Source organism: Budorcas taxicolor, chromosome 18, assembly GCF_023091745.1.
Source record: "Budorcas taxicolor isolate Tak-1 chromosome 18, Takin1.1, whole genome shotgun sequence".
In the NCBI taxonomy this organism is placed as follows: domain Eukaryota; kingdom Metazoa; phylum Chordata; class Mammalia; order Artiodactyla; family Bovidae; genus Budorcas; species Budorcas taxicolor.
Genome location: NC_068927.1, coordinates 54,950,019 through 55,019,417, shown reverse-complemented (window position 1 = coordinate 55,019,417; position 69,399 = coordinate 54,950,019). Strand labels below are relative to the sequence as shown.

Genomic DNA, 69,399 nt, shown 5'->3' with positions numbered 1-69,399 from the left:
ACCTTCTTTGGCCTGGCCTCCACGCTCATCCTCTTCGCCATGGCCGTGGAGCGCTGCCTGGCGCTCAGCCACCCCTACCTCTACGCTCAGCTGGACGGGCCCCGCCGCGCCCGCCTGGCGCTGCCCGCCATCTACGCCTTCTGCGCGATCTTCTGTTCGCTGCCCTTCCTGGGCCTGGGCCAACACCAGCAGTACTGCCCCGGCAGCTGGTGCTTCATCCGCATGCGCTCGGCCGAGCCGGGTGGCTGCGCCTTCTCGCTGGCCTACGCCAGCCTCGTGGCCCTGCTGGTGGCCGCCATCGTCCTCTGCAACGGCTCCGTCACCCTCAGCCTCTGCCGCATGTACCGCCAGCAGAGGCGCCACCAGGGCTCGCTGGTCCCCGGCCCCCGGGCAGGCGAGGACGAGGTTGACCACCTGATTCTGCTGGCCCTCATGACGGGCATCATGGCCGTGTGCTCCTTGCCTCTTACGGTGAGTCCCCTGGGCAGCTCCGGTGGGCGGTGGGGAGGAGGGCAGCGCCCAGTTCTAGCCGCCACTTTTGCGCCCATTTCACAGATGGGGAAACTGAGGCTCAAAGAGGTCAGAGACTTTGTCCACAGTCAGACAACTCCAAACTTCACGGAGACGTTTCTCCCCACTTGCTTATGCTCCATTTGACTCCTCCTGACCCTTGTCTCCCCTCTTCCACATCCCTAGCCCCCCACCTCTCCACCAGTGCTACCCCCCCACCAACCTTCCCCTACCCATGTAAGACTAATAAGATCCATCATTCAATATTGCACTCTGTCTAGTCTGTGCTCAGTGGTTTAGAAATCCCTTCTCCGATCATCTCAGGAATGATCTTACGCATCTATTCCACAAGAATTTAGCAAGAAACGTGATGAAGTTTCTGTCGGCATTTCTACAAAGGAGGGGTGATAATGTCTTTTGCCCACAATCACACAGAGGCAGGGCTGCACCCTGGGCTCCTCTGATGCCAGGGTCTGATCTCCTTGCCACCCTGCTCCCCACTTCTCCAGCCCCACCCATGTAGGTGCCCTTGGGCTCTCCTGGCCTCACCCCTTCCCTGCAGGAACTCCTGCCCTGCCCCTCCCAGAGGGCAGCAGAGCTGATCCTGGTCCTGTGGCACCCAGTCCTCCTGACACTGTCTGGACCTCCGCTTCTTTTTCTGCAAAATCCAAGGGCTAGGGTTAGAGTTGACAGTCACCAAACCTTTGAGGGAGTGATGGAGGACTCGGAGATGGGACACACACACACACAGCCCTGGGACCCAGCCTCACTGCCCCACCTCTTTCCCTCTAGAGCTTTGCTGACTGTCTCCTGGGGCTTTCTCTCCCTCTGCCCCTGGATGCATTTCTTACTTAGTTCTCATCTTATTTCTTTCCCCTTCCGACAGTCCGCACCTCCCTCATTTCTGCCAGTGAGCAAGGGAGAGGAGGGGGTCCACAGGGGGTCCAGAATGGGGTGTGTGTTGAGGGGTGGGGCAGAGGAGTCCTGGGGTGCTTCTTGATCGCTCTCTGCTTGCCCTCAGATCCGCGGCTTCACCCAGGCCATCACCCCAGACAGCAGTGAGATGGGAGACCTCCTGGCCTTCCGTTTCAATGCCTTCAACCCCATTCTGGATCCCTGGGTCTTTATCCTCTTCCGAAAGTCCGTCTTCCAGCGGCTGAAGCTCTGGTTCTGTTGCCTGTACTCGAGGCCTGCCCAAGGCGACTCTCGGACGTCCCTCTCTCGGTCCGCCTCGGGGAGGAAGGACTCAAGCGCCCCCCCGGCTCTTGAGGGGAAAAAGGGGAACTGGGTGCCTTTGTCAGCCTGGGGCGAGGGGCAGGGGGCACCCTTACCGGCTGCACAGCTACCTACCAGCACCATGGTAACACCCTCCAAAGCGGGGTCCGAGGCAGCCTGCTCCCTCTGCTGACATCTGCCCGGTGAGCTCCCGCCCTGTCTTCCGGCCGCAGCTGCCAGAAATTCAGGGACATGAACGATGGCTGCGGGCGGATCAGCCCGGAGATGGTTCCTGGAGCCCTGCCGGCCGGAACATGGACCCTCTGGATTCAGGGGATGGTCAGCTGCTATTTCTCCTTTCTCTGGGTGGCCACGAGGGCTGTGGGAGGAGGGAGATGGCGAGAGGAATTACCCTGGAACATGAAAAGAACAGTTGTCTCAAAATATCCGGCGGCCTGGCCGGTCTGGTCTGGCCGTCACTTGCCCATCCATCTCACTGTCTAAATATTTAGAAGGCAGAAATGTTCCCAGCAGCTTCTGTGTGCTCAGGTCTGCTCTGGTTAGGGTTCTGCCTCTGATCTTCCTTCGTTCAGGGTGCTCCTGATGCCCACCCCAAGGCCCCAGCAGACAGCCCTGAGCCCGGCTCTGCGGGGTGTTGGGGGAGCCCAAGAGCCACCCCCTCTCTGCCTCATGAAAGCCTGGGATTTCCTGACAAGTTCTCTGTTTCCCTTTCCTTCCCGATTCCCCGTTGGACTTGGGAGGCCTGGTCCACCCCCCACCCCACCAGGGGAGAAGGGACGACTGTTGCCTTGGGAGTGACACCACTGGACGGTTGCTTGGAAAAAACTGCATGGCTTGGTTAGTTGCAAGAAGTGGATGGCGGGTGGCAGGAGAAGCTGGAGAATGAAGGGGTGGGAGCTACAGAACCCAGGGACGGCCCAAGGACTCAGACCTAAGTCCTGTACCGATCCCTGGATAAACAGCTGCCCCCCCCCCCCCCCCAGCCGCCCCTGCATAGCCTGACCACACCCCCTGTGTCCTTGGAACCCTCGCAAAAATGTCATTCATCCATTCATTCATTCAACAAATAGTGGGCCCTGAATCTACCAGGTGCTGGGGACACAAACCGGTGTCAGCCCCACCTGGGACTCCTCTAGGGTGATTTCCAGCCTTCAATTCCCCTTCTGATAGCCGGGGCTTTTCCAGCCATCCACCCCTCTCTCCTCATTAGCCATCCCCTGCCTTTAGGCACCGAACTCAAGGGTTTTCCAGGAGTGAGCATGAAAGGAAGTGGTGCTTGGGGTGGTGGGAGGAGGTGAATGGGAAAGCCCCCAGACTCTCCCCAGCCTGGGTTCCACTTTCCCACTTGCTTCAGAGTTAAAGCAATCATTCTGCCCCTGGGCGGGGTGAGAGTGGGGGTGGGTGGAGGAATAGATGAGGCAAGAGCTTCCTATAAAGACGACGGCTAAAGTGAGTCCTCCACCTCGTGAGTTGCACCCTCCTCTCTCCAGCCTGCTATTATTAGAGCCACTCTACATAGGCTAGAATCAAGGTCCAGAGAAGGCAATCACCAGCCCCCAGTCACACAGCGAGGAGAAAGCACAGCCTGCAGGTGGAGCTGGTTTGGGTTTTTTTGGCTGTGTTGTGCAGCTTGTGGGATCTTAGTTCCCCATTCAAACCCGGGGCTCTTTGCAGTGGAAGCGTGGAGTCCTAACCACTGGACCGCCGGGGAATTCCCTGGTTTATCCTTTTATTTCCTTAATCCAGACTGGGTTAGTGAGTTTGCCTTGGTTTCCTTTTGTGTAGAATGGTGATCATAATCTAGTACTTAATTTACAGGGCTGTGCTGAGGATTAAATGATTCAGTGTAATCATTAAAAAAGCAGTTTAGCGTAAGACCTGGAGTAAAGCCCACAGTGTGTGTTACTATTACTGCTGCTATTGCCGTGGCTATTGGTGTTTGTTGTCTTTGGCATCTGAGCACATGTGGCTTGAAAACAAAACTTTTCTCCATTGTTCTGACATTGTTACACATCCCCACCCCACCCAGGTCACTTTGTTTCATTTGAAGGAGTGCCTGTGAGAATTAAAAATAGATCAAGATGACTGCTTAATGGGTAGGGGGTTTCCTTTTGGGGGAATGAAAATATCCTGGAACTAGAGAGTGATGGTGGTTGTACAATGTCGTCAATGTACTAAATGTCACTGAATTGTACATTTTGAGATGGTTAAAATGGTACATTTTGTGTTATGGGTATTTTACCACAATTTGAAAAAAAAAAAAAACAACCCATGTAATACTGGAAAAAAATTGAGGAAGTTTAGAAACTTTTATAGCAGTCTTGCCAGAGTCATACTGTATCGCTTGAATTTAATAATAAACATGTTGTTGACTTGTACCAAAACAAACCAGAAAACGGGTCAAGCAACATCAGATGGGGGTCTGGCCTTGGTTACCAAATCTGCCTCAACAGGAACCAACTCAAGGGACGTGGTGTGAAGGGGTTGTGTCTCAGGCAGGAGTCAAGTGCACAACCCCCAGCCCCACCAGCTGCCTATCCAGGTAAGATTCCCTGGGATGGGGGTGCGCGCCTCCTCTGCGAGCCTCCATTCTGGCCCCTCAGAGCTCGCTGAATGGCAGCACAGGGCTGGGCTTTTGAACCCCCAGCACCCCAATGTGGGTGCCACTATCAGTCCTCTTTTTTGGATGTGGATTAAGGGAAGGAGAGGATTGAGTGTTGAAGCTGGTTTTCTGCTGACTTTTACTCACCAGGCCTAACAGCTCAGGACTCTGCCCCCTCCTCTGCATCCCACTGTGGATGTCTAAGCTGTTCGCCAGAGGCCCCAACTCCCGCCCCATCTGCTCCGATCTGGAAGCTCCTCTCAGGGCTGGTTCCTGATTGCTGGGGTAGCGTCTCCGCTGTCGGCCACAGTCCTGTCTGGAGCTCCTGTCTGAGTGGCCCCTCCCCTGCGTGCCAAGCTCCAAGGGCTCCCACTGCCTGGAGGCCAAGGGCCAAACTCCCACGCTCTCTGCTTAGCCACGGCAGAAAATCAAGATTTCCCCAAAGAGCACAAGACCTTTCAGGCCTCAACCTCTTTACTCATTGGGCTCACCCTTCCTGTAAGAGTGTTTCCCTTCTCCATTCGTCAAGAACACCCTTGCCTGTCAAGGTCCCACTGAGGCTCCTCCTCATTCTTGGAGATGTCATCACTTCCTCCCAGGGGCTCTAGGCACTTCTGGGGCTCTATGGTGGCCTTCACTGCAGACTGTAGCACAGACATCTGTTCATTCATTCAGCAGGCTTTGATTGAGAGCTTACTGTGTGTCAGGTTTTGTCCCTGTGATGTTGGGGACACGGTGATGACAGATAGCCTTGGCCCTGCTCTCCTGGAGCTCACCATCCAGAGTGGGCAGGGCTGGGGGATTGGGGCCAGGGAAAGTGGAGTCTAGGGAAAAGATCAGGGAGGGCTGCATGGAGGAGGAGATGGCTTAGCCAGGATGGATCTGAGGATTGTAAGAAAGTGAGCCAAGTAAAGAGGAGAGCTTCTGTTGTGCTTAGGGTTCCAACTCTGGTTTCTAATGCCTCCTTTCTTTCATCTCTCATTCATTCGTCAATTCAACATGCATTCCCTTGAGCCTGCTCTGGGCTCAAGGCGGCTCTGTGCCGTCAGGGAGATAGCAGTGACTGACATTGCCTTGGGCTTACCTTGCTCACCATCCAGTGGGAGTGACAATTTTTCTTCCCCCCTGCAGCATGTGGGATCTTAGTTCCCTGACCAGGGATCGAACCTGTGCCCCATGCCAGTGGAAGTGCAGAATTCTAATCACTGGACCGCCGGGCAGTTCTCAGGGGGTGACAGTTTAATAATCACAGAAATATGTATTGTAATAAGCAGTAAAAATACAAATTTATAAGCTGTGAAATGGACCAAGAACAGAGTGCAAGGGAGGTGCCAGCTCTGGTCTGGAGTTGGGGTCAAGAACTGAGAGACTAGGAACAAGTATGTCTCTCAAGGAGACTTTATGCACTTTTAACTTCTTTATTCATTCCTGATTTTGGAGCACAGATGGGACTCTAGCATGGACGCCCATATACGCCCGGGCGGGTCCTCAGGAGTTGCCGCTTTCTGGTCCCTCTGTCGTCACTGCCCCACCTGCTGGCCGCAGTGGGAATGACACTGAGAATTGGTCCCACAGCCACTCCCTCCCGCAAGTGAGGGGAGCCTGGGGTTTCTCTCCTGTGAGCCTGGTCGGGCACCTCCACATGTGTCCCCCTGCCTAGTCACTTTCTCAGTGACAGGCTTTGAGCTGGCCCAGCGGATCCATGAGCCTGAGTGGGAGATGACTTCCACGACCAGCATCAGCCGATGCGTGCTCCTCCGCGTCTGCCCGTGTCCATTAGCGGTGCAGAGTGCCATCTCTGTGCCTGTGGTTAATAAAGAATGGGAAGGGGAAGTCATGCCTTTTTAATAATGCAGGTTGTATGGGAGTAAAAGTCTTTCAAACACTAGAGCCCAAGGGGGGAAATAATCGACAGGCAGTAGAGAAGTGCAGGCAACGTGCTGCGGTGGTTAAAAGTGTGGTCGTTTGGGATGTGAATAACCTGGGGTTCATGTCCCAGCAGAGCCACTTACAAGAAGAGCACTGTGAGAGGCTTTACTGCCCAGGCCTCTGTTCCTTTCCTGTAAGCTTTATTTTTTTCATGCCAGTTTCCTGACTGGGGATCAAACGTGGGTGCACCCCTCCCCACCTCCCCCCAACCCCTGCAGTAAAGGCGCAGAATCTCAACCACTGGACTGCCAGGGAAGCCCCTCCTGTCAGCTCTTGATAACTTATGCTCATATGCCCAGTGGGGAGGATACATGTCATAAAAGGGAAAAAAATTTTATTAGGACTCAGCCTGGCCTGAGTGAGACATAAATGAGATGATGTCTAGAAAGTGGCACTCCCCTTTGAGATGGATGTTTTTATGTTCCTCCTTTGAGAGATGATGACTGTTTCCCATTTTGTAGATGGGTAAACTGAGGCTCAGAGAAGTGAAATCACTGCTCCAAGGTTATGCAGCAGGCAGCATCAGAAGACCTGAGGTTTAGTGAGTAGACACTTCCGTGAGTGGTCACACTGTGCTGGAGGCCAATTCTATGTCATCAAGACCTGTCTTCTGAACTATAAGACCAGAGTTTTCCACAGGTATCCTGGCTGCTAAGAAGGCAGCTCTCATCCCAGATTCCACTGTTTTGACCCCAGCCTCAGCCTAGCCTTCCCCTTATCTCTGGCCTGTTGTCACTCAGTCATGTCTGGCCCTTTGCCACCCCATGGACTGTAGCCCACCCAGCCCCTCTGTCCATGGAATTCTCCAGGCAAGAATCCTGGAGTGGGCTGCCATTTCCTTCTCCAGGGGATCTTCCTGACCCAGGGGTCGAACCTGAGTCTCCTGCATTGAAAACAGATTCTTTACCGTTTGAGCCACCAGGGGAAGCCCTCTGGCCTACCTGAAGTCATTTTTTAAGAGATTTAGTATGCTTGGCTTTGCTGGGCCTTTGTTGCCGTGTGTGGGCTTCCTCTCATTGCTGAGATCGGCTGCTGCTCTCTGGGTGCGGCACTTGGGGTCTCAATGCAGTGGCCCTGCTGGTGGAGCACAGGCTCAGTGGTTGTGGTGCATGAGCTTAGCTACCCTGGGGGCATGTGGGATCTCCCCGACCAGGATCCAACATCGACCAGGATCCAACATCGGCGAACTCTTAACCACTGGACTACCAGGGAAACCACGTCCCCCCCCACCCCCCGGTCCTTTTTTTAAAAAAATGACCATTTACTCTGAAGCCACAGGAAAGCCCGAGTTTGGGCCTCACCAAGCTTCTCCATCCCTCCAAGGCCAGGCGAAGGTGAATAGGCGGCTTTTTACTCCACTGAGCTGTTTCTGCTCACCTCCTGCCTGGTCCCTGTGGTCAAAGACAGCTGCTCAGATGTTAGACTGTGTCTACTGACCGTTCATTCCTGCCCAAGAGGGAATCAGATGGGTTTTGTAGCTGGGGACTGGGTCTCCCCACCTAAGATATTTTTTTGATATGGACAATTTTAAAAGTCTTTGACTTTGTTACAATACTACTTTGTTGAAGGATAATTGCTTTACAGAATTTTGCTTTCTGTTGAACCTCAACAGGAGCTTATTTTTATTGTTTTGTTTTTTGGCACTATGTGGGATCTTAGCTCTCCCTGAATTGGAAGACAAGGTCTCAACCACTGGCCAGACAGGGAAGTCCCATGCCTTCTTCTCCATAGCTCTGCCTTCCTTGGGGAAGTTGAGGAGCTTTCTAGGATTTACAGTCGTTCTGAGCTTTAGTCCTTTGTCTCTAGGGACTGACTGAAGCTGTGAGCTCAGGAACACACCTCTTTTCTCACCACTGTGTTCAGTTCAGTTCAAACTCAGCACTTAGCCTGCCGATAGGCACTGGTCACCTCTTAGCCAGAGGGCCCTGTCAAGAATCCTGACCTGGCCTGGGCCCCGTCTGACCTGGTCTGCCTCTCTTCAGGGATGAGGCCCTTCCTCCTCCTGCACAGCAGGTGACCATCCTTTCAGCTTGCCACTGGTCTGCCCCCAAAGCAGGATGCTCCTGTCACGCAATGGACCTGCCTCAGGCCTTCTTGGGCCTCATCATGCGGTCCTGTGTGTGACTGACAGGTGGCCCTACTAAGGCGGGGTTGGTCTTGCACACCCGTGTAGGCGCCGAGCACTCGAAGCTGACAGGCTGGGACTTCCCTTGTGGCTAAGACTCCACACTCCCAGTGTGAGGGGCTCAGGTTTGATTCTTGGTCAGGGAGCCAGATCCCACAGCAGACACTCTTTGGGGGCAGGGCTTCAGGCCTGTGCAGGGAGCAGGCTCAGAAACCAAGAGGGGAGGAGCAGTCAGGTAGTCACTGTATTTTATTGGAAAACATTGATATATATTTTTCTTCACAGCTTGAACACAAATATTGCCCGGTTTGGAAAAAAAAAAACACTCCGAAAACATCCACAGCTTCACGCCTACCTGCCCTTACCCTCAGCTCTTGGCTGGGTCTCCCGCTATGCCCCACCCCCCCTTCCCTGGAGGCTGGGTGCCACAGGGTGGACGAGAAGATTCTCAAAGCTGGGCAGGTCCCAGGAAAAGCCACTTGATCGACCTGAGGGGTGGGGTGGGATGGGGGTGGGGGGCAGATGAAATGAACAGAAAAAAAACGAAAAAAAAAATCCAGGAAACCGAACTGCCCACGTTGACTTACTTGTCCCAGAGGCGAAAGTCAGAAGCCAGGTTGCGGATCATGCTCTCCGCTGGGGAGTGGGGGGGCAGGCAGGTGGGCGCACAGACAGCACAGACGGGGCTGGGGAGCCGCCGAGCCACCACGGGGAAGCGGGAGGGGCTGGCGGGCCGGCAGGGCTGTTTATTGCAGGTTATGTTCTCTTGAGCGCTTGGTGGGGCACATCCTCCCAATCCCCACTCCTCAGCTAGCCCGGCATGGTTTCAGACAAAAATTAAGAGTTTTAAGGGGTATAAAGAAAAAACGGAAGGATGAGTAGCATGTGACAAAGCGGCCAATCCCACGTGCATTCCCTTGAGGGGACCGGGACGCGGATGGGCATGGGATGTTAGCACCAGGACAGCTTGAGATCACTTGGGGAACATGGGATGGGGGCAGCGTGCAGGGGCACCAGGGGAGCGGGCCCCCCTCGCCCCGCCTCAGGGAGCCAGTCAGATGGTTCACAAGAGCAGCCAATGGCATCTGAGTGCTGCCCAGCCTGGCCGGCCTCCTCATGTGCTAAGAGCATGCCAGCTGCCAAGCCTCCCTCGCCCCCTGGCCTCCTCCTGGGCCACATTCAGGCAACACTGCAGCTCCGGGCCCTCCCCACTACCCTCAGCCCTTCTGGAACGCCACGCTGGGCACTCCTGCCCCGACAGGCTCTGGGATGGGCACAGGGTATTACAGGCTGGTTGCATGCATCAGCAAAAGGCGTGCCTCTCGTGCCCAGCCCTTCTGAGGGCCTCGGCCCCTCCCCAGCAGGTCCCGGGACAGCGCTGGCGTCCACCTCGGCACCCCAAAATAAGATGACCAACGAACAACAAACCAAAACGGACGAGAGCCACCCGGGCTGGAGGAGGAGGGCAGAGGCCCCCTGAAGGGGACTGGGGGGCTCATCTTATGAATGCATCAGGCCTTGGAAGATGTGAATGGAAGGCGGGGGAGGCTGAAGGAAGAGATGGCGGGGGCCTGGAAGGAGACTCGGGAGGAAGAGAAAGAGCAATCATGCAGCTTGGGACAAATCTTTTGTAGCTTTATCAGATTCTCAGTCCATCAACTGGTGTTTGCTAAAACCGGGATAGGCAGGGAGTGTTGAAGAGAGTGCGCGCGCGGGGAGAGAGAGATCGAGAGAACGGGCATCACCAGCTGCCCGGGGGCCTTCACTTTGCAGTCATCATCTGTACAAACTCTGTGGAGAGAAAGACATGGAGGTCAGCAGAGAGTGGGCTCCCCCAGCCCCTGCGGGCATGCAGATGGGGCCGGTAGCTCACCTTCGTAATTGACCTGGCCGTCCCCGTCGATGTCGGCCTCCCTGATCATTTCGTCCACCTCCTCGTCGGTCAGCTTCTCGCCCAGGTTCGTCATGACATGGCGCAGCTCTGCGGCACTGATGTACCCATTGCCGTCCTGTGTGTTGGGGGACAGACAAAGGCTCTGAGCGGGAGGCGTTCGTCTGCCCAGCGCTTTCTTGGGGTACAGTGGGAGAGAGACCCCAGCATGTCGTCCTGGGTGTCAGGAGACAAACAAAGGCTCCGAGCCAGAGGCATCCGTTCGCCCGGCTCTCTCCTGGGGGGCAGTGGGAGAGAGACCCCAGCACGGGGCCGGTCAGTCACCTCCCTTGGCACAGGCGGGGGCTTCCTGTGGTGGCAGAGCAAGCTGGCAGTGGGGTTGGCACTGGAACCTGGCCTCCCGAAGTGGTGACTCCAGTTAGGCTGGGTGTCCTGAGAGCCTACCTGTGCTGCTCTCTGCCGGAATGCCAGAGTCCCCCGGGAAAAGGCCTGCTCACCTTGTCAAAGACACGGAAGGCCTCTCGGATCTCCTCCTCGCTGTCCGTATCCTTCATCTTTCTGGCCATCATGGTCAGGAACTCGGGGAAGTCAATGGTCCCATTCCCTGCAAGGTGGGGGAGGGAGGGAGATGCTCTGGGCCTGGGCCCGAGGAGACGACCCCAGGGCCCTGGTGGAGCAGACGCTGGCCATCCACCCCGCAGGGCGGCTCCCCGGGGGCGCTGGGAGGGGGCTGCCCTCCTGCCCTGGGTGCGGGCTCACCATCTGCATCCACCTCGTTGATCATGTCCTGCAGCTCGGCCTCAGTGGGGTTCTGCCCCAGGGACCTCATCACTGTCCCCAGCTCCTTGGTGGTGATGGTGCCATCCCCATCTTTGTCGAAGAGGGAGAAGGCCTCCTTGAACTCTGCGGAAGGAGCACAGAGAACCAGAGGTGAGGCCACGGGAAGGCCTAAGTCAGGCCCGCCTCAAGAAATAGGAGATCCAGTGCCAGCTCAAGCCTCTCGCCTCTGTACCACGCACAGGCCCCTTCTTCTTTCCATCACCCCTCACTGAGCACCTGCTCGGTGACGGGCAAAGCTGCCTGCACTGAAGACATGGGGGGAAAATGGGCTGACGGTGGCGTTAGAGCCTCTACATTTCTTTTTGGTCCCTGGCTTCAGTCTTTCCCTCGAGTGATGAAATGGACCAGTGTCCTGGAAGGGAAGAGAGCCAAGGTCAGCGGGCCAGGAGAGGAAGGGCAGGAGAGCCTGCAGGACGGCGCTGGGCGCCATGGCATCCCGCCCGATGGGGACTACCAGCCCGGCTCTCGTTTCCAGAGGAGCTGCGTAGGGCAAGAGTGTGGGGGCGGCCGGCAGCGGAGCATGGCTGATGGACTGTGTGGGGTAGGCGGGGTGGGGGGTGTGGAAGGAGAGGGGACGGCTGCCAAACCAGGCGGCCGAGGAGCTAGGGGTGCTGAGTGGGAAGGCCGCAGCTGGGCCCGCATCAGGAGCGGGAGAAGCACGTGGCTCCTGCCCTCCCACTGGGCCCATTTTGGCACCTGGTGCTCCCTGCCCCCAAACCCTCAGGGAACAGATGCCTGGCAGCCTATTCCCAGAGGGTGTGGGCTGGGGTGAGGCGGCGGACAGTTCGCTAATGGGGACGGGGGTGGGGGGTGGCGTGGAGCATGTGTTGGTGTCAAGCGAGGGCAGAGCTGGGGCTGCGCGTGGCCAGCACGGGAGCCATATGTAGAGCCGAGAGGCTCTGCCCGTGCCCGAGCCTCTGGGCCCTGGAGACCCCGAGTCTCCTGGGGGATGCTGGCGCCTCCCTGTGCCGAGGCCTTCTTGTTCTCAGGGGTCATGCGGGCACCCTGCGCTCAGGATCACTGAACAACAATGCAGTTCTCTGGTTTTCCTTGGTGGGTCTCCGTAGCCACCCACCTGGGGCCAAAGTTCAGAGGCTGAAAATGTGGGGAGGGGGAAGGGAGGGGAAGAAAGAAGAGAAGGCAAGCCTACTCTTGCCGCCCCCACTTCAGAAGCGGGGCTTTCTATGCTCGTCACACGCAGCCTGTTGACCCTGACAGTAAGGCCGGGGTCCAGGGGCTACTCTGTGCTGGCCTATGGCTGTGGGACTTAACTGGGAGCTGGTCCCTGTCCTTTAGAGTAGTTCACAGTCTGGGGGGGCGGGGGAGACAGGACACAGAAACCTTCTCAGCACACAGTACTTCCTGTAGCTGTGGGTTACTGGGCTTTAGGGGAGTCTACGAAAGTGAATCACATAGGACTCAAGGACTTCTTTAAGCTTACTGGAAGATCCGTGATGGTTCCCTTGTTCATTTAGTTATTTAGTCAACAAAAATGTACGCAGCAGCCATTATGCTGCAGGTACTAAAGGAACAGCAGGGACCAACACACAGAAAAGCGCCCCAGTCAGGAACTCGTCTAGCGACAGGCAGATGCAGCCGGCAGACATCAGAGATTAATTTCAGATGGTGAGAAAGGCTATTAAGGAAACAGAGAGTAGAGGAAGGCTGTTTATTTGAGATGGGACCAGGGAAGGCCTTTCCAAGATGACATTTGGATCAAGACCCAAAGAAGGAGAAGGAGCTGCCTGGTGCAAAGAGCCGGGGGAAGGCACTTCCAGCCCAGGAAGAAGCGACTGCAAGCATGCGCGAAGGGGAGTGCAGAGGTGGGCGTGACGAGCCCTCTCCTGGGTGGCTCCTGAAGTGGGCCAGGAGCCCTGAAGAGGAGTTCACCTTCTGAGTCTAACTGGCAGGAGCCAGGACAGATGGCCAGGCTCACCCCGCAGCCACCGATTAAAAGGCCCGGTGACCCCTGGCAGGGAGGGGAGCACAGCCCTGCCACCTGATGAGGGCCTGGCTCAGGACTGTGGGGTCTGGTGTCACTGGTGTGCTCTCATACACGTGAGTGAGCTTCTCTGTCAGATGCTCCTCCTGGCTGGAGCAAGACTCGATGCAGAGGCATTCATGCGGCAGGGTGGGGGCAGGAAGGGGGAACGGGGGAGGGAGGGAGGGAAGCAAGCTCACCTGCGATCTGCTCCTCGGTCAGCTGGTCAGCCTGAAAAAGCAGGAAGGAGAAAGTTAGTCACAGGTTGGCACATCTCTCCTTGCTCAGCCCAGCCCCCGCTGGTGCAGCCAGCTCCACATGGCAGTCCATGTACCTGGGCAAGGGCAGTCATGCCAGAGCCAGGACTGGGATCATCCAGTCTGGTGATTCAGGAGGCTGGAGACCCAGGACCTGACGACACCGCCGACCCCAGGGTCTCCAATCAGAGTCAGGGCTCTGGAGCCAGCCCCAGCCCAGCTGCACCTACACTGGCTCACGTCTCGGTGCCGTCACGGCCGCTGGGCGCCCCAGAGGCTGAGTGAAGGGAGCAGTTGCCCTGGAAGCCTAATCAAGCAGCTCTTCCAGAAGGCTCCAAACTGAAGCAGGCCAGGCCCAGGGTAGATAGCCGGCTCTTGCCTAGTTTCTATGTCACCAATGTGGAAGCACCCGGCCAAGCACTGCGGATCCAACTGGCAACAATTCTCCCAAGTGGCGTCTGTGGAGTGCCTGAAAGGACCCGGGCAGGCAGGGGCAGCCCCTGCTCTCTTCGGCACGGCGCACCCTTCACTCCACTGCTCCTTTGGGGCCGGACGGGTGCCAGGAGGGGACTGCAGCGACGGGTGCCAGGAGGGGACTGCAGCAGGCGTGGCGCTGGTGGCAGAGGCTGGAGGACTCAAGTCCCCTCCCCCTGCTGCGCTGCAGTTTTTAACCCTTGCGGGCCCTGGCCCCTCTGGGGACTGGCCAGTAGGTCGGGCAGCCCTCGCTGCATGCTGGGCTTGGGGGCAGGGCAGAGGAGAAGCAGAGGCCAGCCTGTCCTGAACCAGCCCGGCAAAGGGATCCTCCGGGGGAGGAGCCACACGGGGATGGGGGAGCTGAATCCCAACGTTTAGCTTTAGGCAGTAAAAGAGGAATTTTCCTTGGGGTCCATGAATGCTGCCAGAAGGCATGGCTTGCCCTTGGACCGCTGCCCCCTTCCTGATGTCCTCTTACAACTAGGGGAAGGGGCTCCACATCTACAGCAGGCTTCCAGCTCTGAGTCTGAGAGCCCCTCAGACTGAGGCGTGCCACTGTGGGCCCTAGTGTTATTCTGCACAGAGGTTCTAGAACTTCCTTGGGAATCTAGCAAGAACCCCACACCCCCTTCTGCCCCATCCCAAATGTGAAGACCAATCACATTAGAACAAGTCCGACATGCCCTTTTTTTTTCTTTTAAACATAAAGGAAGGACTTGAGGCTGAGCCCCAAATGGGTAGAACAGGAGGGGAAATCAGGGTGATGATTACAGAAGGGAAATGGCTAAGGGAGGGGGAAGCAGGAAGGTAGAGAAGGAAATACACCATACATGTACATTCTGGAAAAGTCCAAAGTCTAAAGGGAAGGTTAGGAGGCCAAATGGAGATGCTTCTGCCTCGCTTTCAAAAGAGACCCAGGGCGGCCAGGCTCCTGCACGCCAGCCTGGCAGCCCCAGGCCCATGAGCCCTTTGCTCCTCTGCTTCCCTTGGCTTCTATGGGCAAAGAAGCCTGAGCCGATCGCCTAGGTCCTGACACCCGAGGAAGCTGCTGGGGGAAACTGAGAAGACAGGATGGGCTTCTGTTGCCAAGGCCAGGCAGTGCCAGGGGCACGGAGGAGGGCTGGGCGAGGGCTGCCCTCCCCCAGCTTTCATCCTTTCCCCTGGCCTGCGTGGTAAGGGCTACCCAACCAGGGCCCTTCGCACCCCTGCCACACCACCCTGGGCAGCACCCACAGGGGCTGGGGCAGGTCGTGGAATGCCCGAGTGGTGCCGAAGGCTGGTGTCTACCGCTCCCTGCCGCCAGGCTGCAACGCGCAGAGGAGGCACTGCCACTGTTCCAGGCTTGCTGCAAATAGGCGTGGCTCTGCCTGCAGGGCCGTCACACTCCCTCCCTCCCTCTTAGGAGACCCTCTCCCCTGCTGGGGAAGGAAAGGGCCCAGCTCCCAGATAGAGATCTCAAAGCAAGGCTGCTGCCCAGAAAACTGATCACTGCTGGGGATCCTTTTCTTCTCAGGGCTTTTTCCCTTTCCAGATCTGCAGATTTTCAGCTTTCACCAAAAACTTCCTGCAGAATAACCCAGCTGGTCCCCTGCTTCCCCATCCCTTTATGATACAGCAAGAGGCCGGACAAGAAAAAAAAAAAATCCTGGGGTGGGGGAGGGAAGAGGGTATTATTTCTCCGCCTTGCCCCAGCCCCCAGCCAGTGCCAGAGAGCAGTGTTAGATGAGATCAGAAACCAAGGCCAGGGCCCCTCACCCGGGCCAAGGAAGAGCCACAGGGCTCAGGCCAAAGTCCAAAGCCAGTGAACAGTGACTTGTCCCACCCATACTTTGCTGATTACAAAGTAAAAGAGAAACTAGTGGGGCCAAAGCTCAGGTCTTATTTGGCAGGTGGGGGCCTCCTGGCGCCTGTCAATGATTCGGTGCCCCTTTAGCAAGGCTCTGCTGGGGGAAAATGGGGTAGCGGCGAGAGGAGCCATCAGGCCTGTGTCAGCAAGTATGAGATCTGATACACAGCAGCGGCTGCCTGCTCTCCCCAGCCTTGCCAGGGAGGATGGCTGCACACGGTTCCGAGGCTGAGCCTGGGGGGGCTGGGGGACTGTGGGTGGCAGGGACCAGGAAAGAACTAGTCTGCTGGTTTTCTCTCAAAGCCCAAGCTGTGGGAATTAACAGAAGCACTCAGGGAGGGCCCCAAAAGAAACAAGAGGCCGTGGGGCCGATGAAGGGGTCCCTCTGGAGGTCCTCTCTGCAGCCCCCACTCCGAGGCCACAAGAACAGGCGTGCGATTGTCACCGACGCCACACTGTACCGCACTGTCACTTGGCACAAGTGAGGAGATGCAGAGTGGTGCGTGGAGCTGAAGACCAAGATAAAACCAGCATTCCTGTGTGGAAAAAACAGCTCTCTGGGTCTGAAAGGGGCAGCAAGCAGGTGAGATTCAAGGCTTTAAAAGCTGGCTCATTTGATGCATCCCAAACTTTGCTCCTCCCCACCCCCATTACATGCGGCTTCAGTGCGCAATAGAGGCCCCAACAACTCCGCCCACCTGCTCCCACTGCCCGGTGTCTGCTGCCCAGCCCCATTCTTCCTGGGAAAGGGACCCTTGAGCCACTCCCTCCGGCCTCTGCAGCCCACTCCCCATCCAGACTGAACAGTCTTTGTCCCAGCTTTGCCCTGGAAACTTCCAGGGAGCTACCCACCATATCCACCTCCAACCCTAGGCCCCCCCTCGGCTGCCATGCATTTTAACATGTCCCCGGATCGCCTTCCATCTCACCTCCCACCACAGAAGCCGAAGTTCTCTCCCACCCCTCACTTTGAAAACCCACCTCCTCATGAACCCAAACACAACGCCCCCCTTCCCCCCAAAAAACCCCAATCTCCCTTCCTAGTTCAATAGTCTTAACCCAATAGGAACCTCAGAACCTTCTCTGGCTGCTCCTGTCCCCCCCCACTGACAAGATTGGCACCCTTTTTTGACCCCTTCCCCGACCCCATCCTTTTCAGTCCCCAGGCATCTTCAAAAGGCTTCCAGAGCATCTTCTAACCTTGGCTGCCACCCACCCCAGGCTCTTCCTTCCAGAGCATGCACCTCACCCTCCTCCTCCTTCCTCTGCAATGTCGGTCTTTGGAGAACCCCCTTTTCTCCCCTCAAGGGTCTGATCTGCAGAAGCGACCCTCCTCCCTGCCTCCCGGGAGGGCTCCCCCTCCACCCAGGCCCAGCTAACCACCACCCCCTCTCAGGGAGTTCCCCAGCAGCCCGGCTTCCCTCCGATTCCCCTTCCTTGCTACCTATTAGGACCCAAAAGCCTTTATCAGGGCACAAATCACTTCCTTCCCTAGCCAACGGCTCTTACCTCGGCCCCCTGGAATCCAAACACCCCACCTTAGCGACCAAACGCCCCATCCTGGGTCCAAGAGTCCAGATGCTCCATCTTCGGCTCAAATGCCCCCTTGGAGGGCTCAAGTGCCCTTTCTGGGGTCTAGACACCCCATCTGGTGCTAAGTGTCGCTTCTGGAAGCCCCCAATTCCCTTTGGGGAGCCAAACGCCCCACTGTGGGTTCAAATGCCCCCGATCAAGGGGAAGAGAAGGGTCCAGAGGCGCTCTCCGGGACCCAAACGCTCCCCTCCAATTCTGAGTCCGCTCGTGCTCTCGGGGGTCCTGCTCCGCCGTGCCCGCCTCAGTGCCCCCAACCTCGGCGGCCCTCAGTCTCACTCACCATGGCGAGAGCCGGGTGTCCGGAGCGCAGGTATCAAGGTTCCTCCGGCGGCGGCAGCAGCTGCAGCAGCTCGAGCTCCGCCGCGCGTCTGCGCCTCCACACTCACTGCCTGCAGCGCGCGCGCCGCCGCCGCCGCCGCCGCCCGCCCCAACGGTCCCTCAACGGCCGCCGCGCGCGCCCCGCCTCGCCCGGCCCCGCCCCGCCCGGTCCGCGCGCCGCCGCACTGCGGCTCCCACGGATCCCTCCGCGCCTCTCTCCGGATTGTCGGGCCCGCGGCTCTCTCACTCCCCACAGGGTTGGGTTTATGGCCGGCCGCGCGCGCGCGCGCGCACCCGCCGCGGGACTACTTTCCGTCGCCATGAGCCCCGCCCCCTGTGCCCACTCTACTTTCCTCCTCGGCGGAGGGGCACCTCTCGGCTGGCGCGTGACGCGTCCCTGTGTGACACGCGCCGCTATTGGGTCCGGGCCGCGGCGGAAATAAGAGCGCGGTGCTGATTGGTCCGGCCTTCCCTGCAATGCGTCAAACTGGGGCGAGCCACTGGCCTGGTGGTGGTGGGTAGCCTGAAATGTGTGACTGTGTGGGGCCGTGAGGCGTAACGAGGCGAAGGGGGAAATTGTGTGATTGTTAGAGAAGCAAATACATCGTCTTCGTGGTCAGGGAGTGGTAAAAATGGTGGCGGAAGGTGCAGAAGTACTTTCTTAGTTCTCCCCTCTGACATATGGAAGATGGTGCAACCCAAAATGCTGGTCTGGAAGCCCCGCCCCCAATTGGGCCCTCGGGGTGGCGGGGGCTTCAAGGTTCAGCTTTTAGCCTGAAAGTTCCGCTCATCGTTGGGGCAGGTGTCTGCACCATGAGACACACTCCACAGGTGTGCGAAGCCCCTGTCCTCGCTTCACTTCACTTATAATCGGTTCAGGGTCTGTTAAACGGGCTGTTCCAAGACAGCCCTGGGAACAAGGTATTAATTCAGTCATTCATTCAATAAGCCTCAGTGGGGTGCCTGCTGTAATTCAGGGACCTGTGCTTGGCTGGGCGAGGGAGACCAAACTTCCCAACCATTGTCCTGCTGTCTTGCAGACCACCTGAGTCTTGCACTCCTTGTTCCAGGGTTCCAACCACGGAAGAAGAGTGGGAAAGTTAGCTGAGACTATTTACTGGTGCTCAGAAACGGCAACATCCCCCCCGACCCCCAACTTTTCTTGTTTTGAATTAGGGCCATATTTGCGTCTGTGCCCTGCCCCCTCTCGGTGATTGGCTGACGAGTGTCAAGTGAGTCAAGCTGGACCAATCTTTATGTTACACCTGGAACAGGATGTAGGCTGAGCCAATGAGAGGCCTTCCATGGGTTTTTGGATCTAGACTTTTGAGGGCAGGAAGTCTTTTCCTTTTGTGTGGTGAGGGAGTGAAGAAATAGATCTGGACCTATCTATGACCTTTTGGAAGGAAAGTTATGACCAACCTAGATAGCATATTAAAAAGCAGAGACATTACTTTGCCAACAAAGGTCCATCTAGTCAAGGCTATGGTTTTTCCAGTGGTCATGTATGGATGTGAGAGTTGGACTGTGAAGAGAGCTGAGCGCTGAAGAATTGATGCTTTGGAACTGTGGTGTTGCAGAAAACTCTTGAGAGTCCGTTGGACTGCAAGGAGATCCAACCAGTCCATCCTAAAGGAAATCAGTCCTGGGTGTTCATTGGAAGGACTGATGCTAAAGCTGAAACTCCAGTACTTTGGCCACCTCATGCGAAGAGTTGACTCATTGGAAAAGACTCTGATGCTGGGAGGGATTGGGGGCAGGAGGAGAAGGGGACGACAGAGGATGAGATGGCTGGATGGCATCAGGGACTCGATGGACGTGAGTTTGAGTGAACTCCGGGAGTTGGTGATGGACAGGGAGACCTGACGTGCCGTGATTCATGGGGTCTCAAAGAGTCGGACACGACTGAGTGACTGAACTGAACTGAACTGATGACCTTTTTCACACCCCAGAGGACAGAATAAAACTGATTCCAGAGAGAAGCAATGAAGAGGTGGAGTGAGAGAGTCCTGTTGCCATTCCCTTCCCTGATTCCAGCTTGAGGCCAGCTGCACACTATCGTGCCAGGCTTTTGATTATATGAGCTATTAAAATGTCCCATTTATCCCAAGCTGGTTTGAGTTGAGTTTCTGTTACTTAACGACAAAAGAATTTGTGATGGATGTGACCCAGGCTAAACTCTGTCTTGATCATCAGCATTGGCCCTGAAACAGAGAGGGCCAAGGACCCAGTCATCATTTGCTGAACAAATAAGCAAAGGAAGTCACACACGTGCTCTCTCTCCCTGTTTCTCCTTTCCATGTCTTTGAGTCTCAGTTTCTACCAGGAAGACCTTAATTTCTGAATTACTTAGGCCTATGAAATGATAGATATACTACTATCAGCACGTATGAAGACATACTGTGTTCCCGGCACCATTTCACCTGCTTTGACTGCGTAGTTCATTTAATTCTTACAACCTCCCTATGAGTTTGTTACTTTCACTTTCCACCTTTTGAAACTGTTTTATTGCCACTGGAATTAGATGAGATCAGAGAGGTATAAAGCCTTGACCAAGAACAGAGAAGTGAAGTAGCTTGCCTAGGGTCACACAGTAGGAGGTAGAGTCAGGATTTTAACCCCAGCAGTTTGACTGAAAACCCCACACTCTTAACCACATTATACCACAGGTGGGAGAGATCTTACTTTTTTTCCAGTATCCACTTTCTCTGTTTTCCAGACTAATAGAATTTTAGCTGGGCACATTGCCATCCTAAGTAAAAATGACATTTCCTAACCATCCTTGCAGTTATGAGTCCTCATTTGACGGAATTCTGGCCCAAAAGGATGTGAACAGAAGTGATACGTGAAACTTCTGGGCACACCCTTAAAGGGAGAGGACATACCTTCCCGCTTCTTGCCTGCTGGTAGGGCGGCCATCAGACCAATGGTGACCACACTCACCTGGGACTTTGATGATTTTCCTGAGGAGAGCCCACCTTTCCTTCCCCAGGGCCAAACTTGTATTTGAGAGGGAAATAAACTTTTATATTGCTTAAGCCACTGGTATTTTGGATCACTTGGTTATAACACATACATGTCCTCTCTTTGGTTACTGCCCTTGTTTTGGTGAAAGCCGACTCTTGTGCCTAATTTAGTGAGAGGTCATGGGGTTTGGGTGTTAACCAGTCAGCATGTCCTACTTCCATAACTGACTGCTTCAGAGCCAATTGTATGACTTTCTCTCTCTCTTTTTTTTGTATTTTTTGCACGTGTGACATAATTTACACTCAATAAAATGCCACAGATCTTAAGTATTCAGTTGAATTGTGTACACCCATGTAACCACCACCCAAGACAAGTTATAGAACACTTCATCACCCCAGAAGATAGATCCCTGTGGCTCTTTCCAGTCAATTCCTGTTCCCCTCAAGCAACTATTGTTCTGGCTTCTGTCACTGGAGATTAGTTCTGCCTGTTCTGGAATTTTGTAGAAATAGAATCCATGTAGCATGCATTTTTCTGGTCTTGGCTTCCTTCACTCAATGTAATATTTTTAAGCAAAAGTTGCATGGAACATCAGTTCAGTCAGTTCAGTCGCTCAGTCATGTCCGACTCTTTGTGACCCCATGAACTGCAGCACGCCAGGCCTCCCTGTCCATTACCAACTCTCGGAGTTCACACAGACTCATGTCCATTGAGTCAGTGATGCCATCCAGCCATCTCATCCTCTGTCGTCCCCTTCTCCTCCTGCCCCCAATCCCTCCCAGCATCAGAGTCTTTTCCAATGAGTCAACTCTTCACATGAGGTGGCCAAAGTATTGGAGTTTCAGCTTTAGCATCAGTCCTTCCAATGAACACCCAGGACTGATTTCCTTTAGGATGGACTGGTTGGATCTCCTTGCAGTCCAAGGGACTCTCAAGAGTCTTCTGTAACACCACAGTTCCAAAGCATCAGTTCTTCAGTGCTCAGCTCTCTTCACAGTCCAACTCTCACATCCATACATGACCACTGGAAAAACCATAGCCTTGACTAGATGGACCTTTGTTGGCAAAGTAATGTCTCTGCTTTTGAAAATGCTATCTAGGTTTGTCATAACTTTCCTTCCAAGGGGTAAGCATCTTTTAATTTCATGGCTGCAATCACCATCTGCAGTGATTTTGGAGCCCCAAAGAATAAAGTCTGACACTGTTTCCACTGTTTCCCCATCTATTTCCCATGAAGTGATGGGACCGGATGCCATGATCTTCGTTTTTTGAATGTTGAGCTTTAAGCCAACTTTTTCACTCTCTTCTTTCACTTTCATCAAGAGGCTTTTGAGTTCCTCTTCACTTTCTGTCATAAGGGTGATGTCATCTGCATATCTGAGGTTATTGATATTTCTCCTGGCAATCTTGATTCCAGCTTATGCTTCTTCCAGCCCAGGGTTTCTCATGATGTACTCTGCATATAAGTTAAATAAGCAGGGTGACAATATACAGCCTTGACATACTCCTTTTCCTATTTGGAACCAGTCTGTTGTTCCATGTCCAGCTCTAACTGTTACTTCCTGACCTGCATACAGATTTCTCAAGAGGCAAGTCAGGTGGTCTGGTATTCCCATCTCTTTCAGAATTTTCCACAGTTTATTGTGATCCACACAGTCAAAGGCTTTTGCATAGTCAATAAAGCAGAAATAGATGTTTTTCTGGAACTCTCTTGCTTTTTCCATGATCCAGCAGATGTTGGCAATTTGATCTCTGGTTCCTCTGCCTTTTCTAAAACCAGCTTGAACATCAGGAAGTTCACGGTTCACGTATTACTGTAGCATACTTACACTGAAATATATTTTTTGTTGATCTAGAACTCAAATTCAACTAGAGTCCTGTATTTCTAATTGTTAAATCTGATGATCATAATCTCAGGGCACTTTCTTTCCAGGTTTGGGAAATGATCTTAAGTGACCTTACAGGGGACCAGCAGGCTTTGGGGTGTCCTATGCTATAGCCCGGCAAGAATCGTGACAGCAGCTTCAAGTTTTCTGAACTTTAGGAATGATCAATTAACTAAAGCTCAATCCCACTATTGTCAGGGAAATTCAAGTTAAAATCAGAATAATACACCAGTTCACATCCTGGACTACCACCAAGCCCAATAATACTATCTGTTGCTGGGCCCACAGCAGGATCTGGTGGCCTTGTTATTTCTCTGACCTCATCCCTCTGTGCTCTCACCTTCAGGCTCTCTCTCAGCCGCATCAGCCTCTCTGCTGTTGCTGGAACACATGTGGCTGATTCCTGTGTATGAACCTCTGGATTTGCTTCCTCTCCTTCAAATGCTCTCCCCACAATAGTCATGCGGTTCATTTCCTCCTTAACTTTGTTCAAGTGACACGTCCTCAGTGATGGCCTCCCTTGATCATCCCATTTAAAATTGAAACCCAACACTCCAGACTCCCTTTCCTTTGCCTTATTTTTTCATAGGCATGACCGCCTTCTCAAATATGATATACTTTTCTTATTTATTCTATGTACAGTTTGATTCTTCCACTGGAATACGAGCTCCATGAGGTCTGGTCTTCTTTCGTTTGTTTGTTTGTTTGTTTGTTTACTGTTGCCTGTGCTGGGTCTGCCTTGCTGCACAGGCTTTTGTCTAATTGCAGAGAGCGGAGGGCTACTCTCTGGTGCATGGGCTTCTCATTGCAGCGGCGTCTCTTGGCGTGGCGCACGGGCTCTACAGTGCTGCGGGCTTCAGGAGTTGTCGTGCCTGGTTCCATTAGTTGCAGCTCTCGGGCTCTAGATCACAGAATCAGCAGTTGCGGCTTAGTTACTCTGCAGCATGTGGGATCCTCCTGAGTCAGGGATCAAACCCGTGTCTCCTGCATCGGCAGATTCTTTACCACCAAACCACCAGGGAAGCTTGGGTCTGGTCTTTCTATTTTGTTCATTGTTGTATCTTCAGTACCAAAAGCAGAGCCAGGAATATAACAAGTGCTCAGTAAATATTTTAAAAAATAACTAGATAGATAAAAACGAGGAGGTGGAAATTCTCCTGCAGTGTTGCTGGGAGAATATATTGATACAGAGACTCTAGTGAGTGTCCCATTGAGAACAGGCTAGGTTATAGTACAGTAACAACTGCAAAAACCTCAATTAACCAGGAAGTTTCTTTCTCACATAAAATCCACTAAGGGTCTTAGTCTCTCCATGGGACAGCTGTCCTCCATGTGGTCAGTCAGTGTCCCAGGCTCTTTTCTGTCTCCTGAAGTCCTCTGTGTTGCTACAGCAGGGGAAGGGAGACTGGAGAATGTCCCAGGGAGTTTTCATTGTCTTAGTCGAAGTGACATCTGTCACTTCAGCTCACATTTCATTGTCCAGAACTGGCCACACGGTCCCATGTCACTGCTGAGGGACAGAGAAGTATATTTTCTTGTGTGCCTCAGAAGAAGAAATAGGAAACAGAATGTCGTGACCATATCATGGTCTTGGTCATGGAGAACTAATTGACCACCTCCATGGGCAACTTGAGGATGAGATGGCTGGATGGCATCACTGACTCAATGGACGTGAATCTGAGTGAACTCCGGGAGTTGGTGATGGACAGGGAGGCCTGGTGTGCTGCACTTCATGGGGTCCCGAAGAGTTGGACACGACTGAGCAACTGAACTGAACTGAACTGATAGGCAACTTGGACGTGCACATTTGCTAAAAATCTATTAATTCTGCTCTTAAATGTATCCTTGATCATTTCAAATTTGTTTGTTTGTTTGTTTGTTTTTGGTTTTTCTTTGGCCATGCCCCATGGCTTATGGGATCTTAGTTCCCTGATCAGGGATTGAACCCATGTCCCCTGCAGCAGAGGCATGGAACCCCAGTCACTGGACCAGCAGGGAAGTCCCTCAGATTGTTCTGGATGAGCTTCACAATAAGAACCACATTTTACATCATAACCCAGCCATATTTCATATACATATATATATTTTCAGAAACTATATATTTAGTCTGAAACAAAAATTTCAGAAACAGAACTTAGTCTTATTATGGGCAAGGCACTCTTGATGTTTTTGAAACTATTCCATTTCATGTTTCAGAAGTTATGCTCATTGTGACCTACCGATTCTACCAGCCTTATCATCTGTGTGTAGGTGTGTGAGTGTATGTGTGTGTGTTAGCACTTCCTTACTTTCTTGCCTTATAAACTGTTTCAGACTCAAATTGTATAGTTCCTGCTTCAGTTCTAGAATCAATCATTTCTCTAAAGAACCGTGGCCCCTTTGGTTGGAGAATAATGTTAGAAATGAACACTTGGGCTCTGAGTGTCCTTGTTGCTATTGATGATTGCTTTTTAAAACTCTGCCTCTTTGCATTGTTATAGTTATTGCTCCAAATATCCTTAAATTGATCACCTATCTGTAATTACTACCACATTAATTTTTCTTTAAAAATCTTAATGGTTATCTCACGTGGTCTGGAGGCAGGTGAGACCAGGATTGGTTCAGTGGCTCAATGATATAACAAAGAACCCAGGCTTTTTTCCCCTTCTGCTCTGGTACCTTCAATATTTTCTGTCTTCAAGCTCATTGCTTTATGATGGCAAGATGGCTGCCACGACTTCAGACCTTACTTCCCAAGGCAGTAACTGAAGTCAGGATGGAATGGAATAAGATTCTTTCATTTCCCTTTATCAGAGAGAATAAACCTTTTCTCAAAACCCCTTCAAGTTTTATTGGCACATAATGGATCACATGATCACTCCTAAGTCAATCACTAGCAAACAGGAACAAGGTTTAGACCAATCAGGGTTCACCTTTTGGAGCAAGCCTTGCTTTCCTTGAGTACACTGTTACCTGACACCTGGAAAATACTGGGGCTGGGTTAGCAAGAGAGGGATGTGTAGTGGGAAAAAGGTCCACTACCTGGAAATGGTTTGGATTTTTCTTGGGAAATTCTTGGAGGTGGGGGGAAGGAGGAGAGTTAAGTTGTCTATGATATGGGGAAAGATTTTTAATCCCCTTCTTTCTGTGTGTGTGTGTGTGTGTGTGTGTGTGTGTGTGTGTGTGTGTGTGAGTCACTCAGTCGTGTCTGACTCTTTGCGATCCTAAAGACTATAGCCCATCAGGCTCCTTTGTCCGTGGGATTCTCCAGGTAAGAATGTTGGAGCGGGCTGCTATTCCCTTTTCCAGGGGAATCTTCCCGACCCAAGGATCAAACCCACATCTCCTGCACTGTAGGCAGATTCTTTACCATCTGAGCCACCAGGGAAGCCCAAGCCCCTTGCTTGACTTGTTTCTATTTTGTCTCCAAACTTTCTCCCCAAGCAATTTCCTCAAATTCACCTTCTTCCTCCTGAAGCTGATTCATCCCAGCATTACTGCGTGAGGGCATCCAGGGCTGGAGGGTTGGCCCTCATCTACGTGTGGCTTCCATGTCTGCACCCAAGCAGCTGTTACAGTTGCTAAATAGGCTAAGTCACTTCAGTCACGTCTGACTCTTTGCAATCCCATGGACTGCAACCCTCCAGGCTCCTCTGTCTATGAGGAGGTATTCTCCAGGTAAGAATACTGGAGTGGGTTGCCATGCCCTCCTCTGAGGGATCTTCCCGACCCTGGGATCAAAACTGCGTCTCTTATGTTTCCTGCATTGGCAGGCGGATTCTTTACCACTAGCGCCACCTGGGAAGCCCCAATTAGCAGGAAGGCCAAAAAACAGGCCAAGAAGGGCATTTAGGGACTTCCCTGGTGGTCCAGTGGCTAAGTCTTCACGCTCCCCAGTGCTCAGGACCCAAGTTTGATCCCTGGTCAGGGAACTAGATCTCACATGCTGCAACTAAGAATTCAGATGCCACAACTAAAGATCCCACATACTGCAGTCGCGATCGAAGATCCCACCTGTTGCAACAAAGACCCAGTGCAGCCAAATAAATAAATCAATAAACATATCTTTAAAAGAAGAGCATTTAGGGTTGTCACTGAGATCAGTAGTTAGGGTAAGTAATTCGAGATGCTGTAACAAATAAACTCCTAAGTCTCAGGGTCTTAACACAAAATTATATATCTCACTTACACGATGTCTAACATAGCAGTTCCTTTTAGGCAGATGGTCTACAGGGCCCTGGTTCCTTTTCTTTTATGGTCCTGCTCTCCCCAGTGGGTTTCCCAGGTGGCGCTAACAGTAAAGAACCTGCTGCCCATGCAGGAGATGTAAGAGACGCAGGTTAGATCCCTGGGTCAGGAAGATCCCCCTGAGGAGGGCATGGCAACCCACTCCAGTATTCTTGCCCAGAGAATCTCTGTGGACAGAAGAGCCTGGCGGGCTACAGTCCACAGGGTGGCAGAGTTGGACACGACTGAGCGACTAAGCATGCACACATGCATCCCCTGCACACTCAGACTTCTCTTCTGGATCCTCTATCGAGCCAGAATGTGGGAAAAGAAAGGGCCCAGAGCGTCATGTGGTTACTTGTCCTGGCAGTAGCACATGTATTTGACTGTGTTTCATTGGCTAGAACCCAGCCCCATGGCCAGCTGTAACTGCAAAAGAGACTGGGAAACCTCTGGCCATTTGCCCAAGAACAGTAAACAAGATTTGATGGACAGTGGACATTTTTGCCACAGGAGATGATCCAGACCTTCCAAACGTCACTTCTGCTTGCATCCTCTTGGTCTAAAATTGTCCATGGCCACTTCTAGCTATAAGAGAGGCTGATTTTGTAAAACTGATGCTTTATGGATTTTTAAAACTATGATCATCTTAACTTTAAGAATTAATTTTGGGGAAGAATTGGCACGTCCTCTTTTGAAGTTTTCTCATTTGACTCCTACTAACGTGGGATAGGATTATTTCTAGGTATTTTAAAGTATTTTTGCTGACAACGTGAAAGGAGCCCAATTTCCCACAACGTTCTCTAGAAGCCCAGGATCTATCGACATGGTGACTTTTTATAAGTGATCTTGAGGGCACTCTTTCTACCCCCTTCTGATGGCTATGTCAGAAGCTTTCTCCATCTCCTTTATACTTTAGTAAAACTTTATTACACAAAAGCTCTGAGTGATCAAGCCTCGTCTCTGACCCCAGATTGAATTTTTCTCCTCCAGAGGCCAAGGATCCCCACATCTTTGTGTGATTCAGCAACAACCTTTCATCTTGGGGGCTCATCTGGGATTCTTCAGGACAAGATGAGCCTGATAATCTATGTGAGCCTACTTCTGCTGACTCCAAAAATCTTTTTGAGTCTGCCGTTTGATCCTCAAGACACTGCCTTCCTGTCCTGGGCTCACTCCTATGCAGCATTTCATAATCGGTCTAACTGCTGGGTGTGCAGAGCACTCCCCTCTTCATCAGTGGAAGGCTTCCTATGGTGGACATCTCCACTTCAGGGAAAAGACTTTCTCCAAGTCTGCAAATACCTTCAACAACAATCACATGTGATGCCTCGTCTTAAACTGATGACATCTAACAACCTTAAGATGGACTAATGTAACTATGGACATAATGTGACTTTTCATTTTAACTTGATTTAATGACTATTTTGCCTTACGTCTGTAACTGTATAATGGGGTTTTCTAACTGTCTAAAAACTTTAAAGTTACAAATGGTTGTCCAAGCTCCTACGAGTGCCACAGCCCCCTCCAACTATTACTTGGGGGCCCTGGATCAGAGACCCTCAATATGAGAGTTAGGAGAATATGTTGCCTCAACAATTTAGGGGCTATGCCCCTAAACAGCAGGAAGTAGTTATGGAATGAAAATGACGCCCCTTTCCCTTGGCAACATAATTCTCCTAAAAGTCAAGGGAGGAATGAGAGAGTCATTTCCTAGACAGGTTGATAAGAAGTCTAGGGGTCCCCAAGGAGAGAGGGGTCTGGAATTCTGTATCCTGCCTGAAGACAGTCTCTGGATTAAACATTCTGGCTAATTCTGTTATCTTAAAATGTAAATTATGGGAGTAGATCTAGTCTTTACAAGGATTCAGTTCAATTCAGTCGCTCAGTCGTGTCCGACTCTTTGCGACCCCATGAATCGCAGCACGCCAGGCCTCCCTGTCCATCACCATCTCCCGGAGTTCACTCAGACTCACGTCCATCAAGTCCCTGATGCCATCCAGCCATCTCATCCTCGGTCGTCCCCTTCTCCTCCTGCCCCCAATCCCTCCCAGCATCAGAGTCTTTTCCAATGAGTCAACTCTTCGCATGAGGTGGCCAAAGTATTGGAGCTTCAGTTTCAGCATCATTCCTTCCAAAGAAATCCCAGGGTTGATCTTCAGAATGGACTCTTTGGATCTCCTTGCAGTCCAAGGGACTCTCAAGAGTCTTCTCCAACACCACAGTTCAAATGCATCAATTCTTCGGTGCTCAGCCTTCTTCACAGTCCAACTCTCACATCCATACATGACCACAGGAAAAATCATAGCCTTGACTAGATGGACCTTAGTCGGCAAAGTAATGTCTCTGCTTTTGAATATACTATCTAGGTTGGTCGTAACTTTTCTTCCAAGGAGTAAGCGTCTTTTAATTTCATGGCTGCAGTCACCATCTGCAGTGATTTTGGAACCCAAAAAAATAAAGTCTGACACTGTTTCCCCATCTATTTCCCATGAAGTGATGGGACCGGATGCCATGATCTTCGTTTTCTGAATGTTGAGCTTTAAGCCAACTTTTTCACTCTCTTCTTTCACTTTCATCAAGAGGCTTTCGAGTTCTTCTTCACTTTCTGCCATAAGGGTGGTGTCATCTGCATATCTGAGGTTATTGATATTTCTCCCAGCAATCTTGATTCCAGCTTGTGTTTCTTCCAGCCCAGCGTTTCTCATGATGTACTCTGCATGTAAGTTAAATAAGCAGGGTGACAATATACAGCCTTGACATACTCCTTTTCCTATTTGGAACCAGTCTGTCGTTCCTTGTCCAGTTCTAACTGTTGCCTCCTGATCTGCATACAGATTTCTCAAGAGGCAGGTCAGGTGGTCTGGTATTCCCATCTCTTTCAGAATTTTCCACAGTTTATTGTGATCCACACAGTCAAAGGCTTTGGCATAGTTAATAAAGCAGAAATAGATATTTTTCTGGAACTCTCTTGCTTCTTCCATGATCTAGCGGATGTTATAAGGATTATATAACAATAATGTATCCTGCCTGAAGGCAGTCTCTGGATTAAACCTTCTGGATAATTCTGTCATCTTAAAATGTAAATTATGGGAGTAGGTCTGGTGAGATCTTTACAACCTCCAGACATTCTTTGGATTCATTGGAGAGTATATAACTCCATTGCTAACATTAGCAAGCGGGTACTCTTTCTACCCCCTTCTGATGTCTATGTCAGAAGCTTTCTCTATCTCCTTTATACTTTAATAAAACTTTATTACACACACACACAAAAGGTGATCTTGAATCCTGCCTCCTATTGAAAGTGTTAGTTGCTTAGTCATGTCTGACTCTGCCATCTCGTAGACTGTAGCCCGCCAGGCTCCTCTGTCCATGGAATTCTCCAGGCAAGATTACTGCAGTGGATTGGCATTCCCTTCTCCAGAGGATCTTCCCAACGCAGGGATCAAACCCAGGTCTGTCACACTGCAGGTAGCTTCTTTACTGTCTGAGCCACCAGGGAAGCCTCCTATTGAGGTTGACTCTAATACTATATCAGTTTGTTCTCTGCATTATTTCTAGGTTATTACAGATTTACTTTTTTGCTCAGGGCCATTGCTGCTCAAGATATTGTTCTTTCTTTCTTTTTGCTTTTTGGCCCCACTGTGCAACATGTGGGATCTTAGTTCCCTAACCAGGGATGGAAGCGTGCCACCTGCACTGGAAGCTCAGAGTCTTGACTGCTGGATCACCAAGAAAGTCCCAAGACATCATTGTCTGTGCCATCACGATGCAACCTGTCTTAAACGATGCTCTGTTTTTGTCTCCAGGATTTTCTTCCAAGTCACTGTCACCCATGCCCAAGGTTAGATGTATGCAGAGAGCCAATGACATCTGCAGGTTGACTGCTTTCTGACTGACATTTGTTGAAGAGGAAGCCTGCATTCAGACACGTTAAAATGAGCAACCAAGAATCAGTATTATCCATGGATATGTTTATTTATATATTTTCTGGATCGTTTGATAATAAGTTGCAGGCCTCATGTCAGATTACCTCTAAATGCTTAAATGTGAATTTCCTAAGAACAAAGATATTTGCTTATGCGATTACAGTGTGTGTGTATGTTAGTTGCTTAGTCATGTCTGACTCTTTGCAACCCCATAGACTGCAGCCCATCAGGCCCCTCCGTCCATGGGATTCTCCAGGTAAGAACACTGGAGTGGGTTGCCATTTCCTTCTCCAAAAGGAACTATAGGAAGAAAGAAAGTGAAATCACTGTCATGTCCGACGCTTTGCGACCCCATGGATTGTAGCCTACCAGGCTCCTCCATCCATGGAATTTTCCAGGCGAGAGTACTGGAGTGGGTTGCCATTGCCTTCTCCAATGCAACCGTAGTACAAAGATCAAAATCAGGAAATTCAGCAGTGATACAATAATCTAATCTACAGACCTTTATCAAAGTTCTTCAGTTGTTCAAAAACTGACCTTTATAGCCAAGAAAAAAAGGTTTGTTTTAAACCTTTATTTCACCAGTCAGGATGACATAGTCTATTTAGTTATCATATCGCTTTCATTTGGAACAGTTCCTCGATCTTTCTTTGTGTTTTACGACATTGACAGTTTTGAAGGTTTCATGTCAGTTATTCTGTAGACTGTCAGTTTGGGTTGGTCAGATGTTTTCTCACAACCAGATTCAGGTTATAGACTTTTAAAGCAGAGAAATTGTCATAAAAGTCATTCTGTGTCGTCCGTGCCTCTTATCAGGAGGCAGATAATGCGTTTTGTCCCATTGCTGCCCATGATGATGTTTCTCACTGTAAAGTTACTCTTTCTCCCTTTGTAATTAATAACTAATCCATAGGGAAATACTCCAACACTGCGTGAATATCAGTTCTCACCAAACCTCCACTTGCTCGCTTTGGATGACTTTTTTTTCCCCCTATAGATTGCTATTCAAGAACCAGCCTAAAAAATGGGATCTAAACTATCCAGTTTAAACGAGGTGATCCCCAAACATACATGTGGATGCACGTTAAGTCACTTCAGTCGTGTCCAGCTCTATGCGACCCCATGGACTGTAGCCTGCCAGGCTCCTCTGGCCGTGGGATTCTCCAGGCAAGAATACTGGAGTGGGTTGCCTTTCTCTTCTCCAGGGGAATCTTCTCAGCCCAGGGATTGAACCTGGGTCTCCTGCATTGTAGGCAGACTCTTTATCATCTGAGCCACCAGGGAAGCCTCACAAGTACGGAACTCTTCAAAGGCATGGCTGCGATGAGTGCCTTTCTCTCTTTATATGAATCATATATAAATTGTAAACCCTCATCATTTTTTTCACCCCAGACGTGTAGGACAGCCTAATCTCCATCCCTCCATTAACCCTCTCCCAGGACATAAATGATGGGTACTATATTCAGCAAAGATGCCCCCAGGGATCCACATCCATGTCTGTAACCACTAGACGGCAGTGCACAGGACCATTTGCACACATTTCTGCCACCTTCTTTTCTTTCCTGGCAAAAGTGTCACAGACATAAAATTTCCGGAGGGGGTGGCTTTGTACTCTGCGAACTCATTGTCTCACCTTGGGGCAAATGTCGTTGTTTTATTCCATTCATATGGTTAGCATCCCAGCTTGTGGGCAGTTCTGATGGGGAACTTGTCATCCAGGGACCTTGAACCACAGTTGGGCCCCCCAGGGGCTGGGAGCAGCTCTGGCGCTGATGGAAACAGACGTTGGCCAGGGCGGACCTGAAGCACCCGCCAGCAACGCCAATGCTGGTTCTTCCTCCAGATCCCACTCTGATCCATACACCTGGCACCTCAGTCTTCCCCAGGTCCCCACTGGATATTCTTTTGATTCTCATTTTTAAAATTAGGAAAGTGAGGTTACCATGGACCAGGGATACACAGATAGTGGCAAAGCTTGGGTTTGGACACTGGCCTGCCTGGCCCCAAAGGCTGGGATCTTGTTGTTGTTCAGCCGCTAAGTCACGTCTGACTCTTTGAGACCCCGTGGACTGCAGGACACCAGGCTTCCCTGTCCCTCATCATCTCCCTGAGTTTGCTTAAACTCATGTCTATCGAGTCAGTGATGCCATCCAACCATCTCATCCTCTGTCATCCCTTTCTCCTCTTGCCCTCAATCTTTCCCAGCATCAGGGTCTTTTCCAGGATCTTGACTTTGGTGCTATTCTGCTTCTGGAATTATCCATGGAGTTATCTAGAGGTCTTTGATAAGCTATTCAATAAAAGGCAGATCTAGCCCATGAATCCTTAAATATTCTCCCAAAGAGATACCCTCTCCCCAAATGACACCTTTTGTCCTCAAAACAATTCTTAAGTTCTTGGATTCTTAGGGGTTCAAGACCAAAGCTAGGCAGAATCTTCAGCTTCCCATCTTCCCCCCAGTAAAATGTCCCCTCCTCCTAGGGAGGGGCAAGGAGAGATCAAGGGGGAGATTTCACTCTGCCCTAGGCTGCCTTCAAGAGTATAACAGATTTTCTTTTCTGGAAATGGCTGCAACAAGGCTTCTAGAACCTTGCTACTCCTGCATCAAGAGTGGAGTCTGTGTCTCCTTCCTCGGGAACTGAGAGAGCCTTGGTGACTGCCTTGACTAATAAAGTGGAAGCGATGTTATGTAATTCCAAAGCTAGCTCATAAAAATGCCACACACTTTCCAGTTGTTTTCGAAAATCCCATGGACAGAGGAGCCTGGTGGGCTGTAGTCCATGGGGTCGTTAAGAGTCGGACACGACTGAGTGACTTCACTTTCACTTTTCACTTTCATGCATTGGAGAAGGAAATGGCAACCCACTCCAGTGTTCTTGCCTGGAGAATCCCAGGGACAGGGGAGCCTGGTGGGCTGCCGTCTACGGGGTCGCAGCAGCAGCAGCAGCAGTGTGGAAGGCTTAACACAATGCCTGGCATACAGTAGGTGTCCATAGTGTGTGCTGAGGGAGGAGGGGGTATTCCCTCCACCCTCTGCAGAATCTCCAGGGATCTCCGTCCTCGCTCTGTCCTCCACCGCGAGTCTGACCCGGTAGGTGGTGGTGGTGAGAGGTCCAGAGAAGAAAGGAGGGGAGGGGTTCTTCTAGCCAGGTCAGCCCTGTTGTTCTCTCATTTCCCAGCAGCGGGCGCTCTGATGAAGTTAGGATTACAGCTTATCGCCATTGCGGTGACCATAGCTAGCTAGCCCCGTTTGCGCAGATCTGACTGCACGCGGCTGAGCGCTTTGGCTCTCTTAAATGAGACAGGACTCTCCATGTCTTTCTTAAAATTAAGAAATCTGGCAGAGTCACGGGCTTTTATATTCACTATATTTGTAGAAGAAAAGTGCCAACCATCCTCTTCTGATGGAAAAAGAAAACCGACAAGTATTTATTCCTTTTAATAATAGCGATGATGTTATCACCATGGCAACAAATGATTAAGGAAGACAACCAATCAGAACTGCAGGTTTCTCCCGGAGGTTATTTTTCTCAAGACATGGCAACAATTTTTAGGAGACTCTCAAAGACTCTTTTGTTCAACTTATCCTTCAAGGACAGTCTTAAATGAACAGACCAGGTTGGTGACAGGAACCCAGCCTCCAGGGTTACACAGGAAAACCAGATGGGTATTCTTAGTTTGCTTCCTTATGGGATGGATTCTTTAGATGGTTTATTATGCAAAACAGCATCTCTGTATGCAGCTAGCTGCAGGGGAGAAAGGACATCTTTACCTCTTTTTTACATTTTAAACATTATTTTTATTAAAAATTTCAAATCACTTGTTCACACTCCCTTGGTTAATAGTTGGGTACTTGCATGTTAAAGAGTTGGTTCTGAATCTCTTGGGTTGACATCACAGAAAAAAGCAGCACCTTGATCTTGGACTTCTCAGCCTCCAGAAGTGTGAGAAAATATATGTCCATTGCTAAAGCCACCCAATTGAGGGTATTTTGTCATGGAAGCCTAAGCAGACTAAAACGTTGAGTTCCCTTCTTCTGCCCATAGTCTCAGTGGCCCACAGACTAACGCACACCTCTCTTTCACCTCTGTCCCCTAAACACTCCTGAACAAGGGATTTTGTCCCGGATCAGCCTGACTGGGGAGAGGTCGAGAAAAAGCTCCATTTTCCTAGCATTCTTCTCTGGTTGAGGCATTGTCATAATAACCGCTCTTCATCTTACTCCCTTTCCAGCTGTGTTATGTGCACAATAGAAATACACACACAGAAACTGAGCTCTGTAGAGCTGCAGCTTCTCAACAGAAGCTCCTCTAAGTATTTAGAACAGAGAAAATTTAATGCAGGAGATTTACTAGCAAGGTGTCCATAGGGTCAGAAAAGCAAGAGCCAGGAAGGATGGTGAGGGCAAAAAGAAGTAGCACATATCAGTCCTTCGTTCCTTTTTATGGCTGAATAATATTCCATTGTAGGCTTCCCTGGTGGCTCAGTGGTAAAGAATCTGCCAGCAATGTAGGATGCAGTCTGTGGTGCCGTAAAGGGTCGGACACGACTTAGCGACTGAATAACAACAGCGTTCCATTCTATGGATACGCCGAACTTTGGATTTTTAAAAAATATTTATTTGGCCGCACTTGGCCTTAGTTGTGGCATAAAGGATCTTTTAGTTGCAGCATGTAGGATCTAGTTCCCTGACCAGGGATGGAACCCAGGCCTCCTGCTTTGGGTGCCCAGAGTCTTAGCCACTGGACCACCAGGAAAGTCTCCTGCCATACTTTATTTATTTATCTGTTGATGGCCCTTTGGGCTGTTACTACCTTTTGGCCATCATGAATAAGGCTACAGTGAACATAGATATACAAGTTTTTGTTTGAATACTTCAATATTTCTGTTCTTGGGTGATGAAAAATGCTCTAAAACTGATGGTGCTGGTGGTTGTGCAGCTCAGGGAATATACCCCAAGCCAATGAGTAGTACACTTTAAAAGGGTGAGTTTTATGGCATGTGAATTACATACCAATTAAGCTGTTACAAGAACCCTGAAAATGCTCAAACTTCATTTTACATTTACCCACATAAATGTATGATAGGAGGCAAAGCACACAAATTCTTCCTTCACAGGTCTGGACCTTTCATTCTCCAGGGCTTTGTCACAGCAGGATGCCCTTATATGTGTACCTGTGTGAGCTCAGTGGTGTCTGACCCTTTGCGACCCCGTGAACTGTAGCCCGCCAGGCTCCTCTGTCCCTGGAATCTCCCAGGCGAGAATACTGGAGTGGGTTGCCGTTTTCTTCTCCAGGACATCTTCCCGACCCAGCGATGGAACTCGAGGTTCCGGCATCTCCCGCATTCGCAGGCGGATTCTTTACCACTAGCGCCACCTGGGGAGCTCGGCTGGTAGTTGCTTTTCTTACATGGCGGCTCAAGTCTCCAAGAGATCAAGATGAAACTGCTTGTCCTCTTAAAAGCTAGGTCCTGGACTGGCATAATGCCACTTCTGTCATATTCTGTTGGTCAAAGCAATCAGGGGTTCTGGCCCAATCAGTCTAAAATTGCCAGGAACGAGCCTGTTGTATTATTCAGCTCAGTTCAGTTCAGTCGCTCAGTCGTGTTCGACTCTTCGCGACCCCATGAACTGCAGCATGCCAGGCCTCCCTGTCCATCACCAACTCCCGGAGTTCACTCAAACTCATGTCCATCGAGTCCCTGGTGCCATCCAGCCATCTCATCCTCTGTCGTCCCCTTTTCCTCCTGCCCCCAATCCCTCCCAGCATCAGTCTTTTCCAATGAGTCAACTCTTCACATAAGGTGGCCAAAGTATTGGAGTTTCAGCTTTAGCATCAGTCCTTCCAAAGAATACCCAGGGCTGATCTCCTTCAGAATGGACTGGTTGGATCTCCTTGCAGTCCAAGGGACTCTCAAGAGTCTTCTGCAACACCACAGTTCAAAAGCATCAATTCTTCAGTGCTCAGCTCTCTTCACAGTCCAACTCTCACATCCATACATGACCACTGGAAAAACCATAGCCTTGACTAGACGGACCTTTGTTGGCAAAGTAATGTCTCTGCTTTTGAAAATGCTATCTAGGTTGGTCTTAACTTTCCTTCCAAGGAGTAAGCATCTTTTAATTTCATGGCTGCAGTCACCATCTGCGGTGATTTTGGAGTCCCCAAAAATAAAGTCTGACACTGTTTCCCCATCTATTTGTTAGGGCTACCATAACAGTGTCTACAACAACTTAAATAAATACAATCCTGCTGTTCTCCCACTGGCCACCAGATAGTGCACTGGATTTAATATTAATACCTGACACTGGAGAAACAGCTGGGGGTATAGCTCAGTGGTAGAGTGTATGCTTAGCATGCATGAGGCCCTGGGTTCAATCCCCAGTACCTCCATCTACATATTTTGTGCTTCCCTAGTGGCTCAGACGGTAAAGAATCTGCCCACAATGCGGGAGACCCAGATTTCATTAGATCCCCGGGTTGGGAAGATCCCCTGGAGAAGGGAATGGCTACACACTCCAGTATTCTTACCTGGAAAATTCCATGGACAGGGGAGCCTGGCAGGTTACAGTCCACTGGGTCGCAAAGAGTTGGACACGACTGAGCAACTAACAGAGCAGGTAGAGGCTCAGACACTGCTAAATGCTTTTGTTAATTTAGTTGAGATGGGACTTTTATTTTAAAAAATTATTCATTTATTTATTTTTGGCTACCCTGGGTCTTCATTGCTGTGCTCGGGCCTTCTCTAATTGGGAGAGATGGCTCTAGAGCGCAAGCTCAGTAGTTGTGGTATGTGGGATCCTGCCAGATCAGGGATGGAATCCATTTCCCCTGCATCGGCAGACTGATTCTTAACCACTGCACCACCAGGGACGTCTGAGTCTTTCAATTTCTTTGTCTAAAATCAAGTCTAGAAAAGACTTGGGCATTTATTTCGTAATGTTTGTGGAAAGATAGAAGTAATCTTTTCCTGATTTGATAGAGAAGACCTACAGTTACTTATTATTTAAAAAAAAATACACAAAGGCTATTTAGTCTTGCTATCACCATGGCAACAAATAATCAAGGAAGACAGCCAATCAGAAACCTAGGCTTCTTTGAGAGGTTATTTTTCTTTGGAAATTGCAACAATTTTTAAGAGAATCTCCAAGACTCCTGTTCAAAATCTCTTTCCCAGGACAGGCTTCAGTGAACAGAGAACAGAGGTGGTTGGTAACAGAAAAATTCACTCAAGCCTTTCTGGTTGTAAAGGAAAATAAGATGAATGTTTTGGGGTTATTTTCAATCTGTCAATTTATCAAAGCTGATTTGATTTACTGATTGATTTATTGTCTTTTGGCTGTGCCAGATGGCTTGTGGGGATACTTGTTCCCGGACCAGTGTCCTTGACAGTGAAAGCACAGAGCCTAACCACTGGACTGCCAGGGAGTTCCCTTGCCTGAAGCTGATTCTTTAGAAGGATTTATGATGCAAAATAGAATCCCTCTCATTGAAAGTGCAGAGAGAAGGGACATCTTTATCTCTCTCACTTTCTTTTAATGTTTAAAAATTATTTTTGCACTGTGCATGAATTCACCTCAGTCATTAATAATGTTGATTGGATAATCTGACAACCACTTCTAACCTCTTCCCATGTATTGCTATGATACTATATAGGTGATGGACAGGGAGGCCTTGCATGCTGCATCCTATGGGGTCACAAAGAGTTGGACATGACTGAGCAACTGAACTGAACTGATAATAGCTAAAAAGGTCAGCTCCACTGTTTTCCAGACCCACTTGCAGCTACTGGTATGTGGTGACCTAGTTCTGGGCAATGAGTGTGCTGGAAGCTTTGGGGAATTATTTTTGCTGCTGGATAAAAGAGGAGAGGCATGAGAGGAAAAGACTCTGTCATCACCCCTACCTCCTTGCTTTTTTGCTTGTTGTGTGAGAAGGTGATGCCTGGAGCTTGGCAGCCATTTTGTAACCATAAGGCAACAAGGTGGAAGGCAAAAGCCAACAAGTGGAGGAATAGATTCTTGGTTCTAAGTAACATGCTTGATTAAATCCAGAAGCCTCTTTCCTCCAAAATTTTAATTAAAAAGCTGAGAAATGTCCTTATTGTTTATGTCTGCTGTCAGTTTGGTTATCTGTAACTTGTAGCCAAGACACACCAGGCTGATCCATGTTCCTTCCCGGATTATGCTAGAGCAGGGCTCCCAAGCTCAAATATCCACAGAGACCAGGTAGCTGATGTGGAAATGAAGCTACTATAACCTTATTTTCCTTTTATTTGCATAAACTTATAAAAGGAGGAAATAAGCACACATCCATTTCTTAATGCCAGGAGACTCCCCACTTTCTGGACGAAGTGAGTTAATCATACAGGATCAGTGATGCTTTCATCAGGGAGTTAAATATTTGCAGCCAGGGCAATGAGCTTTACTTCCTATTTTAAAAACATGCAATGGATAAATAAAATTTCCCACCCTCAACATTTAGAACATGCTTTGTAGGAATTATGACCGAGGGGTGAAGAGTTACATTCCAGAAGAGATCAACCGAAAACAGTGGGGTTAACGTGGCCCCTGACAGGCAGTCTTCTCATTCGTTCATTCATTTACCCATTCATTCAACTAACACTTAGCTTCTCCTCGGTGCCACACACAGTTCAGGGCGATGGAGACACAGCGGTGAACAGTCAGGCACTGGTTCCTGTTTGTTTGGATCTTACATTCTTGAAACCTAATCAGAACCTTTCCCCACCTGTCTGGGAAAGATTTGCGTCAACAGTCTCTCGAGGGGACTTCCCTGGTTGTCCAGTGGTTAAGACTCTGTGCTTCCAATGCAGGAGGTATGGGTTCAATCCCTGGTTGGGGAACTAAGATCCCTTATGCCCCATGGTATGCCTCCCCCCCCCCAAAAAAAAAACCACCACAGTCTTTCCAGGCCAAAGTTTCTTATTGTTACGTGCTGACTTGTGTCATTCCCCAAATTCATAGGTTGAAATCCTAACCCCAGCACCTCAACATGTGACTGTATTTGGAGATAGGATGCTTAGAGAGGTGATTATGTTAAAATGAGCTTAAATTGGATTACCAGGTCCTAATCCGATAGGACTGGTGGTATAAAAAGAGGAAATTAGGGCACAGACACAGACCCAGGGCAGAGCTTATGGGGACACAAGGAGAAGTTACCTGCAAGGCAAGGAGAGAGGCCTCAGAAGAAACCAACCCCCGGTGACAGCCTGATCTCAGACTCCCGGCCTTCAGAACTGTGAGAAAATTAATTTCCGTTGTTTCAGCCACCTAGGCTGTGGTGCTTTGTTCTGGCAGCCCAAGCCAATAAATACATCCATCAGCACTTCTAAAAAATTTTAATTTTAATTAATTTATTTCGTTGCGTTGGGTCTTAATACAGGGTGTAGGCTTACTCACCTCCAGGCCTGTGGAATCTTGGTTCCGCACCCGTGCTCGAACATACCTCCCCTGCGTTGGAAGGTGGATTCTTAACTGCTGGACCACCAGGTAAGTCCCCCCATCAGCACCTTTGAAACTTGCAGCCAATGGTTTCAATCCTAGCTCTAATCAATGCAGAATCTAAGTACTTGAGACTTATTTTTTTTAATTTCCAGGAATACCCTGATGGTCCAGTGGTTAGGATTCTGCACTTCCACTGCAGGGGGCATCGGTTTGATTCCTACTCGGAAAACTAAGATCCCACATGCTGTGGGGCTGTCCAAAAAAAAAAACCCCGGATTAAAAAAATTCCATGAAAAGATGAGTCATTCATCCCATGCATATGCACCCAAGTTTTCTGTCGACTATTCTATGAATTGTCTGTACATGCTTCCTATTTATCCTGTGAAGTCCTTCTCTGAACCGTTCCCCAAAGGCTTCAGATTTGTTCACTTTCCTGGGGCATGTGAAAGTGAAGTCGCTCAGTCGTGTCCGACTCTTTGTGACCCCGTGGACTGTAGCCCACCAGGCTCCTCCGTCCATGGGATTTTCCAGGCAAGAATACTGGAGTGGGTTGCCATTTCCTTCTTCAGGGGATCTTCCTGACCCAGGGATCTAACCGAGGTCTCCCACATTGCAGGCAGACGCTTTAACCTTTGAGCCACCGGGGAAGCCCTTCCTGGGGCATAGTAAGCCCAAATCACAGATATGTAGTATTTGATTGGGTTTCCCAGGTGGCGCTAGAAGTAAAGAACCCACCTGCCAGTGAAGGAGATGTGGATTCAATCCCTAGGTCAGGAAGAACCCCTGGAGGGGGGCATAGCAACCCACTCCAATATTCTTGCCTGGAGAATCCCATGGACAGTGGAGCCTGGCAGGCTACAGTCCATGGGGTTGCAAAAAGTCGGACACGACTGCAGCGACTTAGCACGCAGCAGTATTTGATTCTTTCAGCCATTAGATCTAAATCTTCTGCTATAAGGGATCTGTTCTGGGTGGGGTTCTTTACCCTCCATCAAATGGTATAGTGCAGATAAGGGGTGTACAGACTCTCAGTGCTTCAGCTGGGATGGTCAACGGCAGCGTCTGCCCACGACCTCTCCATGTGGCTTAGGCTTCCCAAAACTTATCAGCTGGGTTTTCCAAGACACTTTCCCAAGAGCAAGTGTTCCAAGAGTCAGTAAGCAGAAGCTGGCAGCCTTAATGTCACCACCACTTTCTTCTTAATAAACTCCATCTCCAGATGGGGAGGCCACCAGATAAGGAATTTGCACTTACCTTTAGTTCATCCTTTGAAGAAGGAAATGGCAACCCACTCCAGTATTCTTGCCTGGAGAATCCCATGGACGGAGGAGCTTAGTGGGCTACAGTCCACAGGTCGCAAAGAGTCGGACACGACTGAGCGACTTCACTTTAGTTCATCACATTAATCTAGTAATTTTACACGCATTAGCTCAGTCAGTTCTCAAATAACCTCCTCATAATGTTGACGTCACCATTCCATCATTTTTACAGAAGAGGTTCTGAGGTGGAGAGTGGTCCCTGGTCTGGGCAGCCCTGCTGTTGTGTCATTATCGTCCAGCAGAGGGCGCTCCACACCCAGTCCCCATCCTATTTCTCTCCTAATAGCCACACAGCCAAGGCTTATGTTCACCTCCTGCCTGTGAAAAAGTCAAAGTGTCAGTCGCTCAGTCGTGTCCAACGCTTTGCAACCCTATGGACCGTAGCCCGCCAATCTCCTCTGTCCATGGAATACTCCGCGCCTGGGGCTGTATCAAATACATTTCTTGGACAATCACAGCTAAACTTCACAAGAACATCTGAGGTTGAATTTTATAGATGAGGATGTTGAGGTTCAGGAAGGTAAGGGCCAAGGTCGCCCCCATAGTCAGTGGCAGTTGAGGGGCTCAGCTGAGGACAGCCTGATCCCCAAACTTGTTGTCCCAGGAAGGTTCCTGCAGCCCAGAGGGGGTCCCATCTCCCAGCACGACCCAGACAGCAACTCCCAAGTTGGCTTCTGTCCCTGGGCATCCAAGGTGGGGCTCGGACAGTCCAGCTGGGCTGTGGGGACATGCCCAGGCCTTTGTGCCTCCCTCAAGATGTGCGGGGTGGGAGGTGCCTTCTGACCTCCTGGGGATGGGATCTTGGTTTCAGATACACAGATGGCTCCAGGACAAGAGGACTTAGAAGGGCAGAGATGGAGATGGTGGTTCAGGGAAAACTTCGCGATGGACAGTGGGGGCTGGTGCCCACGTCACCACAAGGATGAGAACACAACTCAGAAGCATCTGCACTTGAGACTGTGTGCTGATGCTCTGCAGAGCCAGGCTGGGTTAACCGGGTAGACTCTAGGGCTAGGCTGCGACTCCCTCCTGGGAACATTTCCTCCCCTCCTAAAGACGGGCCCTGGGGCAGCTTCAACACTGGCCCAGACCAGCCTCAGCCCCTCACAAGTCCCTGCTAAGGGTCCCTTCTGGCATTTAATTCACCCAGATGCTGAACTGGGGAAACCTATCCCCTTAAATTACCACCTTAAGTCAGGGGCTACAAATCAGTGCTGGGGGCAGGGAGTGGACAGCCGAGGGACCCACAGACCTGTGGGAAGGGTGGTGCCCATCATTGCTACTGAGAAAACCTGGAAATCTGGATTTTCCGTGAGCTGCTCTGAATTGAAAATCTTTGCAAATAATTAAGGTTTCTGTTAAACACTATGCGGGTCGAGTGACAGATTCAGCCTGTGGACACCAGCAGGAGGCCTCGGCCCTGAGAAGCTGGTGCGTTTGTACCAGCTGCACTTCAGATGGGTAGGGACTTTCCCTCTCCTCCTTCCCCTTCTCCCCCGCTCCTGGTGCCCTGGTCTCCACCCCTCCCTTCCCCTCCCCCACCTCTTCTCCCCTCCCCCAGGAGCACACTCCCTGCCTCTCAGGCTTCTCTTCCTGGAATCCTCTCCTCCCACTCGAGCAGGAGGTTCAGCCTCCTGGCTCAGCTGCACCCTGACACTCCCCTTGCCCGGCTGGAACCTCCATCACACAGGCCAGCCCCCATCAGATTGGAATGAGGAACAGAGGCTCACAGACGCTGGCCAGAAGCATGAGTCTGGAAGGGATCGGGGCTCCACGGAGAACAAGAAAGAACGCCCGGCACTGCGGGCCTCCCCTAGTGCCCGGTGTTCGCGGACACACTCGCCCCTGTTGCTGAGCCGGGAGACCCAAAGCCAAGCCCACTGGGTGGGCCCTGAGACCGCCCCGTCACCTGGGGCTGCTGCCTCCGCGGGCGCTCATTACAGTTACATTCTTCTTGCGTCAGGATCGCTCGCGCCACCTGCAAAGGAGGGACTGAAAGGACCGGAGAGCGAACGGTGGGCGGCGCGCAGAGAAGAGCCAGGAGCGCCCGGTTCGGCGGAAGCTGCCTTCGCGGCGGGGAGGGCGGAGGGAGCGCCGAGCTGGGGCCCCACCGGCAGCTGCAGCCTCGCCCCCTCGGGGCGACTCTAGCGGCGCATGGGGTGCAGCCTCCTGCCCCAACCAGTCTTCTTCCCACGCGCCGACTTGGAGCCCGCGGGCGGCTGAGCCCTGGGCCGGCCTCGGCCTGCGTCCCGGCTCCCGCGCGCCCCTTCCTGCTCTTGCTTCCCGCCGTCGCCTCCTGGGCTTTCGTCTCGGGAGGGCGCCCCTCTAGGCTCGGCCGCCGCTCCCCTCCTCTCGGGTTTTGCGTGTTCCCCGATGGGGCGGGAGCTGACGCCGCCTGCTCGACCCAGGGCCCTGCAGGCCGTGCGGGCCCGCTTGGTCCAGGCGCTTCCTGGACGCCCGGTCCTCGGACTCGGACTCCGCTCTCCGCATTCTCCGACGCCTCTTCCGAGCTTGTGTCCTAAACCCCCCTCCGGCGCCTCCTCCGACTACCAGTTCCCGCGGTCCGCCTGCAGCGCCAAGACCTCCCCCAGGTGGCCTTTGGACAATTTCAGCCTCCTTTTCCTTTTTTCCCCTCCATCACCTCGGCCACGTCGTAGGTCGCCCGGAGCGCCGCGGGCTCCAGGAGCCACCCCCCCAGCCACCACCACCGTCTTCCTCCTCAGCCCCTCAGCTCCCCAGCGCGTCCCGGGGAGCCTTCTTGCCCTTTGTGTGGGGGGGAGGTCTGGGGCTCAGTCTTGGTGGAGACACATTCATTTCAGCAGGTTCCCCGCCGTTTCAGGCCTTCCTCAGGACCAGGGTGGCCACTTGGCAGCCTGCTTCTTCCACCTTCATGCGATTCGGAGGTGTCCTCGGCCCTGACGGACGAGACCTGGAGCAGGGCCTCTTGTCCTCTTTGTCCTTCAGCCCAGCGACTCCACCACAGAAACCATTTTCAACATCTCCCTGCGAGTTTTGATGTCTGATGAAATCCCAGGGGGCCACGATGGCTAGAGCTTGGGGTCCTCCACGTCCTTCTGGGTGACCTGGCCGTCTCATTTCTAGGACTGACCTCCGGAAGAGTCACTGCCCTCGAGCGTCTCATCAGGTGTGTGCCTCTCGACCACAGAAGCCACCAGGTCAGGATGCTGCTCCTGGCTCCTCTGATGGTCAAGCTCATCAAATCCAAGGGCTCTTTCTCTGTCACCTCCTTCTCGGTTTTGTCCAAAAGGGTCACATGGCCAAGAACTCCACGGGGCTCTCTGCCTCATTCGCGTCTCTGCAGGCCTTCCTTGCAGCCCGTCTGGAGTGTTGTGTGCAGCACACTGCCCTTGTCATTTGTCCCCACTCAGTCCTCCCCTTCCACCTCTGCCATCCTGAGGCCCGAGCTCTGATGGAAGGGTCCTTAGAATCACTTTTTGCAGAGGTACGTGACTGCCCTCCTTGGCCCCTCTTTTGGCCTCTGGCTCTATTTCTGTGACCCTCCCCTTACTACCCGCGCTAGCCTTGCTGGCTGCACCAGAAAGGGGGACCTGGGTCTTCTAATTAGGAGGGGTGTCCCCGGGGCCCTGGCCACTGTAGCCTGTGGGGCCTTGCAACCAGCAGCTATCGTTTCATCTGCCTCAGGACTCTCATGTCCTCTGCACGATCCTTGTACAAAATCCTCCAGACGGCTGTCCTTGTCCAGGATCTCCTTGGGAATGGTGGCGTGATTAATGTCCTCCACAAACTCTACCAGGGTGCCCTTGGCCTTCTTGTCCCTTGAGGCTCTCATATTCTGGGCAGGAAGACCGGCTGCAGGACGGCTTTGACAGCTGCCTGCTCCGGGTCCTCTGGGGAGACCCCTGCACTAGTTGGGGCCTCCTGGATGAGGAGGATGATCTCCCTCCTGCTCCAGCCAAGTGTGACCCACGCGGCCCCTCCCAATCCTGCCAGTTTCTTGGGCAGCATCAGAGCTGGCAGCAGGCTTTGGCTCCCGGGACGCTGGCACCCCTCCCTCTCCCATTGGCTACCTCCGGTTCCATGGCAACCGCTTTTAGGCTGTTGTCATCGTCTGAGCATTTGTTTTGAGAAACCCAGTGAAAATGGGAAGATGCATTTTGTTGGTTCACTGGACGGGCCTCACACAGAGAACTCCATTCCACTCACTCGGGGACCGAGTCTGGGGGGACCTGGCCTTAATGGGGTGGTGGTGATCAGTCCTCACTCGGGATAATCTGGGTCTGGAATGAGTTTAATGGTGAGGGCCAGGAGGCGGGGTGTGGACTGAAGCCAATGCTGGGGTGGGGATACAAGTGGTAAGTCTGGGTCCCGGCAGGACGAAGGGCCCTGAAGGTGGCTGGGTGAGACGGACGCTGAGTCGGGGTCTAGCAGCGGCCCGGGCCTGGGCCAGAGGTACAGCTGCTGTCCAGCTTTTACAGCCCAGATCTTCTCTGTAGAGTGGAGCAGGTGGGGGGCGGGGCTCGGAGGTCAAGTCCCGCCCGTGGGAGGGGCCTCAAGCCAGCCCAGATCATCGGATGATAGTGACCCTCAGGAGGCCGCTTGAATGATATCTCAATACCTGCCCTGTTGACACCCCAAGGGCTCCCCAGTATGATCAAGGAGACTGCACCCCATGACACCTCTGACCTGCCCCTTCAAACCCTAGGGCCTGCCGTCCCCCTCCCCTCCCCACATTGTGGTGGTGACCCAGGCCCCAGGCTCCAGGATGGGCCCCAGGTAATGACATTCATCCCCTCCTTCCATCTGGGCAGAATATTAGAGATAAAATCAGTGATTCCTTTCTCCCCAGCCCAGCTGGTGGCCGAACTGTGGGTGTGCGCAAGCGCGGTCCGACCTGCAAGCCCAGACCGAGAACTTTCCTGCCATTGGGTCTGCTCCGGGGGCAGCAAGACCGCCTTTCCTGCCGCCCTGTTGGCAAGAGACCTGGGTCCCCAGGAATGAGGGGCAAGAAGCCTCAGGAACCTTCGGCAAGTGAGAGTGCCGGGCCTGAGAAATCAGGAAGGCCCTTTCCTAGTCCCCGCAAGTTGTGCCCCAGCCCTTGGAGTGGAGGTAATGTCTGGCAGGGCCCTGAGAGGCCCCTATGCCCCTTCCTCTCGGGACGCTTGGAGAATGCTTTAGGGAAACTGATTACACAAAACCCTGGGTTTTAAGTACAGAAACCAAATGTGTCCTGGGTTATGCTGAAAAGGGACTTCAGTGGCTCATGTCACTATAAAGTCCAGGCTGAATTAGCTTCAGGTCTGGCTGGTTCCAAGGCCTCTGCTGCTGCTGCTGCTGCTGCTGCTAAGTCGTTTCAGTCGTGTCCGACTCTGTGCGACCCCATAGACGGGGGCCCACTGTCTCTGGGATTCTCCAGGCAAGAACACTGGAGTGGGTTGCCATTTCCTTCTCCAATGCATGAAAGTGAAAAGCGAAAGTGAAGTCGCTCAGTCATGCCCGACTCTTAGCGACCCCATGGACTGCAGCCTACCAGGCTCCTCCGTCCATTGGATTTTCCAGGCAAGAGTACTGGAGTGGGGTGCCATTGCCTTCTCCCTGCTGCTGCTACTTCCATTTATTCAGCCAAAGACTCATGACCAGCTCCCATTGGATCGGCTGGGTCACGCGCCTGCCTCTGCACTAATCACAGTGACTGGAGAGGGACTGGGAGCTTCGATCGGCCAGGCTTCAGTGAGTGCCAGTTAGTGATCCCCGCAGGAACCACCTGGATCACTCCAGGTGAGGGAGCAGATGCCACAAAGAGAAGTGGAGATGAGTCACTTAGGAGATGGGGGTTGGAGGTGTTAAGGCAATGTGTGTGGACATGGGGTGGGGGGCTGGAAAGCAGGAGATTCTGTCCCGATGGATGAGGGCCAGTAGTGAGACTCACTGTATCTGGATTGGGGAGGGCCTGAAAGGGAGTATGGGATCTTTTCCTTGGCTGTGTGTATTTGTTGGAGAATCTCTGGAGTCCTGATGGGGAGAAGAGCATTCACCCATTTCGGTGCTCACTGAAGTCATTCCCGCCTGGAGACTTCATTCATTCACCCACTGTTCCTCTAGTGTCTGTTCTGGGACCCACCTGTGCATGTCGCTGGGAACGATGATGACTGAGATGGGCTCTGGCTCCTGGAGCTCAGAGCCTCCGTGATCACATACGGAAGTGAGTGCTAGAAACGAAAAGGCTGGATCCTCAGGGGAGGAGGGTCGAAATAGCTGGAGCTGATTCTGGATCAGGACCCACTTCCCGAAACGGGTGACATTGACCGGAGTCTGAAGCGAGGAGGCGACCCACTGTGAAGAAGGGAAATGGAGACAGGGCTTTTGAAAGGGTTGGTGTACAAAAACCTCGGTGGCAGGATGGGGAACAGGAGCCCCGAAGAGCTGATGGGAGTGAGGTGTGACTGAGTGGGGAAAGTGGCAAGGCCAGGTCCACGGGGAATTGTGAGCTGATTATGCCAGGGATGTGACCAAGGAGCAGAGGGCAGTTGGGTCACCAGGAACAGAGCTGGAAGTTTCTCTGCACTTTGGGTGCTCCGTGTTGCTGGGAGAGTTAAACATCTCTGAGCCGCACTTTCTTCCTTTGTGGGATACTTTGAGCTACTGTGTTGAGTTAGGCACGTGGAGGATTTCGCACACGTCCTGGGGTGCAGTAGGGCTTTAAATAGCGGATATTGGTATTAGTCCTCTTCCTTCTCAGTACTATCCTAAATCCCTTTTTATATGGAGAGAAAGAAGTTAAGATGCTTTAGGGATTTGCTGCGTCAGGGCGCCCTCTGGTGGGCACAGGGAGACATGGCTCACAGAAGAAAGCTGGACCAAAGGTTTCTAATTTAAAGATCTTTCTTCCCTCTCTCCCTCCCTGCTTCCGATCTCCCTGTCGTCTTTCCTTCCTTTCACATACATTCCCCCAGGACCTTAGCTGGAGATCCAGCGGGGGTCCTGGTTTAAGGCACGCGTCCCTCACCCCCTCACCTTGGAGTCGTCCCCAGGCTGGGAGTCTCAGGGCTCGCGGGGTGGGCGCGGGGGTGCTGGATGGGGCTCCCGGACACATGCCTATGGACCTGACCGAATCTCCAGCTCCGGTTGGCGGTGGCGCCCCTTCAGCCCACGGGATCCGAGCTCCCTGCGCCCCAGGGCAGGTCCGGGTTGAACCTGGTGAGCCCGAAGGATAACCTAGCGGGTCCCTTGGGGAGGGCCTCTGTGCGTGCATGGGCAGGCGCGACCCTCCCGACTCCTACGCGGGGGGTGTGTGTGGGGGGGGCGGGGGGTGAAACTGCGGGAGGGGAGTCGGTCGCTGGGTCAGGGGACCCTGCATGGAGGTCTCCTTATGGACTTGATTTTGTTCACGTGCTTATAGTTGCGGATGTGGGTGTTTCTCTTTGGGGCTGAGGCGTATGTAGTTTATCTGTGTGTTTCACTGGAGAGGACTCGGTGGGTCTCTCCGTGGGTGTGGTGGGGCGAGTCTTGGGGTGTGTGCACATTGTGTGTGTGTGAGCGCGCGTATGTGTGTGTATGTATGTAGGCTCAATCCAAGTGTGTGTCAATGTTAGTTTGTGTGAACGCAACTGTGAGTGCATGTGAGCCAGTGTGTAAGCGTTTTGTGAGTGCGTGATCGTGCGATTGTGGCACGGGCTCCCAGGAGCCTGGAGCCACACCTTGAATCCAGCAAACCTCCAACACCAGCCCCTTTAGTCTGGGGGGAGGAGCGGGGAGATAGATCTAATGTCCGATCCTGAAGTCGCAAGTGTCCGGCCTGGGACTCCCTCCCTCAACACTCTCCCCACCCCTCAGGGATGTTCCGTGTCGCAGAATCGCGGAGAGGGAATAGTGGAGGCTCTGAGCAGTAGGTGAAGGTCTGACGGTGCTACGTGAGCCGGTTGGAGTGTCTGCAGGTTGTGTCTCCGCCTCCACCAGGCGGCGCTCCAGGGTTGCTATTTGACGCACCTGCGAAGGCGCCTCTCCAGAGCTCAAGAGCGTGAGCGAAATAATTTGCTCAAATAGATTTAGTTCCAACGTAGGGGGCTGGAGTTCAACACTAACAGCAAGAACGATAACTTATTTATAGATCTCAATACATGCGCGCTGATTATTTAAATGCAAGTGTAGGCGCTCTTATTGTACCCATTTTACAGATGGGAAAACAGATTCAGAGAAGGTAGATGACTTGCTCAGAGTCACCCAGAGCTGGAATATTGGCTTGACTCAAGTCAGGTCCGTGTGATTGCAGAGTCTCTGGCTGGACCCGTTCCTTGCTGTCTCCCCAAACTCTGGAGGGAAAGGGGAGGGGAAAAACTGGACGTGGAGGAGTGAGGGCTGGGGAAGTGGCCAAGGATGAACTGGTGCAGAACGTTAGGGACCCGAGGTGCTGGGATGGGGACTCAGTAGTGGGACTCGCAGTGGTCTCTGCATAAGCTGCCCTCATTGCAATCGTGGTCAGGTGTGGGTGATCTGGAAGCGACTAGCCGCTGATTCATAACCTCAATAGGACTTGCTGAGGGCTGCGGGGGGTTTGCTGGGCACCAGCATGCCACAACCTCTCCTATCTTCCTGATGATGGTAAAAGAATGTGATCCCCATTTTCAGGGACATGAATGGAGGCATGGAGAAGTTAGTTACCAGCCCAAAGTAGTAAGGATGGGACAGGTGTGTGCTGGCTAGTTTTTGCTGCATAACAAACCACCCTAGAGTTTCCCTGGTGGTTCAGGTGGGAAAGAATCTGCCTGCAATGAGGGAGACCAGGTTTGATCCCTGGGTCAGGAAGATTCCCTGGAAAAGGGAATGGCAACCCACTTGCCTGGAGAATCCCATGGACAGAGGAGCCTGGCAGTCCATGGGGTTGCAAAGAGTTGGACGCAACTGAGCCAACAACACGCATACATACACAAACCACCCTGAGCTCAGTGACGTAAAACACAAAGTGTTTTATTATGTTCATGGAGTCTGTAGGTCAGCATAATGAAAAAGCACAGTGGGCATGGATTTTTTTCAGTTTCGCAGTGTCTGGTGCCTTAGCTGGGGTGCCTCTAATGACTAAGGTCTGGAATCAGCTGGAAGCTTCATCAGTCATGTTTGGTGCCCCATCTTGGATGATCTGAAGACTGCGCTTAGCTGGAGATGTTGACTTGAACACATACACTGGTCTCTCTATGTGGGCTGGGCTTCCTCGCAGCATGGCAATTATGCTTCAAGCAGGAATGTCCTGGAAAGGAGGTCTCAAGAGCAAATACTCCAAAAGAATTGGGCAAAAGCCTTATAGTTGACCTTGGGAGACCCAGCATCACTTCTGCCATACCTGTTGAGGCAGTCACAAGCTTGTCCAGGGTCAGATTCAAGAAAAGGGAATGTGAACCGACCCCACTCCTAGATGAGGATCAAAGAACTTGTCGCCTTGCTTTAAAACTGTCATCAGTATCTCTTCTTGGAGGAGTGGACAGGAAAAAGGTAAACTGTGATGAACGACCGTCTTGAAATCCTGCTCAGCAGGTAGGAATTACAGACAAGATATATAACTGGTATTGCTCTCAGACACTTTACCACCAGTGCTAAGAAAGTGGGCAACATTGGGGAGTTTGGGATGACCTGTAGGCTCTGCTATATTTAAAATGGATAACTGGGACTTCCCTGGCAGCCCAATGGGTAAGACCCAGAGCTTCCATTGCAGGGGGCACAGGTACAAGTCCTGGTCTGGGAACTAAGATTCCACATGCCACACAGCATGGCAAAAATAAAATAGATAAGCACTACTGTATAACACAGGGAACTCTGCTCAATATTATGTAACAACCTAAATGGGGAAAGAATTTGAAAAAGAATATGTATGAATCACTTTGCTGTATACCTGAAACTATCACATTGTTAATCAACTATACTCCAAAATAAAATTAAAAATTTAAAGCAGTGAGAAACAAATGGAAATAGATACCATACAAAGAATTGTGCAAACATAGCATAAATGCCCCCAAACAGCAGTGCACATTTTGCAAGAACACATGAAAAGAAAGACAGACATGAAAACGTACAAAACGAAAAGAGTTGTCCAGGTTGATGGAGGAATGGGAGGAGGGTGAGGATCAGATGTCATTTTAAAGACACGGAAGCAGGTGGAGTTGACAGTTCCTTGGATCTAGATGTCCTGAAAGGCATGCCACCAGCCACTGAGATCCAGACACTAGGCAGTGAAATGAATTTTGTTTTGAGGATCTGCTGTGGTGGTTTCCCTGGTAACCACTGGAGGGAGAGATTGAAGAAAGAGGAGCAGAAAGACTATGGAGTGGGGACAAAGAAGCAGTGAACTTCATTCCCATGATTCAATTATAACCTGCGGGAGAAACGCCACCAGTCACCTTTTTCTTATCTGAGGGCCCTAGGGTACCCTGTGTTGTACCAACTCAGCAGTGTGTGTCTCCAACTCATTGGTTCTGGAATTTCTTGGTCTCAAGATATCTTACATTATTAAAAAATTCATCAAGGACCCCAAAGAGCTTTTGTTTCTGTGGGTTCAATCTGTCTATATTTACCATTGGGAGACTGTCAGCTGAGCAATCAGAAGTATTTACTTATGAACTTGTTTAAAAACAGCACTAGCAAACATGTTACGTGTTCACCCAAATAACATATGTGTAGCTATATTTTCCAAAACAAAAACAAATTGAGAAGAGTGGCACTGTTTTTATCTTTGGGGAAATCTCTTTCCTGTCTGACTCAACAGAAACTGGTTTCTCATACCTGCTTCTGCATTTGTTCAGCTCCAATATCTCATGTCAAGCTGCCTCTGAAAAATTCCAGTGAACACTCGTGAGAGAATGAGAGTGAAAAAGACAGGTAATGTGTGAGCAGTGCTATGAAAACGGTGTCGATCTCTCGGACCCCCTGAAAGGTCCCCGCGGGTTCCCTGGGGGTCCCACCACCGCACTTCGAGACCCTCCGCTCCGAGAGTGCTGCTGCTGCTGTTCGCTCACTGACCTGTATCCCACTCTTTGAGCCTCCCCGGGACTGTAGCACGCGACCTTCCCTGTCCTCCCCTGTCTCCCGGAGTTGTGCATTGAGTTGGTGGTGCTGTCTAACCATCTCATCCTCTGCATCCACTAGTTGTCCTCCTTAACAAGCAGGCACAGTGTTTGGCCTCAAACACAGGGAGTGGTAAAAATTTTGCAGAACTTTTAATAAGCTCTCTTTCTCTTTTTTTTCCCCCAGCTTGGAGGCAGTGGCTAGGCCAGTCATGGGTCCCATCTCTGTCCAACAGAGCATCCTAATTCCAGGACAGATATCCAGAGAGGGGCTAGGCAGGACAGATTGGGGTTCCCAATGCCCTGCCTGGCTGGTCCTTGCTCTCTAATTTTCTACTCGGCTTCTGGGACCATGTTCCCACTCTGCTCTGGCTCACTCTGATTAGGAGAGAAATGAGGGAGAATTCCATCTTCGGCCAGAAAATGGCACAAAGATCCATTGCACCTGTCTTTCGGGAATAAATGTGGGCTTAAGAACGAAGAGAAACTGGAATTATGCAAGAAAGATGGCGGGGGCCTAGAATAGAAGCTGCCATAGTCAGTGGTGATGAAAACCACTTTTAAAACAATGCTGTGTGTGTGTATGTTACATGGAGTTAGGTTCTGAGCTGAGATCACTGTGAACTGATTTTTTTTGTATAGGTGTGAATGCCTGGAGGGATCCCCAAAAGTAGGGGAAGAAGTGGATCAGTTCAAAGTTCATGACTGTTCCTGGCAGCCTACACACAGGCTTCCCAAATGGGGCACTAAATGCTTCAGGTGCCCAGATCACGTTTACAAACTGCCCTCCAGAGGTCAAACTGCTGTTAATAGAAACTCCTGAAATATACGTCAGGGACTTGCCTCTGAATCTTAATCTCTTTCTACTTCTTCACCCCTACCACCACCAGCTGACAACCATTGGTCTGTTTTCTGTATCTCTAACTCTGTTTCTGTTTTGTTGTGTTTGTTCATTTGTTTGTTTTTAGATCCCACATATAAGTAAAATAATACAGTATTTGTTTTTCTCTGACTTATTTTGCTCAGCACAATACCATCTAGGTCCATCAGTGTTATCTCAAACGGCAAGATTTTTTACTTTTTAAAATGGGTCTTTAAATAATAAATTCCATTATATTTAGTGGGATATTTCTCAACCATATATATATATATATATATAAAATCTTCTTTATATATAAATACATGTGTAAATACTCTATATATTATAATATACAATAAAGATGAAGGAATCTTGTTTATCCATTTTATCCATTCATCTGTTAATGGGCACTGAAGTTGCTCCCATATCTTGGCTATTGTAAATAATAAATAATGTAAATAAATGAAAATCTATTCCTAAAATTCATTTCCCCTGTTTTTTTGCATATTGAAGGTAGCCATTAGCAAACTTATGTATTACACACATGGCTTGCCTTGGGGGCTCGAATTATATTTTTTTCAGACCACACTGCTCTAGAGAGAAGACTGACACCCATTTGGTGGAAAGGAAAGGAAAAGGGAGAAGCAGGGAAAATGAAAGCTGGGGGGCAGGTAGGAGAGTGAGTAAGCAGTTTGGTTTGTCCTAGAACCAGTTGCCATGGTAACCTTGCAATAATAAACTCTCTTCCTACATTAAAAATGAAACAAAAATGAAGTGTTTTGGTTTCTTTTTTTAAAAATTTCCTTCTTTATATATTTATTTGACAATTAAATGTATATATTTATATTAAATGATTGTATAAAGGGTCAAGAAAGAATGAATTCCCATTGCCATCTTTCAAGGAGCACCAGCTCTGGGCCAACCTCTGTTCCAAGGGCTTTCGTGGATCATCCTGTTTAATCCCCATAAGGATCCTATGAAAGTGAAAAGTGAAAGCGTTAGTCACTCAATCATGTCTGACTCTTTGTCACCCCATGGAGTGTAGCCTGCCAGGTTCCTCTGTCCATGGGATTTACTAGGCAAGAATACTGGAGTGGGTTGCCATTCCATTCTCCAGGGGGTCTTTCCAACCCAGGGATCAAACCTGGCTCTCCCACGTTGCAGGCAGATTCTTTAACATCTGGGCCACCAGGGAAGCCCAAAGATCCTATGAGTAGGGTTAATGGTTATGTCCATTTCACAGAGGAGCAAACTGAGGTGTAGAGAAGCCCAGGCAACTTCCCAGAGTCATGGCGAGGGCAGCAGCGGAAACCCAATGGCTGGGCCACAGTGCCTGATTCATGTAGAGTTGGGGTGAGGGTTAGCAAGGATGATAAAGGGGAAGTGTGTTCCCAGTAGCTATGACATTCACCCATCCCAGCCTGTGGACCCAGTCAGGATCACGGTCTTCTTCCGGAAGTGATGTCTAATCTCACTGCTGATCACACCCACACAGGAACCATATGCAAAAACACACAGTTAATAGTAGGTGCATGGTTATGGCTACAGAAACATCTGTAAGAGCGAGGCCTCACTGAGCGAGGCCAGACCCCATCAGTGAGGGCTGTGGACCCTAAAGGATGCCAGCACCTCGCAGCCGAGGCCTGTGTATCCCTACTGAACCGATTTCCACTGAGTGAGGCCTGAAAACTCTGGGCGTGGCTTGCACCTCAAGAGTGAGTCCTGGTTCCACCGTGGGCAGCCAGAGGCTCTTGATCTACGTCTCTGCAGCCTGAACCCCACCTGTACACGGTGGAAGGCTGGAAGCGTCTACCCCTGAAGGAGATCGCGGGTCTCCCTAACTGCTGTCTCGCCCCCTGTGAATATGGCCTTTGGTGTGTGGTGGGGGGCTCATCACTGATGGTGATCCCAACTCCCAGAGCCTTCCTTTGCTTGGGCTCGTCTAGAGCTGGATCCCTTCAGACCCCAGCAACTGCGACCCAGGCTGCAGCCCTGGCGTTGCCATGGTGACGCGGCCCAGCTGGTAGCAGGGGCGAGCCTGTGTGCGCAGGCTCAGGGCCGAGTAGCCGCCTCTGCGCGGAACTGCAGAGACTGAGCGGAGGCCGCATGGCCAGACGTGGCCCCGGCGCGGCGAGGGGGACGCGCCTCTCCCCGGGGCTCTAGGTGCCGGCCGCGCAGCCCTCCCCAACAACTGGCCCGGGCGCCGCCGTGTCACCCCGCCTCGGTCAGGCACAAAGGGCGGAGCGGAGGGGCCGGTGGCATCTCTGGATTTGCCACGCAAACTCCCTGTGGGTGCTAGGACCCCCATGAGGAGGGGGTTAGCCGCCCAGGAGCAGCAGGAGCCCGAAGGTCACGTTCATCTGAACCTGAACTCCAGGACCCACGGCGCTGTTCCAGGGTGGCATTTGCCCAGGGCCCCGCAGCCCACGTGCGCCTCGGGCTCCCTCCTGCTCCGCGATCAGCGCCAGAGGCACTGTGGCCACGGGCCCTTTGGGGGGACTGGTGCAGGGGGCTGGCCCTGTACGTGCACGGGGCCTCCCAGAGGACGTGGAGCCGGCGGCCATCCAAGTGGTCCTGCAGCCGGTCTTCCTGCCCCAGGGCACGTTCGGGCTGAGGAACGCCAGGTCCATGAGGGTCGAGAAGGCCAAAGCCACCGTGATGGAGTTTGTGGAGAACATTAATCACAGCGCCATCCCCGGGGAGATCCGGGCAGGGACGGCGTCAAGAGGGTTCTGTGCAAGGAAAGCGCGGAGGACACGAGGGTCCGGAGGCAGATGAGACGGTCGCTGCTGGATGAACTCCCCTCCCCCCGAGGCGGCGGTGGCCAGGGTCTCTGGGGACAGGTCCACCCCTCCCGATTCGGAGACTCAGCCTCGGGGGTCGGGGCCGGCGGTCAAGGAGGCTGACCCGGCTCCTGGTGCGGCTAGAACGTCCCGTCATCGAGATCGCGGAAACGGAACCAGAGGCAGCAGGTGGACACAGACGGGCAGAAGAGGGACTGTGCAGGGCGGCCATCCACATCGGGAAGCGGGATTCGGAAGACTCTTCTGAGGAGAGCCTGGGGCTCGCGATCCAGGAGATGGACCGGGAGGACTTAAGCGGGGATGAGGGTCATAGCATGCTGCAGGCCTCCGAGGAGGAGTTCCTTAGGTAGTGGGCCCTCCAGAGCCAAGGAGATGACGGGCAAGGTCCTCCGTGAGTTCTTGGCCCTGGCAACGGTGATGGACAAAGCCAAAAAAAAGAGGAGAAAGATTCCCCTTTCGGGCGGGGGTCGACTTATCGGCCATTCTGGCAGTGGGAGACGCGTCTGATGAGGAGACCGAGGACAGCGACGCCTCCCAAAGGAGTCCCAGGAAAACGGGGATCAAGAAAAAGAGAGGGTGGACAATCCTGAGTTTGTGGCCCTTGTGGCTCATACAGACCCCTCTGCCCAGGACGAGGTGTTGAAAATGGCTTCTGGGATGGAGTCGCTGGGCTGAAGGACAAGGAAGACAAGAGGCCCTGCTCGAGGTCTTGTCCGTCAGGGCCGAGGACACCTCCGGAACCGCGTGAAGGTGCAGGAGGCAGGCTGCCAGGTGGCCGCCGTGGTCCTGAGGAAGGCCAGCGACAACACCTGCTGGAATGAATGCATCTCCCCACCAAGACTGAGCCCCATACCCCCTTCAAGGGCAAGAAGGCTCCCCGGGGCGCTCTCGGGAGCTGGGGGGGATGAGAGGAAGAGGGGGGGCCGAGGGCTCCTGGAGCTCGCGGCGCTCCGGGGGACCTACGACGTGGCTGAGGTGATGGAGGAAGAAAAGGAAAAGGCCTGGGAGGGCGGGAGGTTGAAATTGTCCAAAGGCCACCTGGGGGAGGTCTTGGCGCTGCAGGCGGACCGCGGGAACTGGTAGTCGGAGGAGGCGTCGGAGAGGGTTTAGGACACAGGCTCGGAGGAGGCGTCGGAGAATGCGGAGAGCGGAGTCCGAGTCTGAGGACCGGGAGTCTAGGAAGCGCCAGGACCAAGCGGGCCCGCACGGCCTGCAGGGCCCTGGGTCGAGCAGGCGGCGTCAGCTCCCGCCCCATCCGGGAACACACAAAACCCGAGAGGAGGGGAGCGGCGGCCGAGCCTAGAGGGGCGCCCTCCCGAGACGAAAGCCCAGGAGGCGACGGCGGGAAGCAAGAGCAGGAAGGGGCGCGCGGGAGCCGGGACGCAGGCCGAGGCCGGCCCAGGGCTCAGCCGCCCGCGGGCTCCAAGTCGGCGCGTGGGAAGAAGACTGGTTGGGGCAGGAGGCTGCACCCCATGTGCCGCTAGGGCCGCCTCGAGGGGGCGAGGCTGCAGCTGCCGGTGGGGCCCCAGCTCGGCGCTCCCTCTGCCCTCCCCGCCGCGGTGGCAGCTCTGGCCGAACCGTGCATTCCCTGCTCTTTGCGCGCCGCCCACAGCTCCCTCTCTGGTCCTTTCAGTCCCTCCTTTGCAGGTGGCCGCGAGCGATCCTGACGCAAGAAGAATGTAACTGTAATGAGCGCCCGCGGAGGCAGCAGCCCCAGGTGACGGGGCGGTCTCAGGGCCCACCCAGCGGGCTTGGCTTTGGGTCTCCTGGCTCAGCACAGGGGCCAGTGTGTCCGCGGACACCGGGCACCAGGGGAGGCCCGCAGTGCCGGGCGTTCTTTCTTGTTCTCCGTGGAGCCCCGATCCCTTCCAGACTCATGCTTCTGGCCAGCGTCTGTGAGCCTCTGTTCCTCATTCCAATCTGATGGGGGCTGGCCTGTGTGATGGAGGTTCCAGCCGGGCAAGAGGAGTGTCAGGGTGCAGCTGAGCCAGGAAGCTGAACCTCCTGCTCGAGTGGGAGGAGAGGATTCCAGGAAGAGAAGCCTGAGAGGCAGGGTGGTGTGCTCCTGGGGGAGGGGAGAAGAGGTGGGGGAGGGTAGAAGAGGTGGGGGAGGAGAAGGGAGGGGTGGAGACCAGGGCACCAGGGGCAGGGGAGGAGGGGAAGGAGAGGGAAAGTCTCTGCCCATCTGAAGTGCAACTGGTACAAACGCACCAGCTTCTCAGGGCCAAGGCCTCCTGCTGGTGTCCACAGGCTGAATCTGACACTTGACCTGCAGTGTTTTCAAACAATGGGACTTCTTAGCAACACTTTCAATTTGGGACAATTCACATACGGTGTGTTGGCTTTTCTCTGCAGTACCAAGCAGTGCACCTCCCCCTAGATGTCCCACCAGCTCTCCCCTACCCACCTCCCGTGGTGTGACAGTCCCCTGGGCGCTGGAGGGAAGGGGTGAGGCGGGCGGTTGCCCGGTGGAAGCGCACTCAGGAGGCAGAACATCCCGTGCAAAAGCCCCAAGCCACTGTGGAGATTGGGGTTTATTCATGTGTAACTCTTGAAGCCTCGGGTGCCAGGATTCCCTGCTGGGCATAGAGGGACCATGTCTCCAAACAGGCCACCTGCCTTCACAGGGCTGCCCGTCTAATTACATTCCACGTGATTGGAGTTGTGAACTCTGCCGAGGTCCCTGGGGTCGGAGCGTGCAGACATGCCGAGAGCGTGTCCCCTTCCCGGTCCTGGGACCCCTAGGAGGAAGCTGTCCCGCCCCTCGGTCTGCTCAAACGGAGAGAGGGGCGTCCTGAGATTCTCGGGAGTGTCATCTGGTCCTGAAACGGCCCGGAGGGAGAAGCCAGACACCGATAAGCTTTTCCCACTGTTAAGTTCTCTAGGGTCCGGGGCCCACGAGGCCCCGCCTTCCTCATTGCAGGCTCCGCCTCACACAGCGCGCCCCGCCCCGCTGAGAACTAGGCCTGCGGAGGAAGCGTCCACCTAGGCAAGCGCTGTCGTGGCCTGTTCATCCACTAGGAGGCGCCCTAAGATCAATAGCTTAAATCATGAGCACCATTACCCTTCTTGGGGTCCACCGCTTTGAAGTTCCGCCTGTTTTCTAAATGCCAGGCAGCCCAAAACTGACTTTCCAGTAAAGCTGCAAAGTAAGGTCCTGAGACCAACTGCATCCGCATCTCCTGGGAACTTCTTAGCAATGCATATTCTCAGGCCCACCCCAGACCTACAGATCTACTGAATGACGTCTAAGAAGTCCAGGCCAGGACTGCAGCCTGTCGGGAGGACCCAGCTGGCCTTTAGCCCTACCTCTAAGAATTTCCCTTTATGCGGCCTCTATCGAGGCCGGGGCATGGTTATTTGCTGTCTGTTTTCCCCCACGTTAGGGGGACACAGACAATACAGAGAGAAGTCCCCCAGCTCCCAGGGTGTGTAGCAACCCGATTATAAGCTCACTGTAGCAACTTGATACACTGCTCACTACCACACCACAATCCAGTTCTTTGGCTTGTTCCTAGTGCAATGATTTTTTCCCAATGTATCCAGTGACCAAGCTGCCCCCGATTCTTGGGCCGCATAGCCTGCTCTCGCAATTCACAGCTCTGATGTGAAGGGCCCCTGAACCCACACGTTGGATATGTTTCCCAAATTATTCTTCTGTATGTGATAACCAAGAAGGGATGAAGCATGTAAGCTGCAGGACCTGGACCCACCAAGTCTGCAGAACCCAGGTGGGAGTGGCAGGAAAAGTGACTTTAACACGGGTAGGCATCACGGACGGTGGGAATAAAGGGGACACGAGGCTGTGACAAAATCACCCCAGAGCATTTTTCAGTTGCCAAGCCAGAGCCAAGAAATAAGCTGGTAAATATTTTTATTTGCATGTTGACCTGCGCCCTCTTTTCCAGTTCCAGGAGGCAGTGAGTGAAAGTGTATGGGCAAAAGGGGGAAGAAAAAGGGAAAGAGGAAGGGATTTCTCCTTTGCCTCGCTCCCTTTTCCAGGCTGAGCACCTAGAGTTGCATTTGAGGAAGTTAAGATCATAGGGGATGCAACTCCATTGTATGGGTTTCTTTCATTACATTCCTTGGGTTACTATAGAGAGTCTGTATTAAAAAAAAAAAAATCAATGCAAAAAAAAAAAAAATCAATGCATAGGGAATTCCCCGGCAGTCCAGTGGTTAGGACTCAGCACTTTCACCACTGGGGAGACCTGGGTTCAATCCCTGGTCAGGAAACTAAGATCCCACAAGCTATGTGGGAAAAAAGAGAAAGACAGAAAAAAAAAAAAAATCAATGCATAGAAAATACAGTTTTAATAAGAAAGGGACATTCGGTAGAGACGTGAGAGGCACTGCCAGGCCCTCATTCTACCTCCATTTTCCTTTTTTTTATCTTTTTTTTTTCTCTACCTCCATTTTCAAGTGTGGAGAGTTAGACACATGCCGTGAGGGACCCACACTGCGGCAGGTGCTGAGGTCCTCCGTGGCCCCCCTCCCCTCACCTCACAGCTGGTCCTCTTGCTCGCCATGCTCTGCCTCCGCTCTGGCCTCGGCCCGCAGGACCCTGAGGCTCCTGACCTCGCCTGCCCTGGGCACTCTCTTGGGTAGTGTGGGCAACCGGGGAGTGTGCCAGAAGGCTCTCCGGCGCTTCCGAAACCATGAAAAGCGTCCGGGGGTCTGGAACCTCACTGTCTTGACTGGTTTCCGGGTCCGAGCTCCTGCAGTGGCCCCTGTGGCCCTTCCGGCAGCTGAGGATTCAGCCTCCTGAACAGCCGGGGTCTCTGCCCTCTGATTACAGGCAGCTTCTGCCCTCTGGACCGATCCAGCTTCTTCCCCATCAGGTACAGCCTCTGCTCCCTGGACAACCGGGGCCTCTGCCCTCGGATCCTCTGCAGCTTCTGCCCTCGGGTCAGCCGGGGCCTCTGCCCCCTGGACAGGTATGGCCTCTGCCCCCTGGACAGCCAGGGCATCTGCTCTCTGATTATCCACAGCCTCTGCCTCCTGGACAGCTATGGGCCCTGCTCTCTGATTATCTACAGCCTCCCCCCTCTGATTACCTATAGCCTCCCCCCTCTGATTAGCTATAGCTTCCACCCTCTGATTACCTACAGCCTCCCCCCTCTGATTATTTGCAGCCTCCACCCTCTGCTCATTTGCAGCCTCTCCCCCCTGAGCTCTGGAAGCTGTTTCCTCCCTCCTGCGACGTCTGAAGGAAGCCCAGTTGATCTGGGGCCTCCATCGCCTTGGGGGGGTCTCAGCCACCCGCCCATCTCGTGCATTTCCCAGGTTACACCCCAGGCTGGCACTGCCTGGCACCGATGCACTGTCCCTCTCCACCCTGGTAGAGGCCTGCCTGGCCTCGCCCACCCCGGGGCTGGACTTCGGTGTCCAGCCCTTCACCCTCCGCTTCAGCTTCCCCCAGGACACCTGGCTGACACACTCCCGCCACCTGTCCGCTTTGGACTGCTGGGGCCCTGGGCTGTCGTCAAACATGGGTACAGGCAGGTTCACCCGGCGGCGGGGAGGAGGCGCGCTGGCTTTCTTCTCCCCTCGCCTGAGGAAGGCCTCCACCAGTTCCTCATCATCCTCGCTCTCCAGGTCGCTTCCGAGGAACTTGCTGCCCAGGTAACTGACGGGCATTTTGCGCACCTTCCTGCCACGGCCGGCGCCTTTGCGGCCCTTGTCAGCCTTGTTCCTGGAGGTCTCGAAATCGCTGAACTCGCTGTCACTGGCGTTACTGCTGTCATAAGTGCCCACGACCAGCCGGGGGGGTGGGGTCACCATCTGCTGGACTCTCCTCCTCACTCGGGGCTCCTTAGACTTTCTAGGGGGCTGGGGTGGATGCGGGGTGCTCTTCTCGATGATGCGGGCCACGTCCTCCAGGGTGCGGCCCTCTTCTTCCAGAAACTGGATCAGCCGTTCCCGAAATTCTGCCTCCTTGGTGGCTGGCTTGGAAATGACCCTCCAGACGCCTCCGGCCAGCCGGACCTCGCGGGGAATGAGCAGATAGTCCACATCTTCCCCAATCTGCAGCATGCCCACGGTGGAGTCCTCCTCCCGGCGGAACACCTTGCCGATTTTCTTAAAGGTCCCCACGGGCTTCAAAGCTTCGACGAGGACGTCCAGATCCACGTCTTTGCAGACGTCCGGGACGCTCCAAAGGATGAGGCAGTCGGGGGACGGGAGGAAGCCCCAGGGGAACCAGCCCCCCACATGGCTTTTCTCGAGCGTCTTTAAGATCTCCAGGGTGAAATCTGGGCTGGGGGCAATGAGCCCAAACTGCTCGTAGCCTCGAGTCTTGGGCGGGGAGAGGGGAGTAGGTTGCTCTCCCCGCAGCGCTGTCCAGAGAGTCTCACTTCCCACTTTTCTCTGCAACAAGTCCGGTCTCGATCCGCTCCCCGCGAAGGATTAGTGGGAATCAATTTCCAGGATGCTTACGTGAGCCCGGGTGAGGTCAGTTCTGAGGCTCCCAGCCCACTGCAAGCTGCAGACGCGGTGTCCCGGCTCCAACTGCGGGCGCACGGGCTGGCCGGTGGTTCTTCCTGTGCCACAGATGCGCCTGGAACTTGAGAGAGGACTTCGCAGACAAAGGCGGCTCGGCCTTGGCTATTCAATATGGCCGAGGCGCTCGGAGGACGCGGCGCAGCTCCCCAGGAGGGTCTCCCACTCCTAGGCAGGCTGCCACCTCAAGCCAGGCTGACCTTGCCGCGCCTCCCGCCTCCCGGCCGAGGAGCGCGCGCGCGGGCAGGAAGTTCCTCCTCGCCGGCCCCCAGGATGGGGCCCACCTTCCCCCTTCTCATCTTACACCCCGGGACTCGGGAAGACTGACAGGGGGGCTGTCCACTCCCTTCGGGACGCCCTCATTCCCCTCCCCCACAGGGGTGTGGCCGCGCCCCGGGCCTCTCTGAGGCCCCGTCTTCCTAGCCGATCGCCCCGAGCCGAAGCGAAGCCCACGTCAGCAGCTTTTCCCGGGAAAGGCGGCCGTTCCCAAACCTGCCATCCCAAACGTGCGGGTTCCAGCCAAGCCCGGAATGTGGGCGTGCAAATGGGGCAGTCCCTCTGAAACCCGTTGGCACTGTGTATTACTATTTTAAAATCACGTGACTTTTGGTATCAGCACTTCCTACCTATAGACCCAAACAGGTGGGTAGAGAACTTGGTACCAGCTCCAGGATGGAGCTTGGCACACAGTAGGTGCTCTAGAATACTTCTGAGTGAATGAATGAATGGTTGGATGGGATCACAGGCTTCAGTGGACAAGAGACTGAGCAAACTCCTGGAGAGAGTGAAGGACACGGAAGCCTGGCTGTGCTGCAGTCCATGGGGTTGCAAAGAGTTGGACACAACTTAGCCACCAAACAACAGCAACCTGATCATCAGTAGAAACTCGGTTCTTTCAGTAAAATATTAGACAGCTATGAAAAAAAAAAGTAACTGAGGATAGTCACCTTTTATGGAGCACTGCTGCTGCTGCTGCTGCTAAGTCGCTTCAGTCGTGTCCGACTCTGTGCGACCCCATAGACGGCAGCCCACCAGGACTAGCTATGTATTAATACTAGACATCACTCTATTAATACAAATTAACTCATGAAATCTTCACCAAAGCATTATGAGACAGGTAATACGATGCTCATTCCCATTTTACAGCTGAGGAAATAAAATCACTTGCTCAAGGTCACATGAGCAAGAAGGATGGGAACCTGGATTTGAATCTCAAATAGCCTGACATGTGGGAGTGTGTGTGTGTGTGTGGGCATGTTCACATGCATAGGCCAAATGGCATAGACAGGAGCATGTTCTCTTTGGCTGTATGACTGAGTGAGTGAAAGTCACTCAGTCGTGTCTGACTAGTCCCTGGAATTCTCCAGGCCAGAATACTGGAGTGGGTAGCCATTCCCTTATGCAGGGGATCTTCCAAACCAGGGATTGAACCCAGGTGTCCCAGATTGCAGGAGGATTTTCTACCAGCTTAGCCACGAAGGAAGCCCAAGAATATGGGAGTGGGTAGCCTATCCCTTCTGAGAATCTTCCCGACCCAGGAATTGAATCAGAGTCTCCTGCCTTGCAGGCAGATTCTTTACCAATTGAGCTATCAGGGAAACTTTGGACGTATAAATGTTGCCAACAGTGGCTGTGAATGGGGAGGGGGACGGGGGACCCCCAGAAGTGGCAGGCATATGTACTTTTCACTCTATATTCCGTTAGATGGCGTAGATTTTTTTTTAGCAATCGAAAATGTTCATTAAAATAAGCTAAATTAGGACTTACCTGGTGGCTCACTGGTTAAGACTCCGTGCTTCCAATGGCAGGGGCACAAGTTCAATCCTTGGTTGGGAAAGTTCCACGTACCCTGCAGGTCAACCAAAATAAATAGTTACACTTTTGAGGATTTCAAGGTTTTTTGTTTTTTTTTTTTAGTTAAATTAAATAGAAGGTCCTCAGATGTGGCCACAGACCTATGGGGTCAGAATCCCTGGGACTTGGGGCCCAGGATTGGCAAAGCTTCCCAGGTAACTTTGGAGGCCCACACGTGCCTCCTCACTGTTCATTCAACAAACAGGCTCATTGCCACCTCAGGGCCTTTGCACAAGCTGTTCCCCAAGTCCAGAGAGTTGTGTTTCCCCCTTCTCTTGGCGATCTCCCTCTGCTCAAAGGTCATCATTTTATAGAAGTCATACTGCACTGCCCTCCCCGTCAAACTATTGGGTGACCTCTACCCTCGCCAGCGCCTTCTAGCCCAAGAATCCTTAACCCGTTCTGTGCCATGGACCCTTTCCAAGATACTGTTTCAGTACGTAGGATTGCGTCCATGAGATTACAAAGGAGAATGATTATAACGAAATAAATTGTTAAAGAAAAATCCCAGCAACAACAAAATCTGTAAACTAACCACGTTAACATAAGATAAAAATACGTGTAATTTTGTTTAAGTCACCACGTGTGATTTTATTTCACTCTTGAAGGAAACACGCAGATATTTAGGGAAAGTGGGAAGGGAGCGAAAAGAACGGGAAGGGAAAGAGGGAAAGAAGGAAGAAAAATGCTTGAGGGCGGGGGAATGGGGGGACGGTTAAGGTCTCAGCGAAGCCTTGGCACAGTTATTGGCTCATTCCGGTTGTTTTTGTTTTCGCAGAGTCGTGTCGTTAGGCTTCGCTGGGTTTTCTCCTCCTCCTCCTTACAAACTCCATCCCAGTCGCCGCCGGGCTCAGCCCCCGGCGGGCCTCCCTTTTGCACAATTTCTCGCCTAGCCGCCCAGCGGTCTCCATGGCAACGAGGTGCGCTCCTCCACTCGGGTCGGCTCTAAGGAGGTGGGCGGAGGGTGGGGCGGGGCAGCCCCCACTTCTCAGCTTATTACTTCCCTAAACTTTATTCCCCAAATCGGCTTCCCAGAGAAGCTGTTTTCTGGAAGCTGGAAGCTAAAAATCTCTAGGACACCTGTGGTTGAGGAAAGCTGGTTTAAGAATCCAACTCTGAGAAGCCAAGCCTTCCACGTGAGAATGACCTCGCAGATTAGGCGTCGGATTTTGTAACCGGTAAAAATCGTGTGTGTGGTGGGGGAAGGGGTGGAGGATTATCCTAGAAATAAAACCCTCAAATGTTCAACATTCTTACAAAAATTGCCAACCCCTTCGCCGTCCCGCTGCTGGGTGTTTTAGATTGCCTTCTTCTCTGGCAGGCGAGATTCTTCAGCCGCCCCAGAAAAAAATGATAATTATAGCTCCCACTTGTATTCTTGTTTAAAAGAAATGAAAAAAATCCAAAGAGGATGGAGGAAGAAAACAAAACGTGGTTCAGATTTCTCTATTCAGCTATACTTGGTTGCCACTTTAAAAAAACGATAATAAAAGTGACGCATTTAAGAAAACGCTGAAGTTACAGAAAGGTGTAAAATGAAGAATGGCTCCCTCTCCCAGCCCCAAGCCTGTAGTCTCTCTCCACGAAGTAACCACAGTTAAATGCCTCTGTACTTTTCCAGAAAACAAAACAAAACAAAACTTCTTGCATGGGTAGAATTTATTTACCCCATGAGGATTTTTAATATCCTCAGTTATTTTCATCGCATCACTTACTTCCTCCTGGTATCTTCTTGTTCATTTATTTATTGTCTCACCCTATGAAAATACTGGGGATTCCCTGGTAACTCAGCTGGTAAAGAATAGACCTGCAATGCAGGAGACCCCAGTTTGATTCCTCAGTCGGGAAGATCCGCTGGAGAAGGGATAGGCTACATACTCCAATTTTCTTGGGCCTCCCTGGTGACTCACATGGTAAAGAAATCCACGTGCAAAGCAGGAGACCCAGGTTTGTTCCCTGGGTTGGGAAGATCCCCTGGAGAAGGGAACGGCTACCCACTCCAGTATTCTGAGAGAATTCTCAGTATTCTGGAGAATTCCATGGACTGTATGGACCGTGGGGGTCACAATGAGTCGGACACGACTGAGTGGCTTTCACTTTCACATGAGAATACTAGCCCCATGAGAGCAGGGATATTTGTCTGCTTTGTTCAGTGCTGAATTCACAGAATCTAGAACAGTGCTGATGGGAGCTCGAAATATTTGTTGAATGAATGAGTGAGGGGATTGGGCTGGACCTAGTGCTGTAAAACTTGCTTTTTTCACTTAATAGCATGTCTTGAACTCTTTCCATATCAAGCAGATCAATCTCAATTTTTCTCAACAGCTTTCCCCTTTGTGTAAGATAATTCATTTTTTTCGAGTACCTATTTTGCCCCTGACCCTGTGTATTTTCTCTTTGAATCCTGCAACCCCTCCAGAACAGGTATTATTCCCATTTTCCAGAGGAGGAAAACTGAGGCTAAAGGCAGTCACACAGCCAAGAAGTGGCAGAGCTTTGAATTACTCAGGTTTCTGAGGTTCTAGCCCTGTACTATTTTATTATTATTATTTGCCGCACTGAATCTTCATTGCAGCGTGCAGGCTTTCCTCTCTTGTTGTGGCCCCCAGGCTTCTTGGTGCGTGGGCTCTCCAGTTGTGGAGGGCAGGCTTAGTTGCCTGGCAGCATGTGGGATCTTAGTTCCCTGACCAGGGATCCAACCAGCGTCACCTGCATTGCAAAGTGGATTCTTAACCACTACACCACCAGGCAAGTCCCCTGCCCTACACTCTTAAGCTCCTTTATTTGTCCTGTTGCCTGTGGAGGGTTCGGGGTGGGGAGCAAGGTTGGCAGGCAGTCTCTGAAGACTTCCTTCCCAGGTGACGTATGTAACCTTGGCACAGTCACTCAGTTCAGTTCAGTCACTCAGTCGTGTCTGACTCTTTGCGACCCCATGGACTGCAGCACGCCAGGCTTCCCTGTCCATCACTAACTCCCAGAGCTTGCTCAGACTCATGTCTATTGAGTCAGTGATGCCATTCAGCCATCTCATCCTCTGTCATCCCCTTCTCTTCCTGCCTTCAATCTTTCCCAGCATCAGGGTCTTTTCCAATGAGTCAGTTCTTTGCATCAGGTGGCCAAAGTATTGTAGTAGTCTCAGCTTCAGCATCAGTCCTTGCAATGAATAGTCAGGACTGATTTCCTTTAGGTTGGACTGGTTTGATCTCCTTGCTGTCCAAGGGACTCTTGCCACAGTCCCCATGGGAACACAGTCCAAGGGACTCTTGGCACCGTCACTAGATTTGTCCTAAACGCACATAAATCAGATCCCTGTCTAGAATGAATAGGATATAAATTATACACACTTTTAAGACAGATACTACTGGGTTAACTGACAGCACATAGTAGGTCCTCAGCAAATACAGCAGGAAGTAGCCTTGTGGTCCACACTCTGCCCACATAATCAAGTCACTGCCACCTCCCACCCTCCCTAATCCCAAATCTAAAGGCTTTTGATGAATACAGAAGCAAAGCTGGCTGTAAGAGCAACCATATATTTAAAGAAAGATTCATTCATTCATGTGGTATATTTCTCTAAAGTAGTGATTCTCAAATCTGGTTGCACACTATAATCACTGGGGAGAGTTTTAGAAATCCCATTTTCCTGAGTCTAACCTATTGGATCAGAAGGTCTTGAGGTGGGGGGTCTGGTACTGCATTAAAAAATCTCTCCAGGGACTTCCCTGGTGGTCCAGTGGCTAAGACTTTGCACTCCCAATGCAGGGGACCTGTGTTTGATCCCTGGTCAGGGAACTAGATCCTACATACTGCAACTAAGACCCAGCACAGTCAAATAAATAATAAATATATATTTTTTTAATGTCTATTTTTTAAAAAGTCTTCCCAAATGACTCTGATAGAGGTGATGGCTGGTGGGGCTGGGCAGAGGTAGGAGAGAAACTGAATGTCCCCATAGGAACTTGACCCACTGGAAGTGCCACAGTACCAGCAAAAAGCCAGATTGGAAATTAGGGTTTGTCCAGTGTTAGCAATGGAGACAAGCCCTTTAGAGTGGTGGAGGTGGGGAGGTCTCTCAGGTTGAAAAATATCTACCCAAAGATTTTACACCCTAATTCCTGGAATTTGAAAATGTTGCTTTATTTGGAAAAAGGGTCTTTGCAGATGTCAGTCAAGATTTGAGATGAGATTGCCATGGATTATCTGGGTGGACCCTAGCTGCCATATGGAATGTCCTTATAAGAGAGAAGCAGGACTTCCCTAGAGGTTCAGTGGTTAAGAACCTGCCTGCCAGTGCAAGGGATGTGGGTTCGATCCCGGGAAGATTCCAAATGCCACGGGGCAACTAAGCCCATGCACCACGACTCCTGAGCCCATGTACTACATACAGCTACTGAAGCTTGCAGCCTAGAGGCCATGCTCAGAAACAAGAGAAGCCATCGAAACGAGAAGCCGAGCACCGCAGCTGGAGAGTAGCCCCTTCACGCTGCAGCTAGAGAAAGCCTGCACACAGCAATGAAGACCTAGCACAGCCAAAAGGAAAAAGAAAAGAAAGAAAGAAGCAAAGGAAGAGGATGCAGACATAGAGAAGAGGCACAGAATCAGAGGAGGCGATGTGGAGACGAAGGCAGAGACCAGAGTGATGGGGCCCCAGCCCAGGAACACCTAGAGTCACCAGAAGCTGCAAGAAGTAAGGAAGCCTCCTTCGTAGAGTGTCTGGAGAGCACACAGCTTTGCAGACACCTTCGTTTTGGACTTCTGGCTGGCAGGGCTGTGAGAGAATAAATCACAGTTGTTCTGAGCCAGCTGGTCTGTGGTCATTTTTTACAGCAGCCACAGGACAGGAACCCAGACCCCCTAGTGTAGCTACTAATTCTTCAGATTCCAATGGAGAAAACTTTAAATTAAAACCTTCAACTTTTATTCCTTGACCTTGTCTCTGCAGAATAATTATTGCTGAAGTGAAAGAATTCTTACGCTGT

The 69,399-nt window shown here is 51.9% G+C and overlaps 4 protein-coding genes and 1 non-coding gene across 5 annotated transcripts in view; 3 read left to right on the top strand and 2 right to left on the bottom strand.

Annotated features, from left to right (window-relative positions):
- The window catches only part of PTGIR (prostaglandin I2 receptor), a 2,756-nt gene extending 297 nt beyond the window's left edge, over nucleotides 1-2,459 (top strand). The window contains exons 1-2 of the mRNA XM_052656684.1: nucleotides 1-471; nucleotides 1,532-2,459. The exon at nucleotides 1-471 is cut by the window's left edge and continues 297 nt beyond it. Coding sequence (XP_052512644.1) covers nucleotides 1-471; nucleotides 1,532-1,918 — 858 coding nt within the window. The 3' untranslated portion in view covers nucleotides 1,919-2,459. The remainder of the gene's footprint in view (nucleotides 472-1,531) is intronic.
- Nucleotides 2,460-8,633: 6,174 nt separating this feature from the next.
- Nucleotides 8,634-17,727, bottom strand: CALM3 (calmodulin 3). The gene is made up of 6 exons (XM_052656626.1): nucleotides 17,565-17,727; nucleotides 13,315-13,345; nucleotides 11,053-11,196; nucleotides 10,791-10,897; nucleotides 10,276-10,411; nucleotides 8,634-10,193 (listed from the first exon to the last, which is right to left on the bottom strand). Exons 1-6 carry the CDS (start codon nucleotides 17,565-17,567, stop codon nucleotides 10,165-10,167), a joined length of 450 nt encoding a protein of 149 aa, XP_052512586.1. The 5' UTR covers nucleotides 17,568-17,727; the 3' UTR covers nucleotides 8,634-10,164.
- A 19,186-nt stretch (nucleotides 17,728-36,913) lies between these two features.
- TRNAA-AGC (transfer RNA alanine (anticodon AGC)) lies at nucleotides 36,914-36,985 on the top strand. Its single transcript has one exon. It is a non-coding gene; the product is annotated as a tRNA-Ala (tRNA).
- Nucleotides 36,986-43,748: 6,763 nt separating this feature from the next.
- On the top strand, nucleotides 43,749-57,549 carry PNMA8B (PNMA family member 8B). The gene is given in 14 exon segments (XM_052656812.1): nucleotides 43,749-43,966; nucleotides 44,542-44,644; nucleotides 45,198-45,313; nucleotides 55,724-55,962; nucleotides 55,965-56,062; nucleotides 56,064-56,290; nucleotides 56,292-56,454; nucleotides 56,456-56,502; nucleotides 56,504-56,601; nucleotides 56,604-57,213; nucleotides 57,215-57,248; nucleotides 57,250-57,303; nucleotides 57,305-57,461; nucleotides 57,464-57,549. Coding segments are annotated over 14 exon segments (2,250 nt in total).
- A 2,386-nt stretch (nucleotides 57,550-59,935) lies between these two features.
- CCDC8 (coiled-coil domain containing 8) lies at nucleotides 59,936-62,781 on the bottom strand. Its single transcript, XM_052656022.1, has one exon. The coding sequence runs from the start codon at nucleotides 62,099-62,101 to the stop codon at nucleotides 60,569-60,571; it is 1,533 nt and encodes a 510-aa protein (XP_052511982.1). The 5' UTR covers nucleotides 62,102-62,781; the 3' UTR covers nucleotides 59,936-60,568.
- Nucleotides 62,782-69,399: the final 6,618 nt, after the last annotated feature.

Coding starts and splice junctions, on each gene's coding strand:
- CALM3 (XM_052656626.1), bottom strand. Junction 11,197..13,314: donor GACCGAGGAGCAGATCGCAG/GTGAGCTTGCTT, acceptor CTCCTTCCGCAG/AGTTCAAGGAGGCCTTCTCC. Junction 10,898..11,052: donor CAACGAGGTGGATGCAGATG/GTGAGCCCGCAC, acceptor CCCACCTTGCAG/GGAATGGGACCATTGACTTC.
- CCDC8 (XM_052656022.1), bottom strand. CDS start 62,101: ATGCTGCAGATTGGGGAAGATGTGGACTATCTGCTCATTCCCCGCGAG.